Here is a 72089-nt window from a genome sequence, read left to right as displayed (position 1 = left end):
CATAGATTATGTGATGAAATGGGTAGAAACAATAGATTTACAAAGAGCTACAAAGGAAGCCGTGACTAACTTCCTCTTTGGGATATTTGTGTGGTATGGTTTACCGTGGGAAGCGATAATAGATGAGGGAGGGCAATTCGTAGGACACAAGATTACTGTCACTCTCAGAAACCATCACATTACACACAAGATCACTTCCCTGTATCACTCGCAGGCGAATGGGCAGGTCGAAAGAACAAATAAGGTCATTGAAGCAATTCTAACCAAAATAGTCTCAACACATCGACAAGACTGGGCTGCTAGACTGTCAGAGGCCTTGTGGGCCTATTGCACAACTTGGAGGAATACTACTAGATACTCTCCATACCAAATCGTGTTCGGAAAGGAACCTATTTTTCCAATCGAATTCGAAATAAAGACTCTAAGAACGACTCAGGAAGTGGGGTTGGATTTAACAGAAGCCCAAACCAAGTGACTTCAACAAATAAATGAAATAGATGAAGCTTGACTGCTAGCTTTGCAACAGATTACAATTATTCAGCAGCAAAGGGCAAAGTGGCACAACATCCTTATAAAAAAGAAGACATTTCAAAAAGGGGATGGGCACTCATTTACGACTCCAGATTCTAGGATTTTCTTGGCAAGTTGCAAACAAGATGGCTCGACCCTTATGAGGTTCAAGAAGTACATAACAATGGCACTCTTACTTTGACTACTGTTGATGGGTCTGGCCATTCTTTTAAGGTGAATGGGCACCGAGTGTGTCTCAATCATTCAATCGTTTAATCGATTAAACAACACTTCTGTGTTTTTTTTGTTTGTTTATATTTGTTGTTCAAATGATTGAACGACTGTTGTTCAATTGATTGAACAACACTTTTGCACTTGTTATTTTTTAATTCTCGTTCTTCAAACGATTGAACACTTGGTTTTCAATAGATTGAACAACAATTTTGCGTTTTTTTCAATTTTCGTTGTTCAAATGATTGAACGATTGTTGTTTAATTGATTGAATAGAACTTTTGAGTTTTTATTTTCAATTTTCGTTGTTCAAACGATTGAACAATTGTTGTTCAATCGATTGAACAACACTTTTGAGTTTTTATTTTCAATTTTCGCTATTCATACGATTGAATGATTGTTGTTAAATCGATTGAACAACACTTTTTCATTTTTTTCTTATTGATATTACTCATTCAAACTATTGAACAATTGTTGTTCAATCGATTACACAACACGCTTGCATGACTTCCTTTCAATTTTGTTGTTCAATCGATTGAACGATTTTTGTTCAATCAATTGAACAACAATTTTGTTTTCTTTTCGATTTTGCTATTCAAATGATTGAACAATCGTTGTTCAATCAATTGAACAACACTTTTGTGCTTATTATAGGATGAACTGTGATTTCTTTTATTGATTCATTGTCGATCATTGTGCCATATTTCTTTTTTCTTTCATGTTTTGAATAAATACCATCTGAGTGGATTTGTGCCTAACATAAAGAAAAATAGTAATGTTACTAATATTATGATCTATGAAGCCTCTTGATGGTTATCTTCATTCAAACGCTGATATGGTGCATCTTTATAATGACTGGCTAAACATATTTTCTTTGGACACATCATAAAATGATTCATTATTTTCAAATCATGCTGGCTTATTTACCACACTTTCAAATGGACAAATCCCTTTGATATGATGAGATGGGCGTAAAAGATATCTTTCCTTGGCATCTTTTTACTTCTTACACCATCCCCGATCCTTAAGGAGAAAATGAGCCTCCCTCTTTTTATAAAGACATCAAAAGATAACAAGTGAAAATAAAGAAATAGGAAAATGCAATGATCACTGTCTTAAAGAGGATAGGGGGTCTCATCATGAGCCAGCCTACCATGATCATAATATGTAACTTGTGACATTCCATTTTTGGCCACCAAACCAAGGTAGTGACCTTCTTGATGATTAAAATTGTCAGAAGGATAGGGGGCCTCATTACGAGATAGCCTAATCACTTTTTTATATCTTGGTGAATGGAACTATAATCATCTAGTCACCATCCCAACATAGTGGTCTCTTTATGGCAAGAAAAGAAGAATCATCTACATACTAAAAAGAGAACTCTGGCTCATTTGTGGGGTTAAAAAGCAACCCTGTCGAGGCTATGAACGCCTGCTGGCAGCAGTGGCTCTGCTTGTGGTATTGGAGCATTATCTTACACTGCCAAATGCTCTCTATTCTATTGCCACCTATGGATTCATTTCTAAGGATATTTCCCATTTGAACGACACTCTTACAAACCAACATGCATGGTAACTTATGTTATATATTCATTATACTATATTTTTCCAATCAATTCATGATAGTCATCACTACTTACCGTCGATTATGAATTTACTAATACCATTTAAGGTGAAAATATTTTCACTTAATGATTTAAATATCTATTTTTATTTTTCCGGCCATTTTTACCTTTGATACATGTATTGATTTAATTGCTTTGTCATTAATTACGCTACTTTTCTAGATTGGTTGCCTACATTTATGAATTATCAATTCATGCGCTTACTTTTCACATGCTTGGCGGACATGGATGCCCTTTTCCCATTGGAGGGGGGATGGTCTGCATATGAAAAACGTGTGTGACAGTTATGGATAATTGAATGATAATCCAATTGGAGAAACGACGATGACCATTATGGATGGCATGCGAATTGATTATGAACCTACATGAAATATGGCTGACAAGACAAATGACTTGACTATATATGTTGTTAATTCCCAAATCAATGCCATTTTCCTGTTAATTTCTTTAACGATCTTTGCTACTGTTCTAAATTGCAAAAGTGCAAGGGAAGTCCATGCGGGTGAACTAGTGACAAGAACATAGCAGCCATGGGAGGTAGAGCTATCCGAAATGAACCCACGATACTCATGGTATTGGACCAACATCGTGCAATTCTCGAGCGTGCTAGCTGGCTGCAATATCTGAATAAATTGCAGGGATTTCATGAAGAAATGACACTCAAATTCTTGTAGAATTTGCAAAATGGTAGGACCACAGTAAGAGGCAGGTACATAATGGTCTCTGAAACGATCATAGTCAAAGTCATTGGACTTCCACATAAGGGAATAAAGTGGATAGACAAGCACGTCCTTCTACACAATGTGGTTGCAGTGTTCCAGGACCCAGGCGAGAAATTAGCGCGAACATGGAAAGGGATTCACCCTTTAGCGTTAAGACAACCATGGAAGGAATTGACAGCCATAATGCAATGGTACATCACATGTGATGGTTGCCAGGATGTGGTAAAGCCCCACCAACTAAAATTATTAGCCATCCTAAAACAGAAAATTTAAGTTAATTTGTTGTTTTATTTGAATTCTCTATTGCATGATGTCACTCAATGAGTTAGGAAAGGTAAGGACCCACGCACTCTCATCAGTCATCACGGATTGATCAAATTGATTATCATGCATGGACTAGCCCAGTAGCATCTAACCTGGGACAATATTATAAATCCTACTCTAGCCCCACCTCTAGAAAACCCAATAACAGAACAACAAGGGCCTAGAACACCAGGTCTAAGAAGGACATTGAAGAGGAAAAATTTCTCTATACACTTGAACCCAATAAAAAGCAGACACTCTGTGCAGGTGAAGTCCCCATGACATACCCCAATTCGAACAAATGAGGATGGGCCATCACTCACACCACCTCCAAGTCCACAAAATACCCCTTTGCAAGACTATGAGGAAGAGGTGGCGAGGGTATTGGAAAACATGGGGATGTTTGGCAAGGGAAGAGAATAATCTGAGAATGTTGAAGGACAGAATTGTACCCCCAACCAGTCTGCCTCTGTTGATAGCCCTGGTTGTGATCAAACCATGCCATTTACTGATTTCTTGGAAGAGCAAAGGGAACTAATCCCTTTTGTGGAAAAACCCCTTGAAGCCGAGGTGCATGAAGAAGAAGTTATTAGAGAAGAAAATCAGACAATAGATACTGGTCCAGTGTACCCCTCAGTTGAAGAAAATCCTACAGATGAAACCCTAGGAGATGAAAATCAACCCAGAAATACTACTTTTTAAAGTCCCCTGAGGACGAGGTCTACCCAGAAGAAAACCCGGAGAACGATTACTACTCAGGAGACACCATTTTATTGGGGTCTCCTAATAGAAAAATTCATGACAAAGAACTAGAAGGTGAAGATCCATCAGGAGATACAGTTCTAGTTGAAACCCTCCCTGATGCTAACACAATAACACCCAAGCATGAACCTGAGGAAAATGCAGCTCCACCACCGCCGGTTGGAAGTCCTAGAATAAAGAAGTCCTACAAGGACAGGATCAGAAAAATGCTTAAAAATATATAAAACAGAAGAGAATAATTGGGAAGCTAAGATAATGGTTAAAACAAGCAATCAAAGCCAGGAAATTGAAAGTGGAAAGGGATACCATAGGAACATAAACAGGACATTGTTTTGGAAAGGAGGCTGAAACCCAAACTGAGATTCTTTTGGTTTGTTCAAAGGAAACTCAGATAGAGCCATGTCATGTAGAGTACATTGAAATGCAGACTGAAGACCCCTGTGTTTGTTCACAGGAGACCTAAACGTACTACCCTACTGTGAATGTTTCCATTCAGACTGATGCTGAAGAAAGCATCCCAATTGATTGTTGCATAACTCAAGAAGCAGTCGAGGCTGCTATCTAAACTAAGCCTATGGAGACATAAGATAATGAAGCCCAAATAGAGGAGACACCTGCTTACATTCCCTTATTAAGGGAGGCATTTATTAGGAGACTGCAGAATGAACTACTGAAGTTTCAGCGAGAATTAACTTAGCACAAGGAGGAGGTAGTGCCCCTATGTATACATCAAGAATTAAGGGGAAAGTTTTAGGCACTCACAGTGACTGAGGATGAGACCTTCGCTTAGTACAAGGTTGAATAGAAAAAGGTTGAGAAATCACAAGAAAAATTACAAAAGGATAAAGCGCAGTTGGACATTGTCTTCTCTCTTTATTTAGACACCCTGTCATGCAGAGCCCCTGCTACAAATTATGCATTATTCCTCCTGGAAAGGTACCTCCTACTTAAAATCAAATTTGTTAAGGTTGGGAAGTCTGTGGAAATCAAAACTACCCCAGACTTTGTCAAGTGGTTCAGAGAGCAGAATGAATAGGTACATTGCCTCCTCTGTGAACTTTATATGCACAATTTCTTTTTGAAAGATGACATAGACAACAACCCTGGCCCCATTTATAGGGGATGTCCAAATCCAGGCATTTCTCTCTTTTGGTACTAACCAACTCAAGTGGGCCAAAGCTCACAATACTTTTAGAAAGTGTGAATATGGAATTGACCTATGGGTTAGAAGGGAACCTACGAAACTCCTGCATCTCTCTGTCAGGCACAAGCAATTTATGAAGCAAGATGGTGTTGTGGGCCAATTGGGGCTATTTCACATAGATATTATACAAGATGGAAAGAATTACTTCCAAGAGATTAAGGAGGAAGCCTTGTCTACAACCAGACAAAGGTGGGAAGTCTCCAACACTACTGTTAGAAATCGAGAACCATTTGGATATCAGAACTTTAAAGTTGCCTCCTCTCGTTTCCATAAGTACAGTAACATGGTCTTAACCATGGGGCCTGAATGGATAGGATGTAGGTATAGAACTCCAATCATATGGTATCCTCCATATGAGTATCGTAGTGACTACAACTTGAAGGATCAAGAAGTTAACTAGGATTTTGTTGTACTTAACAAGAAAAATGGCTTCATAATTTATAGGGAGGTGGTATATCCTGCCTATTCCCTAACTCATCTACACCGAAATTATTGAATTGCATGAGGTCATGCAACAAGGTAAGCTGGGGAGTATGTTGGGTCAAGAAAAAGGTATGTTTTCTCCTTAGTAATAACTTTATTTAGCACTCATCCTCACATGATTATCTCTGTTTTTGAATAAAAGTAGAGGAAATAATAGCTAAATTCGAGTAAAAGTAATCAGTAACAAATTAGACAAATCTAAGTAGGAAAAACTAATTTTTACTATCTTTATGTACACAAGATGCAAATTGATTGATAGTTTCTCAATCGAAAGAATGACAACATCTCATAAGGGAAAGAGACAACGTCAGAGGCAAGGCAGGACATCGGAAGATGGGGCAAACCAATGACTATTTTATGACAGAATTAGATCAAGTATAGTGAAACCCTCAGGATCCCGTGATCCTGATCATTCACTTTTATCTATTTACTTTATAAATGTCATATATAAGGTCGAAAGGCAAAATTGCACTAAGTTCATAATTTCACAGTTTGTAATTATTCTTTTGGACATATAATATTGTTATCTTGGATGTTGTAACTTGGTTACTTATTTTAATGAAGAAAGATTGCGTTTAACTCATACTTATATTCTGAGTATCTCTTAGCGGAGACTTCTGGCGACTCTGGGCCTAGTCAAGAGAAGATCTACTGCTTCACCTGTGTCATAATCTTTTCTATTTTATTCTTTACTGCTTGTTAATGTTAAGTTAATATTACTTTTGATTATCGTAAGGATTGTCGATTCAATTTGCTTTTGCTCTTCATTTGAGATTTAGATTAATCCATGTGTTATATATGATTAATGCTTTTTATTGAATTGGTTATGCTATTTCTAGCTCAGATCGTTGTTCATTTCAAGTAATGTTATCATATATTTTAGAGATAGAATTGATCATTTTATGCTTATACAATCATTTTCCATTCAGATACAGTTTCTTATTCTAATATCGTTTGCGGTTCAATTTAGATTTACTGTTCAATTATCATTTCTGTCAAATTTTACAGTTCTCTTTCATGAGTAAGCGAGTTAGCTTCTTCTATTTAAGACTGCCAAGCGTGATCCTTAATGAGTTGTATTCAGATCCATTTGCTTTCATGATATGTTAAGTAGAATTGCAAAGCGTGTTTGTTGGGTGTGGAGCTTGATTATCTTCTTTATTCAGAGGTATCACCGCATTGGACCCCATTTCGTAATATGACAGCAACGCCGCCCATAATGTTTGCATTGCAAGGGGGGTCCAGGGGGGTTGACTGCGATCTTTGGGAGCCCCCCCCCCCTAGCGGAGGATCGAGGGCAGCACCCCCGAAGCTAAAAATAGATGTAAAATTGCCTTGTAAAATGTTGTAATTTCGTAATCAATCTAGGTTGTTCATTGGGTGGTGATCTAACGGTAGAAGTTCTGTTTAATTTAGGGTTTTTTTGCCCTAGAAGGCAAACCTCGCTATATATGAGGAAATTGTATTGCGTCTATGTAAATTTGTATTATGAGTGAGAAAGAGAGAGGAGAATGTGTGAGAGCGAAGAGGGAATTACAACAGATCTGTTGTAGGTTGTATCTCTTCATTTTGCTGGATAATATAAAAGGAAGGACTGGATGTTTCTCCGTGGACATAGCCCAAATTGGGTGAACCATGTATATATGTGTCTCTCTTGTTTTATGTGTTTTCTTTGTTTATATTTCTGCAATATATTTTATGTGTTCCATTGCTCTGTAATATATAATTTTCTAACAACTGGTATCAGAGCCGAAGGTCTATTTGGCTAATAAACTCACAAGAGAGAAGGATTCCTTGTTCGAGTGGAAGCAATGGCGGAAGATGGTAGGTTTAGGGTCGAAAAATTTAATGGCCAAAACTACCAGCTATGGAAGATGCAGATGGAAGATTATCTGTACCAACCATTGAGTGGAAAGACAAAGAGGCCGACGAGTATGACAGACACAGAATGGGATATTCTCGATAGAAAGACACTTGGAACAATACGGTTGTGCCTAGCGGCGTCGGTAGCCTTTAATATTCCAAAGGAAACGACAACATAGGGTTTAATGTCGGCATTGACAAAACTATATGAAAAACCCTCGACCTCAAATAAGGTATTTCTTATGAAGCGTTTATTTAATATGAAGATGTCAGAAGGTTGATCTATTGTTGATAATTTAAATGAATTTAATACAGTTACCAGTCAGTTAAGTTCAGTAGGGGTAACTTTTGATGATGAAGTTAGGGCTTTTTTATTTCTGTTCTCATTTCCAGAAAGTTGAAATGGTTTAGTTATGGCCATTAGTAACTCTATCTTTGGATCTAGTACTTTAAAGTTTGATGATGTTGTCGGTGCAATCCTTAGCGAGGAAATGCGACGGAAATGCTCCCGTAAGACATCAGGTAATGCTTTGACCGCAGAGACTAAGGGAAGAAAAATGGAAAGAGGCAAGAGCCCAGGATATTGTAGTAAGTCAAGGAAAAGAAGATCCAAGTCCAAATCGGGGATAGTGTGCTAAAAATGCGGGAAGAAAAGACACCTAAAGAAAGACTACAAGTCTCAGAAGGGAAAAGAAGGAGACGCGCAACAAGAAAACAATCATGAAGCAAATGTGATAGGTGATGTATTGCAAGATGCTTTGATTCTTTCATTAGAAGATATTATTGATGCCTGGTTGGTAGATTCAGGGGCCTCATTCCATGCCACACATGATAGGAAATATTTTAATGATTATGTTCAAGGAGATTTGGACAGGTTTGATTGGGTGATGATAAACCCTATAAAATCATTGGAATGGGTACAGTTTTCATAAAACAACGGAATGGAAATCAATGGCTATTGAAGGAGGTAAGACATGTTCCAGATCTGAAGACAAATCTAATTTCAACAAGGCAGTTGGGAGGTGAAGGCTGTATGACTACTTTTACAGATAAAAATTTGAAGGTCACTAAAGGATCCTTGGTAATAACAAAAGAAGAAAAGGTTGGTACATTGTATTTATGCAATGGTATTTCTAATTTTGTTAATGTTTTAACCTCTACAAGAGAAGAAATAGCATTATGGCATCATAATCTTGGGCACATGAGTGAGAAGGGGATGTAGATTCTTCACTCAAGAAATTTGTTGCCAGGTTTGAAGCATGTTGATATAAAATTCTGTGAGAATTGTGTTTATGGAAAACGGAAGAGAGTCAGATTCCTTAGAGTTGGGAAAGAAAAGAAGAGCGAAAAATTAGATCTTGTGCATATAGATGTATGGGGACTTGATCAGGTATCATCTCTCAGTGGCTCTCATTATTATGTTACTTTTATTGATGATGCAACCATAAAAACTTGAATTTATTGTATTGGAAATAAATCTGATGTATTTGATACTTTCAAGAAATGGAAAGCTTTGGTTGAAAATGAGATAAGAAAAATGTTGAAGTGACTTAGTTCAGACAATGGAAGTGAATATTGCAGCAAAGAGTTTAATAGGTATTGTTCATAGAATGGAATTCGCAGAGAGAACACAATTCCATGAACACCACAAGAAAATGGTGTGTCAGAAAGGATGAATAGGACAATCATGGAGCGTGCAAGGTGCGTGAGATTGCATGCAGGATTGCCTTTACAATTTTGGGCAGATGCTATATATACTATTTTTTATCTAATAAACAAAGGGCCTTCAAGTTCCTTGGATGGTGGTATTCTAGAGAAGGCATGGACAGGTAAAAAGGTAAACTACTCATTTAAAAAAAAAAATTGGTTGTGAAGACTTTGTCCACATTAATAAAGAAAATAGAAAAAATCTTGAGGAAAAATCAAAGAAATGTAGCTTTATTGGACATGGTGTTAATGATTTGGTTATAGCTTTTATGATTATGAAAAAAAAAAATCATTAGAAAAAGAGATGTCATATTGAATGAAAAGGTTTTGTATAAGGATCAGCTGTAGGAAAAGAAACAGGAAAAAGAAAATAGAGAATACACAGTGCTTGATGAGATCAGAGAAAAAGTGATGGTGCCTGAAAATCTTAATGATAAACAACCAAAACAACAACAACATCAACCAGAACAACAACAACAACCACCACAACAACAACCAGAACAACAACAACAACCACCACAACAACAAAAAGCACCTCAAACACTTGAAAGTGGTGTTAGAAGATTTACCAGGATAAGTAGACCCCCTAAACGATACTCTCCTTCATTATATTATGTATTGTTGATTGATTCTGGTGAACCAAAATGTTATGAAGAAGCAGTGCAGGTAGAAACCAGGAAGAAGTGGGAGCAAGCCATGAAAGAAGAGATGGAATCCTTAGCACATAACCAGACTTGGGACTTAGTCAAGTTGCTTGCAGGTAAAACAACATTGCGGAATAAATGGGTTTACAGTTTGAAGGAAGAAGATGAAGGTAGAAAATGGTATAAATCTAGACTTGTGGTGAAGGGGTTTGCACATAAAAAGGGTATAGAATTTGATGAGATATTTTCTCCTGTTGTTAAAATGACTTTAATCAGAACTATTTTAAGTCTAGTAGCAGCTGGAGATTTACATCTTGAGCAGTTAGATGTAAAGACAACGTTTCTCCACGGGGATTTGGAGGAAGAGATATATATGTAGCAACCATAAGGATATGAGGTAAAAGGGAAAGAGAAACTAGTGTGCAGGTTGAAGAAGAGCCTGTATGGCTTACAACAGGCTCCAAGGTAGTGGTATCTAAAATTTGACAGGTTTATGTCTGAAAATTTTTATATTAGATGTCACTCTGATCATTGTGTTTATCTCAAAAGGAAAAATGATGGAAACTATATTATCTTGTTATTGTATGTAGATGAAATGCTTGTTGCAGGTTCTAACATGTAAGAAATAAATGTGCTCAAAAGAAAATTGGAAAACTCATTTGCAATGAAGGATTTGGGTGTTTCAAAACAAATCCTTGGTATGAGAATAACTAGAGACAGGAAGAATTGAAAATTAACATTGTATTAGAGTGAGTACATAGAAAAGGTGTTGAAAAGATTTAATATGAAAAATGAAAAACCAGTTAGTATACCTTTGGATATCCATTTCAAACTAAGTAAGGAGGTGTGTCCCAAGACTCAGGAAGAAATGGCTTATATATCTAAAGTTCCATGTGAATCAATAGTTGGAAGCTTAATGTATGTAATGGTATGCACAAGGCCTGATATTGCACATGTAGTGGAAGTTGTAAGCAAGTACATGAACAATCTAGGAAAAGAACATTGGATGGTGGTGAAGTGGATTCTCAGGTATTTGAGAGGTACCACAAATCAAGCATTATGATTTGGTGGTTAAATCATTTCTCTACGGGGATATGTTGATGTTGATATGGTAAATGATAGAGATAACCAGAGGAGCACCACAGGGTATGTGTTTATTGTAGGTGGAACAACTGTCAGTTGGGTTTAAAAATTGCAAAGTGATGTTGCACTCTCAACAATGGAAGTAGAGTATGTTGTTGCTATAGAGGCTAGTAAAGAAATGATTTGGTTACAAAGGTTTATGGATGAATTGGGTAAGAAGCAGGAGTTGGGAAAGTTATACAGTGACAACCAGAGTGCCATACATCTTGCAAATAAATCTACATTTCATTCCAAGACTAAACATATACAGCTCAAGTACCATTTCATATGGTCAGTGTTGGAAGATGGATAGTTGAAGCTGGAAAAGATACATACTAGAAAAATTCTGCAGATATGTTAACAAAAGTTGTAACCAGGGAGAAACTGAGATTTTTCTCAGTTTCAATTGGTCTTCAATTATGATGAAGAAGATGAGAAACTATCAGGTCCAAAGTGGAGCCATTATCCAGCAAATGAAGTAGCGGTGGAGTTTCTATAATCAGTCTCCAAGTGGGAGATTGTTGGGTGTGGAGCCTGATTACCTCCTTTATTCAGAGGTATCATTGCATTGGACCCCAGTTCGTAATGTGGTGGCAACGCTGCCCGTAATATTTTCACTACAAGGGGGGTCCAGGGGGGCCAATTGCAATCTTTAGGAGCCCCCCTAGCGGGGGATTGGGGGCAACGCCCCTGAAGCTAAAAACAGATGTAAAATTTCCTTGTAAAATGTTGTAATTTCATAATCAATCTGGGCCGTTCATTAGGCAAAGATCTGACAATAGAAGTTATCTTTAATTTAGGTGTTTTTTTTGCCCTAGAAGACAACCCCTCATTATGTATGAGGGAATTGTATTGCGTCTATGTAGATCTGTATTCTGAGTGAGAAAGAGAGAGGAGATTATGTGAGAGAGAAGAGAGAATTACAACAAATCTGCTGTAGGTTGTATCTCTTCATTTTTCTAGATAATATAAAAGGAAGGACTAGCTGTTTCTCTGTGGACGTAGCCCAAATTGGGTGAACCATGTATATCTTTGTCTCTCTTGTTTTATGTGTTTATATACTTTATGTGTTCCATTGCTCTGTAATATATAATTTTCTAATAGTGTTATCAATTTCTTTCAGAGTTACTTCTTTTAGAGTTGTTTGGATTTAGTTTGAAGAAGATAGTCATTAACAATTGCAATGATTTGTTATTAGTTAACCTATGAATTCACTGCATATATAGTGCTAGCACTGTTGAAATACAAAGACTTTCCTTGGGTTGACAATTAATGTAGGAATTAAGATTGCCTGTAAAAAGACATCTTAGTGCACCAATAGCTGAGAGTCTAAACGTACATTTGACTCTAAAGCTTTTATTAGCCACCAATGACTGCTTGGCACAACACTCATTTTTGTTTTGGATGGGGCTCTTATGGAACTCACACTACTTTCCAGTGTCCTTATTTGTCTTTGTGGTGTTATTATTTACTTGTAGCATTGATTAGTTGTCCTGCATCACTCCACATTAGATATGTCCTTTGTTATGTGGTTTGGAGGTGCCTTTTCCCTACTTTGGATTCATTATGATACAAAGTATCGCTTCTTCTGTTTAAATTTATGCTCGATTCTCACAACATATCGGTACGCTGCGCGAAGTGAGGATATTTCCATGAAATAGATTTCTCCCTGGATGTATTTGTGTAGACAACCATGGTACTTGAGTATTAAATTCTACTCAAAATCCTTTATACCTAAATTCATGCACAGAGTATGGAAAATGTTCGCGAACTGTGACACATCTTGGTTGCTTTCCCACCATAGTGTGGTCTAATTTATGTACTTATCTTAATAGCTCTCAATAGGGTAATATTTTTCCTTGTCAACATCTCATAAATAATTCCAATAGGGTGTGACTTAAAATAGTTAGGGCTCCTCCTCATCCCTCTGCTCATAATATGTTTCCCACTAGTCATCGACATAGGGGTCAACTTTGATGAGTGCAACAATAATATTTTCCCTACTGAAAAAATTTTGAACTGAAAAATATCCTTCCAATAGATTTAACCATCTATTTAGGGAATATGCATCTATATGGCCTTCAAATATAGGAATGTGTTGATGGTGTTCAAAATCCATCAACCAAGGCGATCTCCCTAATATGAAGTCCCAATTAGACCTCACATTATTTGGAGTAGGATCCTCAACTGGAAATACGACTGGTTTCCATTATCCTTAGGAATTTTACTTGGCTGCAATTATCAACATAAAAGATTATACAAATGATCTTTGAAACAAGAAAGTAAGCTGACACTGTGAGGCATACAATTGAAATGCATATATGGTAATTTCATGGAAGGTAAAAGAGAGACTAAGTCTCTAGAAGAAAAATAATAGTACTATCCTAATAAAGACACACAAGAGCATGAAATAACCATTGATTAACTTGAAAATTAGTTCACAAGATAACAATGATGATTAAAGTAGTAACAATGCACATTCAATAAGATACATACAAAATCCAGAAAAATAGTTTCTTTTCATTAATATGCGTTAACATAACATACACCACAAACAATGAAATAATAATATTACAATCATTGACGACATATGCATGAAAGTGCGATGGCTCTGAGAGCTTCATATATTAAGTGAAAGTCCCAAGATATACAATTACAATGCTGCCACACTAGTCCTAATAATGGAACATTAAGTCGCCACTTTCTCCTCCAAAGAAAGATATTCTCTCCTATGCCAAGCTAGAGAAGCCAAGGTGAAAATACCAAAGTTCAAAAGTCCCTTCTCTTGAACTATGAGGGTATATTTATAACAAATGAGGTGAATCTCCATCTCCCATGTGACTCTTGACTCTTGATATTCTACTATGTCTTTTCAAATTCTTATATGACCTTTGAGCTTCTACATGACTTTAGAACTTTCTAGTGACTTTTCACATTCCATGTGGGGCCATTGGTCTTCCACACATTTTACATTTTCTCATTTTTGAAAATACGATAATTACATTAACAAATGATGTGCCAAGGTACATTGACACATATGAATTTGTGATGACACTTAGACAAGCCATGACCTGTCATTGATGCCATGGAAATTCATTGTGATATGTCCAGGCCAAACCTTTCTCCTAGCTGCCATATTTATATCTTCTTCATGATGGATATTTTCTTGTACTTAATCTTCACCCTCCAAAGGGTTTAGATGAGTGTCCGAACCTTCCAAGTTAGGATGGGTTGATATGTCTTTTTTTGGGTCCAAGATTCCTTCACATTCTTCATGATGGTCCCTTTGGTGTGTCTTTTCTGCAAGTGTTATCTTGTAGCCTCTCCTTATCTTCCTACTTGGGAATCATCCTATTATGTCAAGATAATAGTACCTGCAAATGGTACTCACTCATGACAAGACAACATCAGTCCCGAAATATCCTAGTCTGTCTTGTTCCTTATGCAACATGTTGATCAAGTCAGGACATAATGCAAGATTAAGAAGGAGGCTTAGGCATTATGTAGTGTGTAGTTTAAGTAGGCAGTGATGACGGTCTAGTCATTGTCATTACGCAATGTGCAGTGGCTAGGATATTGGAAGGAATAACTGCACAATTGAGGGAATTAGTGATGTACTGAGGAAGGCTTGCTCATTGTGATTGTGTAACACACGGTTCTAGCGGGACTTAGGTAGGTGATTGAAAATTTGAGCAAGTCAAGAATTGAGATAGGCTTTACTGTTGACTGAGACTACCAGTGCATAGTGGAAGCCTAACTGAGTAGTGATTATACAATTGACAGATGCAGGAGGCGGGGATTAAGTACTGAAATTGTGCAATGCGTAGTTCGTAGAGGTAGATACTATTCAGTGTGTAGTTCCAAGAGGCAAGGATGCTTCACTGTGACTTAAGATTTTTTAATGCATAGTTCTAGGACAGAGTTAGCAAGTTGCAAATATAGTGAATGCTCCAAAAATGACTAAGTGTGAGATCAGTTAGACAAGAGAGAACAAGACATGCAAACAAGTCCTGAAGTAGTGATCTATCACTCAGATAACATGAACACAAGGCAAGAGAATGCACAATACTCAAAATTTACATGCATACCTTAAACAAAAACATAGCAACACTTATTTCTAAGTGTGACAGTTGAAACATAGCTTTGCAACACTTATAATACAAGTTATGATAGGAGTGTCTACTACAACCAGAAAGTGCGCTAAGTTGTGGGAATGTGTCTAGAAAATATTCTTATGATATACATGATCAACATGTAAAAGAGTGCACTAGAGATGCCTCTAATAATGTGCCAAAGTGTGACACATGTAGGAGTACAAACAATTAAAATTGACACCTATGACCATAAGAAAACGTGAATATGACACTTACAAAATCTAGAAAAAGTGAAAGTGACACATCCCAAAGTGAAAGAAAGAAAAAGTGACACTTGTTAAAGTGAAACAAAGAAAAAACGACAGTGAAAAAAGTGAAAGAGACACTTGTGAAAAAAAAAGGTGCACAAAAGCGAACGTTAATAAAACTCACTTGGATGATGCTATAGTTGCAACTAAGAGTGAGATAATGACTACTTTGATCATCATTGTTATCTTGTGAGGGTGCACTATGTAGAAATTCCTTGTAGATTCAAACTGCTAATTGTAATTTAGTAAAAAAATAGACTTTAATCTACTCTACCAACTATGGAAAAAATTAACGATCATGAAATAACAAAGAATACAAGAGAAAGAATTCAATCAACACAGTACACAATGATTTCCTGGGGAAATCCCCAAATAAAAATCCTTTCTATCTATATATTGCATTAGTCAGAAAATATGAGAAGATTGCATTGCTTTTCTCAAGCCTAAGCAACCTCTACACTGGCTTTATCTGTCTCACAACTTCCTAGAAAATCCTTGGCCAATACTTGTGTTATTTCCTTGGTAATTATCCTTATTAATTAGGGAAATTCCTCAATTGGAATTGTGTAATCCATCATAGGCCTTCCTCTGACTGCATGCACCACTTGTACAATTAAAATGATTATACAACTCATAGTACACTGTCTTTGAACTCCAATCTCAACTAAGTAACTCATATATCACAAATGAATGAGTTATATATGGTTGAATTATCAGTTAACTGGTTGAAAAATGAAGTTGCACCCCACTGCTAGACCTCCTACTAGTTCCTCCAATAGTTAGAACTAGTTTAACCGACTTTAACTCAGTTAAAATGAATGAATTAATTACAATTCAAAATAAACTCAACGAGGTCTCCTATAAATTAGGAGACACTCTATGTGATAGAAGTTATGCCCTCAAGTCGAATTAATTGAACCAACTAAGTCAAATTAACTTATTTAACTCATACAAGTTGTTTTGTGATGTGGAATTACAATTTTTCTCCTAATTTAGTTCAAGGGAAAATTAAATTAGGATTTTTTTTGTTGCATTTTCATTGCTCCCTCTCAACAAGAAAGGGATTATCAGATACCCCAATCCTGCCTCTATGGAACTTGAATTTTCCTCTTGACAATTCCTTAGTCAAGATATTTGTATCGTGTTACTCTGTAGGAATGTTCTCTAGTAACATGATCTGCCTCTGCACACAATCTCTGAGAAGGTCATATCGAATGTCGATATTCTTGGACCAATTATGAAAAAATGGATTCTTAGAGAGTTTGATAAAACTTTGATTGTCATAGCAAATCACTGTAGGATCCATCTGCTAACCAAATAACCCAACAAGGATCGTCCTCATCTAGGTAATGTCACAAGCTTCTTAATGAGCAACCATGTATTATTCTTCTATTGAATTGGGTGCAACTGATCTCTGCTTCCTGTTGTACCAAGAAATTGTTGTTGAACCAATACTGAAGATTTCGTTTGATGTGCTCTTCCTGTCTAATGGACTCCCTGCCAAATCGGCATCTGTGAAGCCTTGTAGCTTCACTCCCTTTGTTCATTTGTACCAAAGACCAAACTGAGTGGTGCCTCTGAGGTATCTCAACACATGTTTAGTTTCCTTCCAATAGAGTTTGGTTGGCTTACCCATTGGTTGACTAATATGGTTAACTATATAACACATGGCTGGTCGTGTGTTCACCAAATACATAATTGAACCCACAAGCTCCCTGTAAATGGTAGCCTCTACTACTTCTCCTAAAGTAGCATCTTCCTTCCTCCAATTCCTTGCTAGAGTCTCCATGGGTTTTCTACTCTCCATGTGGAACTTCTTCAGTATCTTGTTGGCATACTTTACCTGAGAGACAAACAATTCCCCATCTCGTTGCCATTATTCCATACTGAGGAAATAATGCATGAGCTCTAGGTCCTTCATCTCCAATTATCTTACAAGATCCTCTTTGCAAGATTTGACTAGATTCTCATCACCTATTACAATTAAATCATTGAAATATATAATACTATAATCCATAATTTATCTTCAACCACAATATGGTAAATTTTGGTATATTCTTCACTTTTGGTAAACCCCAACCTCGTGAAATAGTTGTCAATCCTAGTGTACCAAGCATGATTTTCTTTTTTCAATCCATACAATGCTTGCTTGAGTCTGCACACATGAGAATATTTGTTGAAGGTCTCAAAACCTTCTGGTTGCTCAATGTACACTTCTTCCTCAATCACTCCATTGAGGAAGGTTGTCTTCACATCCATCTGATGCATCTTCCATCCCATCTGTGTTGAAAGTGCTAGAATAGATCTGATTGAAGAGTACCTTGCTATTGGAGAAAATGTCTCCTTGTAATCAATTCCCTCCAGCTAAGAGAACCCCTTGGCCACAAATCTGGCCTTGTGTTTATTGAAACTCCCATCTACTACTTCCTTCACCTTGTAGATCCACCTGGAACCTACCATTGACTTGTCCTCTGTCCTTGGTACAACTTCCTATGCACTGTTCCTAATAATGGAGTCATACTCTTCTACCATATCATCAACCCATACTGGTTGCTACACTTCTTCCTTAGATGAGGATTTCTTAGTCTCTACACTCTCACTCATTAGAGCCATGTATCTGGTGTATCGATCTGGTGACCTCCTATGCCTGCAATGTGATGTAGGTGCTCCCATATTCTTTCTAGTGTCATGCATCAATTTGTCAGCTTCTTTGGTGTGCTTCCTTCCATCTCTGGTTGTCTCTACATGAGTGTATTCTTCCACTCTCCGCTCCTCTGCTTATGGCTGCCCCACATCAACCCGGGGTTCTTCCTTTGGAGCCAAAAGATCCTCATATTCATGTGACTGAATCTACCTCTCAAGGGAACATCTCATGTCCTTCTCTTCACCAAACTTCACATCTCTACGAACAAATGTCATCCTATGAGATGGCAGGTACACCCAATAGTTGTGAGGTGTATCAGTGTACCCCACAAATATTCCCAAACCATCTATTGACTCTAGCTTTTTCCTTGCATCCTTGGTAACAGGATAGTAAAATGATGTACCAAAGATCCCGAATTTTGACAGATCTTGTTTCTTCCCTAAAAATGCTTCTTCGGGTGTACTCATCCCAATAATCCAATGAGGAGTCTTGTTCTTCACATAAACCGTTGTGTTGCATGCTTCAATCCACAAGTACAATGGTAGGCCTAGATCATGTAACATCGCTCTTTCAACTCCCACAACAATTTTTTTCCTCCTTTCATCCACCCCAATATGTTGTGGGTTATGGGGTGAAATTAACCCCTATCAAATTCCTTTTGATGCATAAAAGTTTTTGAACTCATTCGACACATGTTATCTATCGTTATCCCTCTTGTGAGCCTTCAGTTTCCTACCCGTGTCTTTCTCAGAAGGTGCTTGAAATTCGCAAAATTTGGATAATTTTTTGTCCTTCTTATGCATGAAGAAAATCCAACACTTACATGTTAAATATACAAATATCACATAATACATGTGCTTGGCCATGGAGGCTGTCAAGAACGATCCATACACATCTAAGTGAACTCTTTCAAGGATTTCTTGCGCTTGACTATCCTTATCATGAAAGGTGGCTTTGGTGTACTTCCCTAATGTGCACCATTTTCATGTATCTCACTGCTCTAGTGCACCCTTGGGAAGTCCTGTAGAAGTCCATTGCATGATCTTCAAATCTCCATGGTGCAAATTATGGCCCAATATTCTATGTTGTAATTCACTGATGTCTCGGCTGTACACCTTCTCTTCTTTTGTGCTCAAAGCAGCACAATATTATATATCTAAGTTATAGAGGTTCTTCAACCAAATTTTCCTCTTGATAGTGCCTTAGTCAAGATATCTGTATCTTGTTCCCCTGTAGGAATGTACTCTAGCAACATGATCTGCCTCTCCATGCAATCTCTATGATGGTGATACCAAATGTCGATATGCTTGGACCAATCATGAGAAAATGGATTCTTAGAGAGTTTGATACAATTTTGATTGTCACAGTAAATCACTAGAGGAGCCATCTATTGACCAGATAAACCAACAAGGATCTTCCTCATCCAGATAACCTCACAAGTTGCTTGACTAGAAACCATGTATTATGCTTCTATTGAACTAAGTGCAACTGATATCTACTTCCTGTTGTACCAAGAAATTTTTTCTGACCCAATACTAAAAATTCCCCCTGATGTCCTCTTCTTATCTAATGGACTCCCTTCCCAATCTACATCTATGAAGCCTTGCAACTTCACTCCCTTTGTCTATTTGTACCAAAGACCAAAGTGGTGACTCTGAGGTATCTCAACACATGTTTAGTTTCCTTCCAATAGATTTTGGTTGGCTTACCCACTGCTTGACTCAGCTAGTTAATTGCATAACACAGGTTTGGTCATGTGTTCACCAAATAAATAAGTGAACCCACAATTTGCCTGTAAATGGTAGCCTCTACTACTTCTCCTAAAGTAGCATCTCACTTCCTCCAATTTCCTACTAAAGGAGTCTCCATGGGTTTTCTTCTCTCCACGTGGAACTTCTTCAATATCTTGTTGGCATACTTTCCCTAAGAGACAAATAGTTCCCCATCTCCTTGACATTCTTCCATACCAAGGAAATAATGCATGAGCCCTAGGTCCTTCATCTCGAATTCTCTTGCAAGACCCTCTTTGCAATATTTGACCAGCTTCTCATCACCTGTTAGAATTAAATCATCGACATATAATACTATAATCAATAATTTACCTTCAACCAAAATATGGTAAATGTTGGCATCTACTTCACTTTTGGTGAAGCCCAACCTAGTGAAATAGTTGTCAATCCTGGTGTACCAAGCATGAGGTTCTTGTTTCAATCCATACATCACTCGCTTGAGTCTACACACATGTGAATCTCTGTTGAAGGTATCAAAACCTTCTGGTTTCTCAATGCACACCTCTTCCTCAATCACTCCATTGAGGAAGGTTGTCTTCACATCCATCTGATGTATCTTCCATCCCATCTGTGTTGAAAGTGCTAGAATAGATTTGATTGAAGAATACCTTGCTACTGGAGAAAAGGTCTCCTCGTAATCAATTCCCTCCACCTAAGAGAACCCCTTGGCCACAAATCTGGCCTTGTGTTTCTTGACACTCCCATTTGTTGCTTGCTTCACCTTGTAGATCCACCTGGAACCTACCACTAATTGTCCTTTGTCCTTGGGACATCTTCCCAAGCATTGTTCCTAATAATTGATTCATACCCCTCTACCATGGCATCAACCCATTCTAGTTTCTACAATGCTTCCTTGAATGAGGATGGTTTATTCTCTACACTCTCGCTCATCAGAGCCGCGTAGCCATTGTACTGATCTGGTGACTTCTTATGCCTACAATATGATATGGGTGCTCCCACATTATCTCTGGCATCATGCATCAATTTTTCATCTTCTCTGGTGCGCTTCCTTCCATCTCTGGATGTCTCTACATGTGTGGGTGCTTCCACTCTCTGCTCCTCTACTTGTGGCTTGTCCACATCATCCAGGGGTTCTTTTTTGGAGCCAAAAACTCCTCATCTGCATGTAACTGAAGCTACCTCTCAAGTGAACATCTCATAGCCTTCTCTTCATCGAACTTCACATCTCTACGAACAACTGTCATCTTGTGAGATGGAAGGTACACTTGATAAATGTGAGGTGTGTTAGTGTACCCCAAAAATATGCCCAAATTAGCTATCGACTTTAGATTTTTCCCTGCACCCTTTGTAACATGACCATAAAATGATGAACCAAAGATCCTGAAGTTTGAAACATCTGGTTTCTTCCCTAAAAATGCTTATTTGGGTCTACTCACCCTGAGAATCCAATGCAGATTCCTGTTCTGCACATATATCATTGTGTTGCATGCTTCAACTGAAAAGTGAAATGGTAGGCCCTGATCATGTAACATCACTCATGCAAATGCCACAATAATTTTGGTCTTCCTTTCATCCACCCCATTATGTTGTGGGTTATGGGGTGATATTAACTCCCATTGAATGCCTTTTAATGCACAAAATTTTTTGAAATCATTTGACACATATTATCCACCGTTAGCGCTCCTGCGAGCTTTCACTTTCATGTTTGTGTCTCTAAACAAGTGCTTTAAATTCACAAAATTTGGAGAATGTTTGTTCTTTCTTCTACATGAAGAAAATCCAACACTTAAGTGAGAAATCACCTACAAATATCAAATAATACCTATGCTTGGTCGTGGATGATTTCAAGCACGATCCACACACATCTAAGTGAAATCTTTCAAGGATTTCTTGCGCCTGAATGTCCTTATCATGAAATATGGCTTTGGTGTACTTCCCTAATGTACACCCTTTACATGTTTTTCATTTCTCCAGTGCACCCTTGGGAAGTCCTGTAGAAATATGTTGCATGATCTTCAAAGGTCCATGGTGAAAATGACCCAATCTTCTTTGTTGTAATTCACCGATGTCTCAACTCTGCACCTTCTCTTCTTTTCTGCTCAAAGAAACACAATCTTATACATCTAAGTTATAGAGGTTCTTCAATTGAACCCTAATCCGTTTTATTGGTCTCATGGCTATGTGATGAAGGAAAGCCTTTCCTTTGCTAAATATCACATCGTAGCCATGGTCTTCCGACATAGAAACTGAAATTAAATTCTTCTTCAGACCCAGAACATACATCACATCTTTTAATGTGAGAGGAGAACCAAACTCCCTCTGAAAAGTAATAGTATCGATGTTGGTCCCACTATACCTTCCATCATCTCCCATATTGATGTGCACCAGGAGGTCCTTATCCTCCAAGTCAATGATTTTCTTTTGTTTCCCATCAAATGGAATGAGGCTCCACTATCGAGATACAACACACTACCCATCCCCGATGTCACCATTCATGCAATGAGGGTGAAATCTAACTTGAATTGTGAAGTTAGAGCTTCACCTATTGCTCCTATTGAGGCCTTCTTGTCGGACTTCTTGTACGGACAATTCTTGGCATAATGTCCCAACTCATGACAGTGAAAACATTTAATCTTGAACAAGTCCTTCTTGCCGCCCTGACTGGAATTCCCTTTGGATTGGGATTTATCCCCTTTCCCTTTCTTTTCTTTTCCGTCTAATGCATAGTTGTCCTCATCATCATTCTTGGATGAGGTTCCATCTCTGGTGTTTTGGCTTATCTCTTCTTGACCAAGTCAGACCGCAATCACTCCCAATTTGGTAGCATCTCCCTCCCATTTATCGAATCTTGGTAGTTGTGATAGCTCTTGGGAAGGACTAGAAGTTCTAGGCTCACCAGATCATCTTCAACAACTGTAATACCAACGCTCCCAAGTTCATCTTGAAATTGGGTGAACATGCTCAGGTACTGTGGTATTATGTCACCCTTCTCCATCTTGATCTTTCAAAGCTTGCCCTTTAGTGCCAACTTCCTGTGGTCAATGTTGTACTGAAACAAGTCTATCAAGGCTTTCCACATTGCATATGGTGTATCCTTCCCATGGATATTTGAGACAATATGACCTCAAACTCCTTTTGGTATGATCCTCCTTGCCTTTGCCACACATTTATTCCACTTTTCCAGATCCTGAGCATTGGTTGTTGGAGGCATAGGAATATCATTGTATAAGAATTCCTTCAACCCATTGTCTTCCAACACTACTTCCATCCTATCCTTCCAAGAAATACAATTCGAGCTACCCTCAAGGGCATACTCAAGTCTCAATCCATAGAAAAAAATCATGTTGGCTCTAAAGAATGATCTTGTAAATTCGATTTCACACGCAAAGACAAACTCGTATTCTTATCTTAACTGCTAATTTTAATTTACTAAAACAATAGACTTGAATATACTATACCAACTACGGAAACAAGTAACGATCATGAAATGATGAAGCATATAATAGAATGAATTCAATGAACATATTACACAATTATTTCTTGGGGAAAGCCACAGTAAAACTCCCTACTGTCTGTATATTACATTAGTCAGAAAATATGAGAAGATCACAATGCTTTGCTCAAGCCTGAGCAATCTTTGCACTATCTCTATTTGTCTTACATCTCCCTAGACAAGCCTTAACCAATACTTAACCAATTTTTTGCTTGCCCAAGTCACTATTTCCTTGCGTTGTTTCCTTGGGGATTATCCCTATTAATTAGGGAAATTCCTCAATTGGAATTGCATAATCCATCATAGGCCTTCCTTTGAATGCATGCACTACCTACACAATTTGGATGATTATAAATTTGATAGTACACTACACTTGAACTCCATTATCAACTGGGTAACTCGTATATCACACATCCAAGAGTTGTTTATGGCTAAATTATTAGTTAACTAGTTGAATACTGAACCTGCACCCCACTTCTAGGCTTCTTACTAGTTCCTCCAAATGTTTGGAACTAGTTTAACTGACTTTAACTCAGTTAAACTGAATTAATTAATTATAACTCAAAATAAACTCAACCAGGGCTCCTATAAAGTAGGAGAAACTCTACATGACACAAGTTGGACCCTCAGCTCAAATAACTGAACCAACTAAGTCAAATTAACTTAGTTAACTTGTTTAAGTTGTCTTGTGATGTGGAATTACAATTTTTCTCCTAATTTAATTCAACAAGAAAATATTGATTTAATTTTCCCTTGAATTAAATTAGGAGAAAAATTGTAATTCCACATCACAATACAACTTGTACAAGTTAATTAAGTTAATTTGACTTAGTTGGTTTAAATAATTCGAGTTGAGGGTCTAACTTGAGTCATATAGAGTGTCTCCTACTTTATACGAGGCCTGGTTGAATTTATTCTAAGTTGTAATAAATTAATTCAGTTTAGTTGAGTTAAATTCGATTAAACTAGTTCCAACTGTTGGAGGAACTAGTAGGAGGTCTAGCAGTGGGGTGGAGGTTTAGTGTTCAACCAGTTATTTGATAATTCAACCATAAATAACTTATTCATGTTTGATATATGAGTTACCCAGTTGAGATTGTAGTTCAAGGGAAGTGTATTATTAGTTGTATAATCATCCAAATTGTACAGGTGGTGCATGCAGTCAGAGGAATTCCTATAATGGACTCTGCAATTCCAATTAAAGAATTTCCCTAATTAATAGGGCTAATTCCCAAGGAAACAATGCAAGGAAATAGGAGCTTGGGCAAGCAGAAAATTGGTTAAGTATCGGCCAAGGCTTGTCTAGGAATCTATGAGATAGATATAGATAGTGCAGAGGTTCCTCGAGCTTGAGCAAATCATTGTAATCTTCTCATATTTTCTTACTAATGCAATATACAGATAATAAGGGTTTTTACCTGTGGTTTTCCCCAAGAAATCATTCTGTAATGTGTTGATCGAATTATTTCTCTTGTATGCTTCATGATTTCATGATCATTACTTATTTTCGTAATCGGTAGAGTAGATTCAAGTTTATCATTTTAGTAAATTACAATTAGTAGTTTGAATCTACAAGGAATTTCTACATTGTATTAGAGCTCAAATCACACTAGAAGAGAAGAATACGAGTTTATTTTTGCAGGTGAAATTGAATTTGTAGGATCATTCTTCAAAGAAAACATGATTTAGTTCTATGGATTGAGACTCGAGTATTCCCTTGAGGGTAACTCAAATTATATTGCTTTGAAGGACAAAATGGAGGCAGTGTTGGAAGACAACAGGCTGGAGGAATTCATAGACAATGATATTCCTAAGCCTCCAACAACCGATGCTAAAGATCTAGCAAAGTGGAAGAAATCTGTTGCAAAGGTGAGCAGGATGATACTAGAAGGAGTTTGAGATCATATTGTCTCGAATCTCCATGAGAAGGATACGCCATACGCAATGTGGCAAGCCTTGATAGACTTGTTTCAAAATAGCAGTGACCATAGGAAGATGGCACAAAAGAACAAGCTTTGAAAGATCAAGATGCAAAGGGGTGACACAATACCACAGTACTTGAATAGGTTCAACCGATGTTGAGATGAAATTTGGAGCATTGGTATTATAGTTGTTGAAGATGATCTAATGATCCTAGCACTTCTAGGCCTTACCAAGAGCTGGCACAGCTACTAGGATTCAGTAAATGCGAGGGAGAAGCTACCAAATTGGGAGCGATTGTGGTTTGACTTGGGGAAAAAAGAGATAAGGCGGAACACCATAGATGGAACCTCATCCAAGCATGATGATGAGAAGAATTATGCCTTGGCTAGAAAGGAAAAGAAAGGAAGGGAAGAAATCTCAATCCAAAGGGGATTCCAGTCGGGGCGAAAAGAATAAGAACTTGTCGAAGATTAAATGTTTTCACTATCATGAGCTGGGACACTATGCAAAAAAGTGTCCACACAAGAAGGCCGACAAGAAGCCCTTAGGAGGAGTGGTAGGTGAAGCTCTAGCTTCACAATTCAAGTTGAATTTCACCCTCATTTTGTGCATGGTGACATCGGTGATGTGTAGCATGTGGTATCTAGATAGTGGAGCCTCATTCCATATTACGGGAAATAAATAATTTTTCAATGACTTGGAGGAGAAGGACCTCCTGGTGCACATCAATATGGGAGATAATGGAAGGTATAGCACAACCAACATCAACACTATTACATTTTAGAGGTAGTTTGGTTCTCCTCTCACATTAAAATGTGTCATGTATGTTCTAGGTTTGAAGAAGAATTTATTTTCAATTTCTATGTTGGAAGGAATTTGACAGGAGTTAATAGCACTCCATAACCCACAACAGAATGGGGTGGTTGAAAGGAAGAATAGAATTATTGTGGGATTTTCACAAGTGATGTTACATGATCAGGGCCTACTGGTTCACTTATGCGATGAATCATGCAACACAATAGTATATGTTCAGAACAAGAGTCCTCATCGGATTCTTGGGATGAGTACACCAGAGCAAGATTTTCCAAGGAAGAAACTAGATGTGTAATACTTCAAGATCTTTGGTTCATAAATTTATTGTCATGTTACCAAGGATGCAATGAAAAATCTAGATTTGATAGATGAGTTGGGAATATTTGTGGGTACACTAATATACCTCACAACTATCGGGTGTACCTGCCATCTCACAGGATGACAGTTGTTCGTAGAGATGTGAATTCAATGAAATGAGATGTTCCCTTGAGAGGGAGATTTAGTTACATGAAGATGAGGAGATTTTGGCTCCAAAGGAAGAACCCAGGATGATGTGGAGCAACCACAAGCAAAGGAGTAGAGAGTGGAAGAACCCACTCATGCAGAGACATCCAAAGATGCAATGAAGCACACCATAAAATCTAATAGATTGATGCATGATCCTAGAGATAATGTGGGAGCACCCACATCATAGCGCAATCAAAGTAGGTCACAAGATTGGTAAAATGGCTACATGGCTATGATGAGTCAGAGTGTAGAGACTAAACCATCCTCATTCAAGGAAGTAGTGCATCCAAGAGTATGGGTTGATGCCATGGTAGAGGTATATGACTTCATTATCAGGAATAGTGCTTGGGAAGTTGTCTAAAGGCTAGAGGACAAGTTAGTGGTAGGTTCCAAGTGGATCTACAAGGTGAAGTAAGCAACTGATGGGAGTGTCGAGAAACACAAGGCCAAATTTGTGGCCAAGGGGTTCTCTCAGGTGGAGGGTGTTGATTGGAAGGATACCTTTTATCTAGTAGATGGATGTGAATACAACCTTCCTCAGTGGAGTGATTGAGGAAGAGGTGTACATTGAGTAGACGAAAGGTTTTGAGAGCTTCAACAGAGATTTTCATGTGTGCAGACTCAAGCTAGCCTTGTATGGATTGAAACAAGCACCCTATGCTTGGTACACTAGGATCAAAACCTATTTCACCAAGTTGGGCGTCACCAAAAGTGAAGCAGATTCCAACCTTTACCATATTGTGGTTGAAGGTAAATTATTGATTATAGTATTATATGTCGATGATTTAATTCTAACAGGTGATGAGAAGCTAGTCAAATATTGCAAAGAGGACCTTGCAAGACAATTCGAGATGAAGGACCTAGGGCTCGTGCATTATTTCCTCGGTATGGAAGTATGGCAAGGATATGGGTAAATATTTGTCTCTCAGGACAAGTATGCCAACAAGATACCGAAGAAATCTCACACGGAGAGCAACAAACCCATGGAGACTCCTTTAGCAGGGAATTCGAGGAAGGAAGATGATGCTTTAGGAGAAGTATTAGAGGTTACCATTTGCAAGAACCTTGTGGGTTCACTTAAGTATTTGGTGAAAAAATGACCAAACATGTGTTATGAAATTAACTAGCTTGGTCAAGCAATGGTAAAGCCAATCAAACTCTAATGGAAGGTAGCTAAACATGTGTTGAGATACCTCACAAACACCACTTAGTTTGGTATTTAGTACAAACGGACATAGGGAGTGAAGATCCAAGGCCTCACAGATGCAGATTGCATAGGGAGCCCATCAAAAAGGAAGAGCGCATCATGGGGAATATTTAGTATTAGGTGAGCAACAATTTCTTCATACATCAGGAAGCAAAGATTGATTGCACTCAGTTCAATAGAAGCAGAGTACATGGTTTCTAGTCAAGCAGCTTGTGAGGCTATCTGGATGAGGAAGATCCTTGTTGGCTTATTTGGTTAGCAGATGGATCCTACAGTGGTTTACTATGACAATCAGAGTTGTATCAAACTCTCTGAGAATACGTTTTTTCATGATCATTCCAAGCATATCGACATCGGTATCACCATCTTAGAGATTGTGTGCAGAGGCAGATCATGCTGCTAGAGTACATTTCTACAGAGGAAAAAGAATCATATATCTTGAATAAGGCACTATCAAGAGGAAAATTCGAGTTCCATAGGATCAGGATTTGGGTATTTGATAATCCCTTTCTTGTTGAGATGGAGTGTTGAAAATGTAAGATGAAAATCCTGATTTAATTTTCCCTTGAATTAAATTAGGAGAAAAATTGTAATTCAACATCAAAAGAAAATTTGTGCGAGTTAACTAAGTTAATTTGACTTAATTGGTTCAGTTGATTTGAGTGGAGGGTCTAACTTGAGTCATGTAGAGTGTATTCTACATTATAGGAGCCCTAGTCGAGTTTATTTTGAGTTGTAATTAATTAATTCAGTTTAACTAAGTTAAAGTCAATTAAACTAGTTCCAACTGTTGGTGGAACTAGTAGGAGGTATAGTAGTTGGGTGCAGCTTCAGTGTTCAAGTAGTTAATTGATAATTCAACCATAAATAAATCATTCATGTGTGATCTACGACTTACCCAACTGAGATTGGAGTTCAAAGGAAGTGTACTATTAGTTGTATAATCATCCAAATTGTATAGGTGGTGCGTGCAGTCATAAGAAGGCCTATGATGGATTGAGCAATTCCAATTGAAGAATTTTCCTAGTTAGTAGGGATAACTCCCAAGGAAATAGTACAAGGAAATAGGGAATTGGGAAAGAAGAAAATTGGTTAAGTATTGGCCAAGGCTTGTCTAGGAAGCCGTGAGACATATAGAGTGTAACAACCCAGGTTAAAAATCCGTGTAAAAATATGTAAGACCATGGTAACAGGAAATGTATTCCAAGTTGAATGGTGGGAAAAACATCCTAGTGGGTGTTCCTTTCAGTTATTATGGCTAAAGGAAATTGGAAAATGAAATTGAAAAGGCTTTGGAAAGACATGAGGCATTTATTGGCATTTTATTTATAAAAATAATGGAAATTAGGAGAAAGGAAGGTGAAAAGTCATAGGTTTCATGTGAGGAGGAAAATGAAGGAAAATAATAGAAATTGAAGAAAATAGAGGCCTCATGTATAAAAAGGCTTTTGAGGATCAATGGGTAGGCTTGGTCAGTGTAAGATTTGGTTAGTTCAGTTTTGGAGCTCTCGTTCTATTCTCTCTCTCTCATACTCTTGGACACTTAGAGTTTTCTTGCAGCACTCTTGGAGAGTCTAGCATACTTGGATGCTTGGATCAAGAAGGAAAAGTAAGAGTAGGAAAGCACATGAGGACATTGGGATCAACAACTAAAATGGATTTTTCTTGTAGGTACCAAGTTGCATGCATGTTTCCTTACTATTTTGGCATGCATGGAATATGCATGTGGTTTATTGGTCATGATGTGTCACCGTCATGGAGGATTGGCTAGATTGATAGTGGATTTTCCTAGCCTTTCCATTTCTAGAATAACCGTCATGTTATGGGTTGATTTCTTTGTTTTTTGGTTGGTTCTCATGTTTCCTTTAGCTTGGGTTGAGTTATTAGTCCTTGGAGCCTTGGCTGGAAAAACAATCTGGACGCCCTATAAAAGCTTAGGTTGAGTTAGTAGTCCTAGAAGCCTTGGTTGGATAAATTCTTTAGAAGCCCTATAACAACTTGGGTTGAGTTATTAGTCCTAGAAACCTTGGTTGGACAAACGCTCTGGAAGCCCTTGGTGGGTTGAGTTACTAGCCATGGAAGCCTTGGTTGGAAAAATTCTATGGAAGCTTGACGATAGTTGTGGGTTGAATTACTAGTCCTCGAAGCCTTTGTTGGACAAATTCTCTGTAATCTCGACGATAGTTGTGGGTTGAGTTACTATTCCTAGAAGCCGGGTTGGAACAGATGCTTTGGAGCCCTAGATAGCTTCGGTAGAGACCGTTATGGTGATAATTAGTGATGTTCGACTGTGACATGGAATCACTAGTTGAGGGTTGTTATGGTTTGGCCTCTAGAAGCCTTGGTTCGGTTTTGATGGATTTGTTTCATGATATCCCACATTCATGCTTGGAATATGGCATGAGGGTGACAGGCTGAAGAGTGATTAGGATCATCCATGTCTTTGGTTGGGTGGCTCGTGGAAGTCCCATACCTGGTAGGCCTATGCAATCATTAATAAGATCTCTCTTTCTCCTTGGTATTGATGGGTAAATATGCTTGATGTTATGTGGCTTATATGGTTGTTCTATGTTTAGCATATTTGATGTTTATATGTTGGTTATGAATGAGTTTTATGACTGTCATGATGTTTGGTTCATATCATGTTTGTGCTTGTAAATGAATGAACAGTGTATATATGGCCTAACACAGTGAATTGCAGCTAATATGTTGAGGTATCAATGCTTCTTAGCGATTCTCAGATAAGTATGAAACCCCTATGTTCAATTTTTTTGTTAAGACCTATAACTTTCATATTTTTGACATGTTTGATGAAATACTTGTTATGGCTGGTAGGGGTCTAGTCTATTCCTTGTCAATGTTTTCGCATATGTATCATTGTTTTGTTATGTAAATTCATCTCTGAAGGTGTCATTGATTTTTGGATAGTGACCTAGGCTTTAGGCCTGAAAAAGTGACAAAAATATCGGAGTTGCAGGCACAACATTGTGGGAAAAAATCCTCGGACCCTCGCTTGCCCTTAGTGTGGTAGCGTCTCAAGCCTCCTAGATGTGCCTTGGTCCATATTAAGGGAGAGTCTAGGGGTTTGATGCACTAAAAATTTAGTTGGTCTTAGTGGTTGGTTACATGAGTGGTTGGGATGCCTCTTGGGAGTTCTGTTGTTGATGTGGAAGGTTTGTGTGATTTGTTCCACCGGTTCCACTTCCTTAACTGACACATAGAGAGTCGAATCATATCTTAGTAACTTCTTGTCACATGTTTACCCCAGTTGACCGATTACTTGGGTAGATGTGGGACGAGGGTGTTACAAATTGGTATGAGTAGGTTTTGTTCTCTTTGGGTGGTGTCTAGTTTCCATTCCTTTTGGGTGATATCTGATACCACAAAGTGGTATCAGAGCATGGTTTTACCCTTGGACTGGATGGGAAGAATGTGTTTGTCATGCGTGCATGTTAGTTGCACGTGTTATTTATTTTTGTGGACTATGTGCTTGTTATGTATGCATGATGGTATTCATTGTTGCAATTGTGTTTCCATGTGGAAGTTGATGGTGTTGTTGCGGGATGTGTCGTCATGAGTGTATGGTTGTATATGCATTTGCTATGAATGTTGGTGTCTATATTTTGTTATGCATGCATTTTCATGGTGAAGGTTGTTGTGCATAAGGTCATTGTATGAAATTAGGTCATCATGATGATATTGGTATGTTATGATGCTAATGTGTTGGCTAAGATAGAGTAGGAGATGCAGATCATTAATGTGAAGTTGCAACAATGGACTTCGGGGTAAGAGCATATCATCATATAGGTTTGTATGGTGGGCGTGCAGGCATGTTGGTTAATGTTTGTTATAAGCGTTAGGGTTACCGATATGCTTGCCATTCTATTATTATTATGGTTACATGTATAACAAATGCCAATTGATTAGTTTAGTCATATGCACGTGTTGGATAGTCATGAATGATAGTAACCCGTGGTTGTATGCATTTTTATTGTTGTTTTATGACATTTTACTTGATGATTATGTTATATGTTGTTGATGAGCATGTTATATGTTAACTTCTTGTTATATTTTAGTTAATGATTAGGGTTATTGCATTAAGATCTTGATGTAACTTATATGTATCATCCTAATTTGGATTGGTCTACGCAAATGGTTAGGGTTACGGCATTCATGTATGAGTTAATATGTTGTGATATTATGTCATACTAATCTAGACTGATCGTACATATGTGATTGTTATGCATGAACGAAAAATGTTTATGAGCTTATGATGTGAACATATTAGTTAGTTGTGTAGTGTTATCTTCTGGAGTCATCGCATTCATGTTTGTTGGAATCGACGTTTCAAACCAACCTCTATGGTTCATCTTCAAGAATAGATCCAAGAATGAATAAGTCAGAACTCAATAGGGTTGATAAATAAGGGTTAGGGTTGGTCTGGAAATGAATACTAGCCGACATGTTTAATTCAGATTCGTTTATTTTTAATTTTGTTGTTAATTATATAATTATTTTTATTTTTATTTTGTTGTTAATTATATAATTAATTTTTATTTTAAATTATTGGTTTTATTTTTATTTTTAGTTCCTAATTAAATGTCTAGTTTTTTCTTCTTCTTTAAGATTAAAATTAGGATTAGAAATTTATTAATTCATAATTAATACTAATTATTGATCATAAACTTATTAATAATTATGTGTATTATTAATTAATTTTTATTAATTATATGATTATTTTGATTTTAAGTTATGTTTGAATGATAATTATTGTTTAATTTTTATTAAATATATGATTATTTTAATTTTAACTTATGTTTGAATGATTAAAATAAATAATAATTAATACTTAGTTATGTTAATGATTATTAGTTACTAAGTATTAATTATTATTTATTTTAATCATTCAAACATAACTTAAAATTAAAATAATCATATATTTAATAAAAATTAAACAATAATTATCATTCAAACATAACTTAAAATCAAAATAATCATATAATTAATAAAAATTAATTATATAATTAACAACAAAATAAAAATAAAAATAATTATATAATTAAAAATAAACAAATCTGAATTAAACCTGTCGGCTAGTATTCATTTCCAGACCAACCCTAACCCTTATTTATCAACCCTATTGAGTTCTAACTTATTCATTCTTGGATCTATTCCTAAAGATGAACCACAGAGGTTGGTTCGAAACGTCGATTCCAACAAACATGAATGCGATGACTCCGGAAGATAACACTACACAGAACACAGATCACAGAAGCCTCATATCATTAATATTAGTCAGTTACTGTTATGGATATCATGATCTATTTGTGTTTGAGTTGATGTGTTGTGAAGTTATATTGTGCTAACTAGATTCATTATGCAAATAAGATAGCCTCCCCTGAGGTACATTAACATATGAGTTTGCTTATGTTGTATATTTGGTGGTTGATTGTTTGATTATGTCGTCTATTTGGTGTTTGAGTGTTTGGTGTCTATTATGTCATCTAGTTGATTTATCTAACATGGTATGTTTATATTTTGTTTGAAATTTTTATTAATTGCATGATATGAGTATGTGTTTGTAAGATTGCATGAAGAAATGATCTTGTATTAAGATGGTCGTACTAACACATATGTGTTGAGACAACTGATATGTACTTGAGTGTAACATTATGTATTATAACTAATGAATGTGAGTTGATTTTGATTATGACATGGTTGTTAGACTTGGTGAAGGCTAATTTCCAAGTAATATATATGTTGCCTTGATGTTTGGAACATGTGATCAACATATGTGAATAGTTCCAAGAAACATGATTGGTATTATCATGACAAGGTAATAGTTGATTTGTTTATATAACTATCCATTGGGTGATGTGACAGTACATATTAAGACTCAGTTGCAGCAAGACAAAGGTAAAAGAAAAGAAATGGGTGAGAATTCATTTGGCTATGTTTGGGAACCACAATTCTACACGAATGAGTGCTTTGCATACAGGAAGTCTTCGTAACCATAATTTGTCTGAAATTATGTGGATATGTGCTATATTCATGGACATGTATTTGACAGGCATAACAACTGGTGTCTAGTTATAGCTAGATTTGTCAAGGGAATTGGAGTCCCTTGATACATGGCATAAATGTGTTCAACTACAAGGGAAACATGCTTGGCGCAACAAGGTAAGGTAATTGGTGTAATGTTAGGTTCACTTATGCACTGAAAGTGATGTGTTATGGAAGTATGATATAGGGGCTTACATGGAAAAAGAGATTGCCATGAAATCTTAAAGAAGGCTCAGGTTGAGCTTTCACTTAGAGGAACTGGGAACCATGGGGATGGAATCATGGTGTATGTTGATAGTTTTGTGCTTCCAGTATTTTTTATTTGGTTGTGCTTGATTTCATCTTTGTTATGTCGAGTGCAAGGCATTTTACTTTGTTTGTGGTGTCGTATTGTTATTGATTTTCATGGTTTTCTTCTTATTTGTTTCTTGTCTTTCCTTTTTATGTTTTGAGTCTTGGGAATTGGTTGGGAAAGAGGAAAGTTATTGGATCTTAGGAGAAGCTGAATGAAACTCATCAGGTAATATGAGACTCAAATGAAGCTCAATGCATGAGTAAAGGGCAATTCAAGGAAATAATATGATAGCCAATTGGATTGGCTTGGTCCATTGGGATAATGGATGGTGGCAGGACAGTCATGAGAAAGGTAACAAGAAAGGAAAAGTAAATGGGTGTAAGGTAATAGATGCCTTGACTATCTTGGAAACTTTTTTTCTCAATCTTGTGCATGTTGTGCATGGATAAAGGGAGTCCTCTTAACCTTAACCTTATGATATCTGGTAATTATGTTGTGATCATGATTGCTTTATGCTAATGTTTATATGCATATATGTATGTATGTACATGGTTATCTGACAAGGTCATCATGGATCAAGATTGTTTTATGTTGTTTTTTATATGTATACATGTATTTATATACGTTGTTGTCTGACAGGGTCGCCAGGGATCATTCTTGTGGAAGAATGATTGCTTATGCAACTGAATGGCATGAAGAGGTTCTTGGTTTATGAGGAATCAAGTGGGAAGAGTAGTCATGACAAATATATGAGGTCAATATCATGTGGATATGAATTGATATCGTATGCTTGTATTATGCCTATGTTTATGTTATGAAATGTAACACTAAAGGATACATCAGTAGAATGAATGGCAGAGAGTGTAACAACCCTGGTGAAAATTCCATGTAATAAATGTTAATAAAGGAAAAATAATAACCATGGTTGATGGGACACTTATTCCAAGTTGAATGTTGGTCAAGGCATCCTAGTATGGGTGTTCATTTTGGTTAATATGGCTAAGGAAATTGGCAAAGGCAGTGTCTAAGGATTTGCAAAGGAAAAATGGCATTTTGGCACATTTATTTATGAAAATAATGGAAATTAGGAGAAAAAGGAGGTGAAAGGTCATAGATTGCATGTGAGGAGGAAACTGAAGGAAAATAATGGAAAATAAAGAAAATGGAGGCCTCATTAATAAAAAGGCTTCCAAGGATCAGTACACAGACTTTTGTCAGTTCGTTTTTACAGCTCTCTCTCTATTCTCTCTCTCTCATATTCTTGGACACTTAGAGTTTTCTTGGAACACTCATGGAGGGTGTGGAATACTTGGAGTCTTGAAGAAAGAAGGAAAAGGAAGAGTAGGAAATCGTAAGAGGAAATTGGGATCAGCAGCTACAAAGGTTTTTTCTTGCAAGCACTGAGTTGAATGTATGTTTTCCTCACTAGCTTTGGCATGCATGGCATATGAATGTGGATTATTGGTCATGATCTATCACTGGCATGGAGGATTGCCTGGATTAATAGTGGATTTTCCTAGCCTTTCCATTTCCTGGATAGTCATGGAGATTGTGGGTTTATTTCCTTGTTTTTTTTTTTGGTTCTCATGTTTCCTTTAACTTGGGTTGAGTTATTAGTTCCTGGAAGCCTTGGTTGAAAAAACTCTCTAGAAGCCCTGTAACAACTTGGGTTGAGTTATTAGTCCTGGAAGCCTTGGTTGGAAAAACACTCTAGAAGCCCTTGGTGGGTTGACTTACTAGTCCTGGAAGCCCTGGATGGACAAATTCTCTCGTAGCTCGACATAAGCTATGAGTTGAGTTACTAGTCCTGGAAGCCTTTGATGGAACAATGCTCTAGAGCCCTGGAAGGCTTGGGTAGAGACCAATATGATGATGGTTTTTTTGATGTCTGACCATGAGGTGGAATCACTGTTTGATGGGTTGAGGTGGTTGGTCTCTGGAATCCCTAGATGGTCCTAGATTGATGTGTTCTATGAGATCCCATATTTGTGGCTGGAATATGGCACGGGGGTGAATGGATGAAGAGAGATTTGGCTCAGCGATTCTACGGTCGAGTGGAATGTGGTAGTCCCATCCAGAGTTTGGATTTTGCATCATCAATATGAGGTTATTTCTCCTTGTATTTTTATGAGTATTATACTGGTTGATATGTGGATCATATGGTTGTTGTTTCCTTGGTATTTCTGTTGCTATCATGTTGGTTATGTATATGTTTTATGACAATAGCTATGTATGGATATCATGATGTTTTTACTTGTAAATGAATGAACAATGTATCTATGACTTAATGGATGAAACTGCAGCTAATATGTTGAGGCATTAATGCTTCTCAGCAATTCTCAACTAAGTATGAGATCTCTATGCTTAGATTTGTTGTTTACACCTGTAGATTACATATTTGTGATATGTTTGACGAAATTCTTGTCATGGCTAGTAGGGTTCTAGTCCAGGGCTTGTTTAAGTAATTGCATTTATGTCATCATTTCATGATTATCTTTCTTTTCTGAAGGTTTCATTCAGTTCTAGGTAGTGACCTAGGCTTTGGGCCTAAAAAAGTGGCTCAAATCTAAGGGACACTAGCACAACAATGAGTAAAATGGTCCTTGGATGCTGGCATTCCTTGTCATGAGAGAGTCCAAATCCTCTTGGATGTTATCAGGCCCATAGCATGGGAGCGTCCAGGGGTCAAGTGGTCTAAAACCTCAATGGAACCCAGGGATTATTTGCCATAAAGGTTGGGATGGTTCTTAGGAGTATTGTTGCTGATGTCAACGGTTTGTATGGTTTGTTTCCATTAGTTCCACTTCCTTAATGTGACTTAGGAGGTTGAATCATATCATAGTAACTTCTCGTCACATGTTTACCCCGATTGGTTGGTTACTTGGGTAGATGTGGGATGAGGGTGTTACAGAGAGGTATTAGAGCATGATTCACCCCTCATACTGGATGGGTTGTCTAGTTGTCATGCATTCATGTCAATTGCATGTGTGTCTCTTGTGTTGTAGGTCCATGTGCTTATTGCATTTGTATGGTATGAGTCATGGTTGTAGTGATGTTTCCATGGAAAGTTGATGGTGTTGTTGTCGAGTGTGTCATTATGAGTGTGTGGTTGATTATGAATTTCTTATGCATGTTAATGTTCACATGAGGTCATGGTATGGTATGCTATGGGGTCATGCATTGATGACTGGACTCTAGCTAGAATGATGGGTACATGGTTATTTGCTTATGTGTTATGTTTCTATATGTTGTCATGATTATGTTATACATGTATCATGCTGATTTATTGATATTGAAGACAAGATATCCTCCCTGAAATATACTAAGGTACGTTGGTCTATTGTGATTTTGGTTAGTTGGCATCATATACATTGTAGGAAGAAATATCAAAGATGACTAGCAAGATGGTAGAATATAGCTCCTGAGACTCTCCCTATGGATCATATGAGCAAGACGGTGTTAGGAATTCTTCTGATTTGACAAACACATTGAGAAGATTAAAGGAAGAAATAAGGAGTTGTAAGGGAGACAATGACAAAATCATACAGGTACAGGAGAAACAAGTAGAGGTAAATGTAGTGATACTTCAAAGTTTTTCAGATTTGCAGTGACAAGGACTGCTTCGGGTTAGCCATGAGCAGGAGAACAAAACTAATGGGGCATATGGTAGTAGGTATCATAGTGGTCATAGGTCAGATAGAGATGACACAGTGAGACATGGCAGGTTGTTGGACACTCTGAATAAGAGAGAGGATGGACACTGTCAGGCCAAGCAGTAACTCCATAAGGCAAAAATGATTCATGTGTTCTATTCCATTAGGTAGGTCTTCATTATATACATGAGGGAGAGACTGTTCAGTTCATCTCCTGATGACTGTTCATATTTCTTATTTATCTATTTACATAAATTCACCCAATCATAAGGATTAGGTGTCAACATTCCCCCCCTTAATCTGAAGGGATTTTGGTGAGTCCAAGCATCATTCTAAATTGTTCAAGCTTTTCTTTTCCAAGCGCTTTGGTGAAGATGTCTGCAATTTTCTCATTTATGGAACAATGAGGAGATGGATTGTTTTGGCCTCAACATGATGTCAAATCAGATGATATTTAGTATTGATGTGCTTCGCTCGATCATGGAACTTTGGGTTCTTGGCCAACTTTATTGCAGAGGTATTGTCAATCATGAGTGGAGTTGATTGTACTTGTTTTACCTGCAAATCTTCAAGAATTTTCTTGAGCCACACAATTTCTTCTGTTGCTTCAGCTGCTGCCATGTATTATGCTTTTGTTGTGGAATCTGCTGGAACTAATTGTTTGCATGATCTCTAGGAGACAGCTCCTGATCCAAGACTCATAGCATATCCTGAATTTGGTACCCCAGTTTCTTTGTCTCCATCGAAGTCTGAATCAGAGTATCCAATCAAGCTGAAGTCGTCCACTTGTGTATACTTGATTCCAAAGTCTTGAGTTCCCTTCAAGTACCTTAGAACTCTTTTTACAGCAGACCAATGTCCCTCCCAAGGCTTTTGCATAAACCTGGAGAGGATTCCAACAGGAAATGAAATGTCTGATCTGGTAGTAGTTAGGTAGTTGAGACTCCCTACAATCTGTCTATACTTTGTTGCATCCTCAAATTCTTTTCCTTCAATAGATGTGAGCTTTAAGTTTTGTTCCATTGGAGTAGTAAGAGGATTACACTCTTTCATGCCAAACCTGTTCAACAAATCTCTAATGTATTTCTTTTGAGAAAGAAATATGGACTTCGGATGTTGGGTTACTTCAATGCCAAGATAGTAATGAACATAGCCCAAATCAGTCATTTCAAAACTTTTCCCCAATTCCTTCTTTATGGATGCAATGTAGCTTTCATTGTTCCCTGTCATCAAAAGATCATCTACATATACCACAAGATATACAACTGTTTTGCCAACTTTCTTGACAAATAAAGTTGCATCATCAAGATCATAATGTTTGAAATTGAGTTTCAGAAGATGCTCAGTTAGTTTTTCATACCAGGCTCGCGGTGCTTGTTTGAGGCCATACAAGGACTTCACCAGTTTGCATACTTTATGTTCATGTCCTTTCATAGCAAATCCTTTAGGCTGGGACATAAAAACATCCTCTTTTAGATCTCCATTTAAGAAATCAGTTTTTACATCCATTTGGTGGACTTTCCAACCATTCTGAACTGCTAGTGCAAAGAGTGTCCGGATGGTAGCCCATTTTGTTGTGGGGGCAAAAGTTTCCTCATAATCAACCCCTTCCTTCTGTGCAAAACCTTTTGCCACAAGCCTAGGTTTGTGCTTGTCAAGTGAGCCATCAGCTTTATACTTGTTCTTGTAGACCCACTTGCAGCCAATTGGTTTGGTTCCTAATGGAGGATCAACCAGCTTCCAAGTGACATTCTTTATGAGGGCATCATACTCCTTTTGCATTGCTTCTTTCCATTCATCATGAGAAGTAGCTTCTTTGAAGGAAGTTGGTTCAAAATCTGTAGACAAGTTCAATTCACAATCATAAGAAACATCCATATCAACAGGTGAATTAGAGTCATCCACATCACCTCCATTTTGTCAGTTTGAATTTCTAGTTCCTATCTTTCCAACTTCATCGGGATGAACAGTTTCAAGTGTCTTTGTTAGCCACTTTGGGGGGCCTTTTCAGATGGTCCAATTCTATCAATCACATCACTTAAAGCATCATACATTGTTGGAGTTTCATGCGGGGGAGAGTGTTCTTCAGAAGAAGATTCCACATGTTGATCTAGTATAGGAATCCCCCCTTCAAGATGTGGAATATGATTATCAAATTCTTGAAATGATTTTGCTTTTGCGAATCTATCCAAGCGATCAAGTTGCCGCTCAACAACATTTTCAGTTTTGGATGATTCAAGAAAAATTACATCTCTAGATACAACAAACTTCTTATTTACTTCATCATAGAGGCGGTATGCTTTAGAGGCGTTTGAATACCCCAGAAAGATACACTTACGACTTCTAGCACCAAGTTTGTTTTTATGTACCTTTGGTATCAAGGCATAACAGGTGGAACCAAAGACCCTGAGATGCTTTACCGAAGGAACATATCCATACCACATTTCATATGGGGTCTTGTTTCTTATAGCATTAGATGGACATCTGTTCTTTATATATTCAGCACATAGAACAGCATCAGCCCAAAACATTATCTTTACATTTTTGAAGAAGAGCATGGATCGTACCATATTTAAGATTGTCCTATTCATTCTTTCAGCTACACCATTTTGTTTGGGATTATAAGGCATAGTTGTTTGATGTTTGATCCCATGTTGGCAAAGATAGTTTTCAAATTCATTTGATGTGTATTCTTTTCCATTATCAGTGTGAATAGACCCAATATGAGATTGTGCATCATTTTCAATCCATTTATAAAAATTCTTGAATGTTTGAAAAGCATGAGATTTGTTCTTCAATAAATAAACCCAACACATTCTGGTGTAGTCATCAATAAATGTCATGATATATTTATTTCCATTTGCAGAAGGAACAAGCATTGGACCACATAAATCTGAATGAATGAGTTCAAGTTTTCTATGTGCTCTTGAATGTGAATCATGAAAAGACTATTTGCTATGCTTTCCTAGAATGCAAGCATCACATTGCTTAAGTTTCCTAGGAATTGTAGGCAAACCAACAACACCATTTTTCTTCAACAAGCGGAGACTGTCATAGTTCAAATGTCCAAATCTAGCATGCCATAATAAACTTGATGGAAGTGTACCTTCTTCATGATGAGAATTGTATGAGAAATGTTGTGCACGAGCAGAGGTTCCTTGCAGCTTGAGAAGCCTTTCTTCTTCTATTCCCCTCATGACAAGTGAGTGGTCAGATGATTTTCTTACCTCAAGCTTGCCATCAAACATATGAATGGAGTGACCTTTCCAGCAGATGTGGACCAAGGACAACAAGTTTCTCTTGAGCCGTGGGAGATATAGAACATGATGCAAAAGAAAGTCTGGAAGACCAGGCAGTTTAAGCCTGATTGTGCCAAGCCCTGATGGCTTGATTTTTGATTGGTCTGCAAAGTATACTGCTCCATCAACATTGTCAGTGAAATCTTCAAAAAAATCTTTTCTATGAGTCATGTGGCAGGTTGCTCCTAAATCAAGCAACCAATCATTTTTCCAAGAAGCAAGTGAAGCATTAAATAAATCTTCATTTACTCCAATGTTACATTGTGCCACAACATAGTGAGCAGATTCAGGTGCTTTACCTTTTTCTATATCATCAGTTTTACCTTTCTGTTGGTTTCTTTTCTGCTCAATTTTTTCCCATGGTAGCTTGCATGTAGAGGCATCATGTGATCCATTTCTTTTGCAGCGTATGCAGTGCAAATCTGCCTTTTCTCCTTGAGAATGTCTGCCCCCCCTACCTCTGAAATATCTTCCTCTTCCTCTTCGACCACCTCTTCCTCTTGTAGAATCTTGAGTAGGATGCTTTTCTTTATGAGCAAGGCACACAGCCTCTTCAGAAGATTTAGGGGTTGTCTTCTTTCCAAAAGCTTTCTCTCTTTCAGCAAACTTTTTCACAAGAGAGTCAAAGGTTATATCTTTGAGATTTCCATTTGCTTGCAATGACTCAAGATAATTGGAGTAAGTAGGATAAAGTGCCTTGAGAAAAGCGATAAGAGGAATATCCAATTCAACCTTAGTGGATTTGATATCATGCATTATAGACTTTACTTCAGATGCAAGAGCAAGAGGATCATTATTTTTCAGTTCAAGAGTGAAGAGTTTAATCATGAGTTGAACAACTTCAAGCGCAGAATGTGAGCCATAGAGTTCTTTCAGCTTTTGTAAGGCTTCAAAGGTAGTTGAATATGATGAAATATGGCGACTCACCTCTTCATTTACAGATGTTGCGATTAATGCATAAGCTTTGCTGTTGTTGTTTTCCCAAACGACGAGTTCTTTGTCTAAGGTAGGCTGTACTGGTTCATTGTCTCCGTCTCCAACACACACTCCTTTCCACAACTCATTGAAAATGAGGGTGTGTTTTATCATCCGGGACCATTTAGGATAGTTCTCCTTGCTAGTGAGAACTATTCCCACCATGGATATGATTGAATGCATTCTGTAAAAAAAAATATTTCTGCTGATAGAAAAATACTTCTACCAATATACAATAAAATTGTACTCAAAAGGGCATTCTCAAAATATTTCAAATCTCTTCCTTATATACCCATATGGACGCCAATACCATGCAGTCAGCGTACCAAAAATAAGGGGCTCAATACAATTCCATGTGTTAAACAGAGTTAAGAGTACACATTTTACATGTCCAAAAGTCTTCAACGTATATACCAAAAAACTTTAAAGTATATGCCAACGATAATGATATCATCTCAAACACAAAAAACACATGAATTTTATGTGTTTAGATTAGCAAAACCCTGAAATAAAGCTCAGTTCGCTACCCTAAGCAAATGCACTACTTCGCATCTTTAAAAATGATGGAGAAAAGTGGCTCTCTCACTCACATATATACCATCCAAAAACTTTCGAATATCCTTCTTCTTCACGTGACATTTCTAATTAATCAAGGCAACAGATTGAGATACAAGTTCAATATCGTTTCCAGGTCAGTCTGTTCACTAAATCATCGCCCAGAAATTGGTCTCTTATCATTTTCCTGAACTGGAGGAAGCTCACCACCAATTCCAAAATGCAGGCATCCAGATCGACAACAAGACTGTTGTCGGGCTGCAATTTATCCCTTAAGGCACTGCACTCCTCCACAACCAGAGGAGTTTCGACCTTGAATTCCTTCAACTCGCCTTGGTTGGTCTTCAGCGTTGCAGTTGTTGTTGGTCAACAGCGTTCTGTCAGTCCAACGTTAAAAAATACCGGAGCAGTGACAAACATGAAACAACGTTTATATGAATCGGTGATAAACAGAATGCCCTTCAACTCTTTCAGTATTTTTTGGAACATGACACTGCAATAGCAATATGACTACAAAGTGATGGTTTGATAATGAATAGGACACTGCGTATCTACACCATGGAAAGCACTACCTGAGAGATTGCTACATCGAAGGCAGCATTGACTTCATCTTTGGAGATGCAACGACATTGTTAGAACACTGCCACATTCACTGCAAGTCTGCAGGGTTTGTCACTGCACAGGGCCGTAGATCTCGGGATGTTCCAATGGCTTATGTGTTTCTCAGGTATGATCACAATGTGGCTTGATTCCTTCGGCAACGGACTGAACTTATGGAGGAGAGTTACAGCGGCAGCCACTATGGTGGTAGCATGACAGCTATGTAAACTATGAGTATGGCAGAAAACATTTATGGACTTAATGCTCTTTGATTCCTTTGAACAGTATGGCAGAAAACATTTATGGACAGTCCAGAGAGCCAGAGAGCGCAGGCAGTGTCAGGCTCTGAATTATATGGGCAGCTAATTGTATGGAGGAGCAGCGCTTCTATATGGAGAGTAGACTAGGGAGTTACAAGGGACATAAGAGCTAAAAAAAGGAGGAGCTGGCTCTGATACCATGTCAGGCCAGGCAGTAACTCCATAAGGAAAAAATGATTCGTGTGTTCTATTCCATCAGGTAGGTCTTCATTATATACATGAGGGAGAGATTGTTCAGTTCATCTCCCTATGACTGTTCATATTTCTTATTTATTTATTTACATAAATTCACCCAATCACAAGGATTAGGTGTCAATAGACACATGCACTATTCTAGTTCTGGTTCAGATAGGCACTATGATCGTCATCGTTATCATTCTTACAAGAGGAGTCACAAGGGATATTTGTCGAATGAGTTTAAGAAAGAAAATCCAGCTACCTTTGATGGAGCGATGAATAAATCACAGGATGCAAAGGCATGGTTTCTTGGTATGAGTAAGTTCTTCAGGTTACATGATTATTCAAAGAACATGAAAGCTAGAATAACTACATTAAGTCTCAAAGGTAAAGCATACATTTGGTGGGAAGACATGAAGAATGTTGGATGTATTCATGAGGAGGACTTGACTTGGAGTGAGTTCGAGAGACTATTCAAGAAGAAGTACCTATCGAATAGATACTTTGATGATAGGGAAAAAGAGTTCTATAAGCTAAAGATGGAATCAATGACAAATGAGGAGTACACTAGCAAGTTCTTGGAGCTACTGAGGTATGTGACTTACCTCAAGGAGGATAAGGCCAAGATTCAAATATTCATTAGTGTATTTTCAATTGCATTCAAAGACATGATTGAGTTCGATGAGCCTAGATCATTGGAAGAGGCCATCTGAAAGCTAAAGCATTGCTATGAATAATCGAAGTGCAGATCTGAGACTAAGCCAGACTGGAAAGGTAATGCAAGGAACAAAGGAAAATGGGACAAGAAGCAAGCAATACCTCAGGGTACAAGTAATAAAGAGAATGTAGTGTCATCTAAGAAGTTCAATGCATCAGAAAAAGGATAGGGATTTCGATCTGAGGAGTAGAATAGGGATGCAGGCTGGAAGCCTATAGAGTGTTGGACTTGTGGAAAAGATCATCACAGGAGAGATTTTCCATAGAATCAGGGTGGTAGGCCTTAGATATATAGTGAAAAGGAGGTGCAGACTGTTGAGGATGTTGATAAGAGCGTCCCTCGTATCTATGCATCGCTGAATAACAAACATGCAGACCATCGGGCATCTATTGTTGAGATGGATGGTAAGCTTTGTGATCAAGTTGTTTCTATTTTGATTGAACCTGGATCTAATTATAGTTTTGTTAGTCCTAACCTAGTGGATAAGTGTGATATGAATAAAGAAGTGTATGAAAAATCTTAGTTAGTGAAGTTGGCTACAGGTACAAAGAAGCGAGTTCACCATTCGAGAAGATCTGGTGCATTTGATTTGAATGGTATGCCTACCACAACACATTTGAATATATTATGATTTGGATCATGCAATATGTTGTTGGGCATGGATTGGTTGTACCTTCATAGAACCAAGGTGGATTGTCATGACAAAGCTATTGAGTTCTTGGATGACAATGGAGACCCAATAGTTTTGCAGGGTAAGAAGAAAATGACATCAGTTAGGATGGTGACAACTATGCAGGTAAAGCATAACCATAGGAAAGGGTGCGTGTTATTCACAATGCACATTTATAGTGACAAAGGTAAGGAGGTTGAGGATGCATATGTTTTGAGAAGGTACCCAATTCTACAGTAGTTTCAGGATGTATTTCTTGAGGGAATTTTAGAGTTTCCACCTCACAGGGAGGTAGAATTTTCTATTAAGTTAGTGGCAGGGGCAGCTCCAACATCAAAAGAACCCTACAGGGAGTTGGTAGAGTTGAAGCTACAACTGAAGGAAATGTTGGACTAGGGATACATTTTGTCTCACTATGGGGCACATCAGTATTTTTTGAAGAAGGACGGTACTCTCAGATTGTGCATTGACTACAAGCAGTTGAACAAAGTGACCATTAAGAATAGGTATCTGTTACTAAGGATTGATGACTTGTTCGATCAATTGGAGGGAGTAGCAGTGTTCTCAAAGATTGAACTGAGATATGGATATCATCAGGTACACATCAAAGAGGAGGACATTTACAAGACAACTTTCTAAACCAGGTATGGGCATTATGAGTTTGTTCTAGTTCCATTCGGTTTGACTAATGCTTCAACTACATTTATGTGCTTGATGAATAGTGTGTTTTGTCCATATTTGGATAAGTTTGTTATTATGTTCATTAATGACATATTGGTATATTACAAAAATAAGGAAGAACATGTCAAGCATTTGAGAATAGTGTTAAGGTTGTTGAGAGAGCATCAGTTGTATGCTAAGTTCAGCAAGTGTAGTTTCTTTCAGACTAAGGTACACTACTTGGGACATGTGGTTTCCAAGGATGGCATATCAGTGAGACCAGAGAAGATAAGAGACATCATGGAGTGGGCAGATCCTAGAAACGTAGATGAGGTGAGATCCTTCATGGGTTTGGTAGGTTATTATAGGAGGTTCATCATGAGCTTCTCACAGATTTCTTATCCTATCATATCATTGTAGAGAAAAGGTAAGAAGTTTGAATCGACAGAGGAGTGTGTGACCAATTTTGAGAAGATCAAGTAGTTTTTGACACATGCACCTGTGTAAAATATTGTAGATCTGGACAAAGATTTTGCAGTATGTACAAATGCTTGCAAGAAAGGACTTGGTGGAGTCCATATGCAGGAGGGATAGGTAGTGTGCTATGAGTCACAAAAACTAAATGAGCATGAGAAAAACTACCCCAGCATGATCTTGAGTTGGAAATAATATTCATACATGAATTGAAGATGTGGAGGCACTATCTTCTGGGAAGGAGGTTTGTATTGATGAGTGATCATAGTGGGTTGCGGCATGTATTTGACCAATTGAACCTGAGTGGTAGGCTCAATGGTTGGCCACAATCAGTGAGTTCAATTTTGAGATCAAATATATCAAAGGTAAAGAGAACATAGTGGCATATACTCTTAGTAGGTAGATCCAAGTAAATCACTTAGCAGCTATGAGCTTCTTTGCGATAGACTTACAAGATATGATCTTGCAAGAAAGCTAGCAGAATGAGAGGTATATGGAGATTGTGCACAAGATGCAATAGAGTACAAGTGGTAGTAAAGGTATAGGTACATGTAGTAGTATAGGTACATGTATATGTACAGGTACAACTGATGGTATAGGTACAGATACAAGTATGGATGCAGGTGTATAGGATGTGGACTATTGTCTCATGACAGATGGTCTAGTCATGTTTAGAGACAAGATATATGTGCAAGATAGCAGTGAGATCAAGAAGGTGATCTTCAAGGAGTTTCATGCGAAACCATATTCGAGTCACCCAAGTTATCAGAAGACATTGACCACAATGAAGAAATTCTATTATTGGTCGAATTTGAAGAGAGACGTAGCAGAGTTTGTGGCTAGGTGCTTGGATTTTCAGCAAATGAAGGCAGAGTGTAAGCATCCTAGTGGACTACTACAACTGATTGTGATTTGAGAGTGGAAATGGGAGGCAATTTCCATGGACTTTATCATAGGTTTTCCGAGGACAGTGAGACAACATGATACCATCATGGTTGTTGAGGACAAGTTGATGAAGGTTGCACTCTTCATTCCAGTGAAGTCTACATTCTCAGCTAGTGACGTGGCATAGGTCTTCATCAGGGATGTGGTTAGATTGCATGGAGTTTCAAAGAAGATTGTGTTAGACACAGATGTGAAGTTTACTTCCAAATTTTGGAAGGATTTATTTGCAGGTTTGGGCACAGTGTTGGCCTTCAGTACAACTTATCATCTGTAGACCAATGGATAGATAGAGAGGGTCAATAGGATATTGGAGGATATGTTGAGGATGTATGTGATGCATCAACAATGGAAGTGGGAAGAGTACCTTGCAATGGAAGAGTTTGCTCACAAAAATGGGTATCAGGAATCCTTGAAGATGAGTATGTTTGAGGCATTGTATGAGTGGAGTTATAATACTCCCATCAATTGGAGTGGTCCAGTTAACAGGGTGTTGATTGGATCGTACATGTTGGTAGACATGGAGTGAGAAATGTAGGTGATCAAGAAGAATTTGAAAGCAGCCCAAAATAAGCAGAAGAGCTAAGAAAACCGAAATAGGTTGTTCAAGGAGTTCCAGGTTGGGGAACAAGTGTACTTGCACATCAAACTGAAGAAGAACACCTCGCAGATTGGATCATGTGCCAAGCTGGCACCATGGGTTTGTGGACCCTTTAGTATTATTGAGAGGATTGGTGCAGTAGCCTATCAATTTTAACTACCTTCGGCAATAAAATTCCATTATGTTTTTCATGTGTCATTACATAAGAAGTATGTTAAAGATGTTGATCATGTGATTAACTAGTCTGTATTGCAGGTGGAACCAGAAGGAGAATTCCAAGATGAACTATAATGAATTTTACAGAGAAATATGCTCATGCTTTAGAACCGAGCAATCGAACAAGTTAAGTTGAAATGGAAGCATATTGGGCCCAATGAAGCGACATGGGAGATGGTAGATTAGATGTGGGCTATGTATCCTTCAGTTTTTGGCGATTGAGGCAAAGCAAGTTTGGTATGGTGTTTTGGTATATGTTTTAGTACATGTTTTGGTGATGTTTGGTATATGTACATATGTATATGGATGCAAATACTACCATGAGTTATGTTATAAAGCTCTAATAAGTGGTATGGGTGTGTTGGGCAGCGGATCCGCCCATAGCATGTTTTTGGGGCTTGAAGCCTGAATTTTTGTCAAGTGTAATGTAAATACCTGGCAAAATGTGGGCGTGAAGCACAAGAGTCTAGGGTTGTCTGCCCTAAGATAATGTAATTTAATGTAAAGTGTGTCAGCCTACCCATGGTATGCGGACCATGGGATTGTATAAATAGAGCGAGGCTCTAAGTGTAAAGGGAGTCTTAGTTTTTCAAAAGTAATAGACAGATGCAAAGGCATGATTAGAAGTTAGAAGTGGATCTGAAGGTATTGGGTCGTAGTGATAGGTAGAGGCTCTGCAGCTGAGTGCATAGACCCCTGCAGCTGAGTGTGCAGGGTGGAGTCCGGTCTGTAACTGAACTTGAGGATTAATAAAGATAAGATTGATTCAAAATATTGTGCATCTTTTTGTAGATCTGTATTTCCATGTTTTGATTATCTTTATGCATTTATATTGTTTTTGAGTACGTGTGCTAATCTGAAAGTTGAGCAAGTAATAAGAATATTGGGTCCGCACAAACTAAACACTAATATAATAGCATAGTAAGGATTGGATTGGAATAACACGGTATTCACAAAGGGCGCACGGGTTGCGAAGCATAGAAAGCTGCACGGACCAGCGCAACACATAGATTAGGAGTACGAACCTCCAGAACCCTCATCAAGACATCCCTAGGGTGCAGAAACCTGGTTCCAGCACCCTCCCATACTACTTCGGGTGAGACCTCAATCCACGCTCCGCATACTGTTTCTGAAAGGGTTAGTAGTACCGGGATTTGCTTGGTTAAACTCACTGCCGAACCTAGGTCAGGCCCCACGTAGCCAACAAATGGTTCCATTGCCGAGACCGAGATCTACCTAAGGGATGTCTAATGTCGTGCCACTGGAACCCAACAAAGAAGGAAATTGAAGAGTGGTTGGATACGAAGATTCATGAGTTTGTGACACAAGGAAACAGAACTCCGTAGGTATTCGAGAAGAGGTGGCGAAATCGCTATGTGTATATAGAAATCCACGAGATCTGCTTCGCATCCTTTCCTTCTGAACTGTACAAGTGGATCGCGAGGCTAGTTGAGAGCCAGGGAAGGTGTAAACTTGACCAACCGATAGTGTGGACCCCAGAATTAGTGCGCAGACTCGAGGCATTAGAAGATAAGATCGGGCAAGCTATGGACCATTGGCTCGACCGGATAATAGGGGGATTTATCACTAAGTTTGCAATAGACACAACTGTGAGATACAACAAAACAGAATGACGTTTTCTCAAGGGACCGCGAGGTAAGTACATTAAGTCTATGAATACCTGGATTAAGATGTTGTTATGTGAAAAGTGGGTTATGTGAATACATTAATGTTTGGAACAACGCGGAGCGAAAAGATCTACAAAGGTAGTGGGGAATTAGGAAACAGTCCCTTAATTTCACCTTCGCGAGAGAGTGAGGAGAAGCTCGCTCGGGTCTCTTCGAGAAGTGCGATCAGTTTGATAAGAAACACATTCCACGGTTACCACCTCCACCCATGCCACCACCCGCTTCACCTCCATCTCCACCCACTCTGCCTCCACCAACCCCGCAATTCAGCATGGCGAGCGCGATCAAGCTACCCATATTCAGAGGAGTAGGGAATGAGGATCTGAACCAATTCTGGTTCGTGGTAAGATCAGTGTGGGAAGCGCAAGGAATCATGAATAGAGTTCACCAGGTGAGACAAACTAACTGGGACCTGTGTGTACCAGCGGTTTGATGGGCCTATAAGACCATAAGCAAAAACTGGAGCACGGAAGTGATCCCAACGCTGACAAGAAGAGACAAAACCATAAGAGCAGAGAAGAATCCCCCTAAAACAGCTCCCACAGTTGGGACAGTACACGAGGACCCGGGTAAAGTAATTATGTAGTTACAGGAAGCTTTTCGGTGAGGGAACTTGAAACTTCATGAACTCGAAGAAGATTGGGTATGGCTGAGAAAGAAAAACATGATATTGGACAAAGAAATCAACAAACTGGCAATCAAAGTTATGCAAGCTTGCTGCCCCGAGAAACTAAGCACGATGGGACAAGGTATAGCCAACCATACTACTGCAATAGAAGAATTCATGACCCTGCTGCCATGGCTGCGACCGCACCTTACTAGACAAAGTAAACAGGGGGGCGCACCGATAAGGAGGAACGTGAGGCACTGACTGGTGTGAGGGTAACTAAGGAAGGAAAATTGAAGCCTCACACCGGTGGTGCGACCACCTGACTATCCATAGGGAGCATAGTCTTAGCGCTCCAAACAGTTGGAAGAGAGCGTGGGACTGTAAAAGAGTCTGTATGGGAGATGCACGAGACGAAGGTTGCACGTAGTATCGGGACATCACAAGGGTCACGACTACACATAAGGGGCTGCGCTACTACGTGGGTAGGCTGGGAGGTGACCGTTGGTGTCACTGTTCATGACAAGAGGTCCAATTTAAGGCAAAAAGGAGCAGTTGTTGGGCAATTAAGATACGAATTAAGAACGAGATTTGGGACGATATGCTGCCAAGAAGGCATTAATGATGCAAAAGTGGGGCCAAGGGTTGAATTCAAATTCAAAGGAAACTATAAAACCCCCAGGGCCAGCTCCAAGGAAACACTTGTTTATTTGAGAATTGAGCAAGTATAGAGCATTGAGTGTCGCATACTCTTACCATCCTCAAGTGTAGACACAATGACAGCTGCTAGAACAAGAGTGCGATTTGCCGAAGTTACCACGGAGCCTAGTATGGCCCATGAGGAGCCTGGAGAGGTGGCAACTGCGCCCGAAGTTCCGAAATCACCACGCATGTTGCAGCCACAGAAAGATATGAAAACGGTGGGGCCAGTCCGTGTATCCCCAAGAAACCCACAGTTTGGCAAAGTGTCAATGGAGGAGAAGGTAAAAGCCGTCACCATTGAAACAACGGAGGAGGAGGAAGACTTGCAAGCCCGGATTGCCCAAATTGAGGTGCAGGATGATGAGGTGGAGGATGTCTCCTGAAATCATTTCGCGACAAAGTTACGCCCTACATCCCCCCATGGAAGGGGAAAGCCAAGGTATCGAAGAGCCTGGAGGCCATGAACAATGCGCTCCAAACCCCGCTCCTCCCCGATGCTATAAGGTTTGAAGGTCCGCCATTGGGATGAATACATACTATGATGTTTGAAGATTGGGACCTCACGGACAATGAGAAGTTCCCACAGTTGGCTGCGGAGAAGTTAATAAAGCAGAAATGGTTGCGCAGTGTGGAGAAGGCTGGGTTACTCCATCTATGATGGATACCCCACTACCATCGTGCACCCATCACCATTTTTGTCATTAGGTAGCTCCTGTCCCTGGTTCATGATGGGTATCTCTAGTTGGAGGAGCCGATTCCCATCACGACTGGCCTATTTCACCAAATTTCTCGATTTCCAGTCAAAGGAAATGACCCCACAGCCATAGCAAGAAAAATCGGTGACTTGGCCCTCACAGAAGCTATGAAGGCCAACTATAAACTAGAAAAGAGAAAACGGGGGTACGCAATAGCAAGTATTAAAGACCAAGGGTTGCACGTAACCACACAGCTACTGGCCAGCAAGCTAATGAGGAAATGTCGCGCCGACGAAGTACCAGCGTCTGTGATTATGTTGGCAGAGCAATGCATAGAGGGGGTCCAATTCAACTCGACGCAGTTCCTCTGTGACGAATTCTTGACAAACTGCAGGGAGGCCCAGGAGCAGGGTAAGAACTTCCGCTATGCGTGGTTTCTCTTATCCATCCTGCTGGTTGCAGGGGAGCTGCCAGCGGACAGCCAGTTTCCCACTACTGAGGGTGACCTGCCCGAAGCCGCGAGGTACACCTCGCTCTGGGCTACAAAAGACGTGAACAGGATTTGCAAGATAAAGGTGTTCTGGGCGTTCGTAGAGGTGACCATCTGAACATGGATCAACCGCAGGCCACGCTTGTTCCCTAACATTCATAACAACTTGCATAGCACTGCAGAATTCAAGGCGGATATGCATAACCTTTATATCTGGATGCGCAAGGATCCAGTATGAAAATGGGTGAATCTTCTGTTCATTGCAACAGATGATGCGATCTTTGCAGTGATGAAGTCATGGCCTCCAGAGTGGCGTGCCTTAGACTTGGAAGAAATGGAGAAGGTCGGAGCTCAACAACGAAAGAAAGACACCAAGTTGCGCCTCGCGCAGCTCGCTGAGAGGAAGCACTAGGAACAAGAAGCAGCCACACGATAGAAGGTAGTCGATGCAGCAACAGCAGCACAGATAGCAACCATGCCAACCAGAGAGGCTGAGGAAGGCCAGGAGATGTCCTTGGGGCAAGAGATTAGGGAAGTGGATAGGGAGGAGGACTACACAGAACCTAGTATGACATCAACACAACTCAAGCGGCCGCGCGACCTAGAGAAAAATGTCACCAGGAGGAAAGGGAAAGCCACAAAGACGTCCGATGAACCGATCACACTCACAGAAGGTGATCTATTGTATATCAGCAAAACGATTTGGGAAGTCGTGGAGGGCGTGCTCCAGGGATTACGGAAGGAGCAGAACACTATGTTGGGTGTGCTCAACGTGCAGCTACAAGGTTTATGGGAACAACACCCCCAAACAGGCACAATGGCCCAGTATGTCGCAATAGGAACCACTGAGGCAGAACAGCCGCTGAGCGCTCGTATAGGTAACACCTTCATCTTTCCCGAAGGCGCATTAGCAGCAACAAGCGAGGATGACTGGGCTGTGATGAGTAGCATGAAACGCATCGGCTTGAACTTGGCCGCCCTACCACGTGAAATACTATGCCAATTGCAGGATAGGGTTACCGCCGAACTCCGCACCCAGGAAGGTCGAGTGATCCAGGTCTTGCATGAGCAGAAAATCAACATGGACCATCTCAGCATCCAGAGGGATGTGTTGGTTGCGCAAGCTAGTGGATTGGAGCAGGCCATAGAGGATGCATGCAGGAGCATTCCAGAGTTGGCTGTGCCGGCAGAGCTACCAGCAGCAGAGTGGGTCCATAGATTGGCGGCTGAAGTCCACGAGGCCCGGGAGGAAATGAAAAAGGTTCAGTTGGAGCTGAACTTGCAAATCGCTGAGCTGCGATTGAAGGCACAGCCCTCCACACCCCCAGAAGTCAGAGAGCAACGCACCCGCGCTATCCAAATGGGGTTGGAACAAATTGGCCAGGCAACACAGGGGTGCACCAGGATGTTGGAGCAAGCACTAACCATACTTACGCACCTGCAGGAAGACCCAAACCTATAGCGCCTAGAGACAGAGGCATGCTAGTTGCAGTAGGAGTATGACAGTGTTTGGGGCACCGTGCAGATGGTTGCTCTTACTCAACGACTCATGAGACTATAGCAGGCAAGGGCACTGAAGGACCGATTAGACACCGCACACCAAAAGGAAGCCTTGCTTAAAGCATGCATCCAGCCATGGATCGATGAAGCATTCACAATCACAACTACCATTGAAGGGAAGCTAGCACAGATGTAGAAATTGTATATGGTTGGACAGGAATGTGACCCTGCTCACGAAAGTTCAAAGATATGCTTGTAACAAGCACAACAGGTGGTGGAACAGTGTGCTGCGGACACCCAAGCTACGCGAGACCTGCTACATAGACTTCGCGCAAAGATCGCTGCACCAGCGGAGTGACTCGAGACGAGTCACGATGATTGTGTTGGGGGCCTGTTGGGTAGCAGATCCCCCCATAGCATGTTTTTGGGGCTTGAAGCCTAAATTTTGGTCAAGTGTAATGTAAATACCCCGCGAAATGCAGGGGTGGAGTGCAAGATTCTAGGGTTGTTTGCCCTAAGATAATGTAATTTAATGTAAAGTGTGTCGGCCTACCCATGGTCCGCGGACAATGGGATTGTATAAATAGAGCAAGGCTCTAAGTGTAAAGGGAGTCTTAGTTTTTGAGAAGTAATAGACAGATGCAAAGGCGTGATTAGAAGTTAGAAGTGGATTTGAAGGTATTGGGTCGTAGTATTAGGTAGAGGCTCTGCAGCTAAGTGTGCAGAGGCCTGAAACAGTCCGTAGCTGAGTGCGCAGACCCCTGCAGCTGAGTGCATAGGGCGGAGTCGGGTCTGTAACTAAACTTGAGGATTAATAAAGATAAGATTGATTCAGAATATTGTGCATCCTTTTACAGATCTGTATTTCCATGTTTTGATTATCTTTATGCATTTATATTGTTTTTTAGTACACGCGCTAATCTGAAAGTTGAACAAGTAATAAGAATATTGGGTCCGCACAAACTAAGAACTAATATAATAGCACAGTAAGGATCGGATCGGAATAACATGGTATTCACAAAGGGCACATGGGTTGCGAAGCATAGAAAGTTGCGCAGAGCAGCGCAGCGTGCAGATTAGGATCGCGAACCTCCAGAACCCTCATCAAGACATCCCTAGGGAGTGGAAACCTGGTTCCAACACCCTCCCATACTACTTCGGGTGTGGCCTCAGTCTGCGCTCCACGGACTATTGCTGAAAGGGCCAGTAGTACCGAGATTTGCTCAGTTAAACTCACTGCTGAACCTGGGTCAGGCCCCACATAGCCAACAGGGTGTCATGTCATTATGATGTTATATTTGTTATGTTGTCATGTTGGTTTGATTCTCAGAAGGGTGTTCATTGTAAATACTACATCAAGCTAAGTTATAAAGCTCCATCAACAATATGTTTTTGTTATAGAGTGGTTATAGGTTGTTTTGAACACCGAGGACGGTGTTCCCTCAAGGGGTAGGGTTTTGTAATAGCCCTAGTGAAATTTCCATGTAATAAAAGTTAATAAGAGAAAAATAATAACCATCGTGGATGGGACACTTCTTCCAAGATGAATGTTGGGCAAGATATCCTAGTGTGGGTGTTCATTTCAGTTAATATGGCTAAGGAAATTGGAAAAGACAATGGATAAGGCTTTAGAAAGGAAAAATGGAATTTTTGGCACATTTATTTATGAAAATAATGGAAATTAGGAGAAAAAGGAGGTGAAAGGTCACAGGTTTCATGTGAGGAGGAAAATGAAGGAAAATATTGGAAAATGAAGAAACTAGAGGCCTCATTAATAAAATGGCTTCTAAGGATTAGTACACAAACTTTTGTCACTTCAGTTTTGGAGCTTTCTCTCTATTCTCTCTCTCTCATATTCTTGGACACTTAGAGTTTTCATGGATCACTCTTGGAGGGTGTGACATACTTGGAGTTTTGGAGAGAGAAGGAAAATCAAGAGCAGGAAAGAAAAAGAGGACATCAGGATCAACAACTATAGTGTGTTTTACTTGCAGGTACCGAGTTGCATGCATGTTTTCCTCACTACGTTTGGCATGCATGGCACATGCACATGGATTATTGCTCATGATCTGTCATTGGCATGGAGGATTGCATGGATTGATAATGGATTTTGCTATCCTTTCCATTTGCTAGATAGCCATGGAGATTGTGGGTTTATTTCCTTATTTATTTTTTGTTGGTTCTCATGTTTCCTTTAGCTTAGGTTGAGTTATTAGTTCCTGGAAGCCTTGGTTGGAAAAATGCTCTAGAAGCCCTATAACAATTTGGTTTGAGTTACTAGTCCTAGAAGCATTGGTTGGACAAACACTCTCGAAGCCCTTGGTGGGTTGAGTTACTAGTCTTGGAATCCCTGGTTGGACAAACACTCTAGAAGCCCAACGACAGTTGTGGATTGAGTTACTAGTCCTATAAGACTTTGTTGAAACAAACGCTCTTGAGACCTGGAAAGCTTAGGTAGAGACAAATTCGATGATGGTTTTGTGATGTACAACCATGAGGTGGATGACCTCTAGAAGCCCTAGATAGTTTTGGATTGATGTGTTCTATGAGATCCCACATTCATGCTTGGACTATGAGATGGGGGGAAATGGTTGAAGAGATATTTGGCTCAACCATTCTACAATTGGGTGGAATGTGGTAGTCCCATCCCAAGTTTTGATTTTTCATCATCAATATGAGGTTATTTCCCCTCGTATTTCTATGAGTGTTATACTAGTTTATATGTGGATCATATGGCTGTGATTTCCTTGGTATTTTTTTTTATTATGTTGGTTGTGTATATTTTTATGATAGTAGCTATGCATAGCTCTCATTATGTTCTTACTTGTAAATGAATGAATAATGTATCTATGAATTAATGGATGAAATTGCAGCTAATGTGTTGAGGCATCAATGTTTCTCAACGATTCTCAGGTGAGTATGAGACCCCTAAGCTGAGTATGAGACCCCTATGCTTAGATATGTTGTTTACACCTGTAGATTACATATTTGTGATATGTTTGACGAAAAGTCTGTCATGGCTAGTAGGGGTCTAGTCAAGGGCTTGTTTAAGTAATTCCACTTGTGTCATCATTTCTTGATTATCTTTTTGCTCTAAAGGTTTCATTCACTTCTAGGAAGTGACCTCGGCTCTGTGCCTTAAAAAGTGGCTCAAATCTTGGGGACACTGGCACAACACCGAGAAAAATAGTCCCTAGACACTGCCATGCCTTGTCCTGAAAGCGTTCAGAGCCTCCTGGACATTGTTAGGCCCATAACATGGGAGCATCCAGGGGTCAAGTGGCTTAAAAGATCAATGGGACCTAAGGACTAGTTACCAAAAAGGTTGGGATGGTTCTTAGGAGTCATGTTGCTGATTTTGACAGTCTATATGGTGTGTTTCCTTTGGTTCCACTTCCTTAACGTGACTTAGGAGGTCGAATCATATCATAGTAACTTATCATTACTTGTTTACCCCAGTTGTCTGTTTACTTGGGTAGATGTGGGAGGACGGTCTTATAGAGAGACACTGGAAGTAAGGTTGCTTGGTAGATGTATTATGGTTTTAGATGTGCAGTGCTCTTGTTGTGCATATGTTATACATGTTGTATATTCAGTGATTGTACCTATGGTGATGTGTAATGTTGTATATGTAGTATTGGTACATATGATGTTGTATGCATGTAGTATATATGGTGTTGTGTGTATATTAGATATGCAGTGTTGGGTATAGATGGTGTTATGTACATGATGGATATATGGTGTTGTGTACATATCATATTGTGTGCATGTTGGATATGTGATGTTGTGTGGATATGGTATTGTGTGCATGTTGGTATTACGGTGTTGTGTGCATATCATGTTATATACATGTTGTATATGCAATGTTATGTACATATGGTGTTATGTGCATGACCGTACATGTGGTGTTGTTTGCACTTGGTGTTGTGTGCATGTCATGCATGTGATGCTTTGTACATGTGGTGTTGTGTACACGTCGTGCATGTGTTACTGTGTACATGTGGTATTGTGTAAACATTACACAGGTCGCACGGTGTACATATGACAATGTGTACACATTTTGCAGGTGGTTTCATGTACATGTGATTTTGTGCACATATTATGCAAGTGGTGCAGTGTAAAGGTGGTATTGTGTACATGTTGTACATATGGTACTGGTGTACATGTGGTATTGTGTGCATGTCATACATGCTAGGTTGCGGGCATGTGGTACTATGTATGTGCATTGTGTAGTCGTCATATCATGAAATGTGTATTCATTGTGTACGTATATCTATTATGTTGTACATCAGGTGTAGGTGTATGTATTGCGTTGTCATATACACCAAATGTAGGAGTATATATTGTGTTGTGTTGTACACTGGGTGGAGGTGTATGTGTTGTATGTCAAGTGTAGGTACATGTATTGCATGGTGTTGTATGTTGTGTGTGGTTGTATGTGTGTGATGCAAACTATGTGTATGTGCACATCATCGAGGAGAAGGAAATGGGTCTTTTTCAGGTGTAACAACTAATATAGAGTGCTTAGGAAATGAGGACAAAGGTAGAAGCTAAGGATTGATTAAAGGATAAGTATCAGTTGTTGGTCACTTTAATTGCTTATTAATTCAAACAACTAAGTGCTACATAAATTTTCAACCCAGGGAAGTCTGTTTATTTCAAAGGCAACTATGCACTATATGTGCTCAATCTAAAAAGCAATAGAAGTTGTAATAATGAATAAATTAGTCACACCTTGCTCTAAGCAAGCTGAAGCTCCACTCTGAGTTACAGTAAAAACAATCTATTGCAGGCAATCACCAAAGAATGCTTAATTTCATTAAAAGGGTAATCTAATGAGAAGGAATCAACCTGCAAAGGAAAGCACTAATTATGTTGTAACAGAGAATAGGACCCTATTCCCAAAGTAGGAATCTTCAACACCTATTTCTAATTACCATGCTTGCCAACTTACTCTGTAAATTCAATTGCCAATGGAGCACTCATGAATTAACTGTAGATGAGCTAAATAATGCAGCAATCAATTGGAAAAAACAGAGTTCAGCAACAATGCATAAGCACATTTAGTAAACAGAACTTTTAACAAGGTATGGATAGGAAACACACTTAACACACTGTAGAAATATAATGGGTGAATCTTGTGATGAAGGTGGGCCCTGTCCTTCTCACAAGATTCCCCAGGAAACAAGAACTAGAAAGAAATGTTTAGAACAATATTTTATTCATCCATCAAAATGTCATGTTACAAAAAGATTCCAGTTCTTCTCCTTCAGCTAAAAACCCTTCCGCAGTCTGTCCGTCCCCCTCTAATGTAGATGTCTCCTCTTTTTAAAGAGGAGACATCTATTACAACTGATTACATGGTAAGTCCTATCTTTAACCCAATATACCAAAATAGGGAAATCAGTTTTCCCATTAACAAAATGCTGTTACAATGGTTATGGTAATGCTGACTTTGGAATGTGGTAGTTACAGCCAATGTAGCAGCTCCTTCAATGATCTTCTTTTGTTGCTATTGAATCTAGAATGCAAATCACGACTACTTCAGCAACGATATTTGCTCCTTGTTCTAGCTGTTACAGCAACATGACCTGTAATAATAGCCCTGCAGTCTTTGGGTTGTTTCAGCAACGTAATCTGCAATAATAATTGTTTCAGCAACTATCCGTTTCAATCAATAAATTATGAAAGTAATGTAATTGTATGTAAAATAGATTAAACGTATAGTAATGAGAAGAAATATTGTATACCTATGGAAAAGTGGGTTAAATCAATAACAAGGACTTTAAATATGGGTTGAAAACGGATGACATAATAGCAAAAGATATGGTCAAAAAGGGACAATGTGAGGTCCTAACATCCCCCCCAACTAAAAGAGTTGCATGTCCTCATGCAACTTTTACTCTGAATCTGAGTCCAAATACTGGGACTTGTAGTGCAAATTACTTAGGTAGTAAGTATAGAAGGTGCTATCAGCCAAGTCTCTGAAACCATGAACATTCTGTAATCTCTGCCATGCTGCTAGCTCCTCCTTTTTGGACAACCTGAAGTAAGCTTTCTATTCTTATGCTGGCAGCCATAGAATAGGAAAATGAAAATGATACCCTAACCATTTTTCAGCACACTATTGAATGCATTTGACATAGTTAGGCAGCCGTGAAATTGCTATCTCAAGATTAAGAGGGTTAAAGGGATGATATTCCTTCCTTTCCTTAGGAGACTGTTCCAAAAATAGGTTGTTTTCCTGTAAGGCAAGGGATCCCTTGGCTTTGACATAATGTTGGCAGTCTTTTAAGATTACTGCCTATAACTGTCTAATATGCTAGGTCATTCCTGGTTCCCTCAAAAACTGATGATATTCAGCAACGAAAGTGGCAGCATTCTATGGCTCGGATCGAATCCACAAAAGGCGATTATCTTTATTGTGTCTTACTGAAAGGAAGGCATTCTGCCACATGAGCTTATTGGCAAGGAAAGAGACAAAGGCTCTAATCTGAATTTCACCAACTAGAGGGTTCAGATTGAGTTTCCTATCCTCAGGGATGGCTTCATTATGGAGATACAGTTCACAAAGTAAATTTTGTTCACTGGGAGATGCTTCTGTGAAGGTTTTCACAAACTGTTCAAGTGTAGATACCTCATGAGGTCTACCATCTCTAATTGCCTTTATTTGGAAGAATGCTAAGTGTTCTACAAGAAAGAGAGAGTAATTGGAGGATGGTTTCCTGGTGGCCAGTAATCTTTGAACCAAATTAAACATGAGGAGAAATCTAGTTTTTAACTACTTATTTTCCCTATTTTGTGCACGAGACTATTCCAAAACTTCCCAATTTGCATATATATGATTTTTCCACGATAATTTGTGCTCCTGCAAGATCTTTTCTTGCGACACAACATATTCCTTCTTCCATTTATCCATTTGTGCTTGAGTGCTGCTGGTCTGAGTGAAGACAGTTTTTGTAGGCCGGGGTTCAGTCTGAGTAAACACACTCTTTGTAGGCCAGGGTACAGGACTTTCAGTTTTAACAATCACAGTAGGCCGAGGTATTTGTGGTTTAACCTCTTTTTCAAAAATATTTGAAGGCCCTGCTAGTTCTTGTGTAACAGCAGGGCGTTCCTCTTTAATTTTAACAGAAGTAGATGCAGGGGTGGCTCCAGGCAGTGGAACTTCAACTATTTTATAACCGACTTGATGATAGATATTACCACATTGGCTGCACATATATTCATTATACCGGTCTTTCTCTGTACTCTTCTCAGCTGTGGATGCTGCATGAGCTAAAGTATATAAATTAAGTTCTCTGTCATAGGCTTCCCTTGCCGTTATTAATTCCTGTTTGTAAGCTTCGAGTTCTGATTTTAGAAACTTGTTTTCCTGTAGAAGGGAAGCCAAGGTGACTGGGCTTTGTGTAGCAGTGGCAGTTTCAGTAGCTGATTCTAGTGAATGAAAGGCATGTTGTTTCGTAGCAGCTTCATCATTTGGAGCCTCAGCAGGTGGTTCTTGTGTGGCAACTGCTGAATCATCGGCTGGTTCTGTAACAGCTTCATCGTTTGGAGCCTCAGCAGGTGGTACTTGTGTGGCAACTGCTGAATCATCGGCTGGTTCTGTAACAGCTACATCATCCTAAGCATCCATATTTTGCATATCAGTAGATGGTTCTTGTGTGGTAGCTGCTGACTCGGTAGCTGGTTCTTGTGGGGCAGCTACAGTTTGTGCAATGTCCTAGTTATCTATGTTTTTCTCATCAGCAGTTGGTTCTTGTGTAGCAACTGTTGAATTGGTAGCTGGTTCTTGTGGGGTAGCTACATCTAGGTCATCTATTTTCTGTTCATCAGTAGTTGGTTCTTGTGTGGCAACTACTAGATCAGTAGCTGGTTCTTGTGGGGCAGCTACATCTAGGTCATCTGTTTTCTGTTCATCAGCAGTTGGTTCTTGTGTGGCAACTGCTAGATCAGTAGCTAGTTCTTGTGGGGCAGCTACATCTAGGTCATCTGTTTTCTATTCATCAATAGTTGGTTCTTGTGTGGCAACTGCTGGATCAGTAGCTGGTTCTTGTGGGGCAGCTACATGTTGTACATCATCTTGGGTATCTAGATTTGGTGGATCAACAGCTGGTTCTTGTGTGGCAGCTGCTGAATCAGTAGCTGGTTCTTGTGTGGCAGCTACATTTTCTGAAAGAAATGATGTCACAAAATCCTAGGCTTCTTGCATTTCAATACCCGAGGGTGAGGCAGGTAAAGATTTAGGGCCTTGGGACTATGGTGGGGTGTGGGGTTTTAGGGTAATAGGTGGGGAATTTGGGATGGTGGTAACAATTGCTGCTTCAGTAGACATCCTTGTTCATCTTCGAGGTAAAAAGGCAGGGAGAGCAGTGGTTTTTCTTTTGTGAGTGGTTTTCTTTAGAGGAGGAGGGTCATGAGGGATGGTAGCTTCTTTGGTTGAGGCCCTTGTTCGTCTTTTTGGTAGGGAAGCAGCCTTTTCTTGCCTTTTTTTTTTTAGCTTAGCAATGGGAAGGTTATCATCAAAATCATCATTAGGAATGTGGACAGTGGGAGTGGATGATTCTGCTAAATTATGGGATGGATTTAATGTGGTGGAAGGGTCAATTGGATTAGCTAATGTGGGTGGTGGAATTTCTGGGGGCTCAGAAATGCTCCCTAGTTGCTGTTCGAAAGGATTTTCAACTTGCTGAGGGATTCCAGGAGTTTGTTGAGGAGTTTCAGGGGCGAACTAAGGAACTTTGGAAGTTTCAGCGACTTCTTGGGGAATTTCAGCTGCTGTTTGAGGAATTTCAGCGGCTTCTTAGGGAATTCAGCTGCTGTTTGAGGAATTTCAGCAGCTTGTTGGGGAATTTCAGCTGTTGTTTGAGGAATTTCAACAACTTCTTGGGGTTCAAGGGGTGGATTGTTAGGCGGGGGAGGGTTCTACTGAGCCAAACCTCCTTGAATTAATAACTAGACGAGATGATGATGGGTGAGGGAAAGGTGTGGGTATTTTGCATGCATACAGTAATGTGACATATTCTTTAGACACCCAAGTAGATAATATGGCATATTTAACAGTCGACCATGTATGAAATGATTTAACAGGACAAAATCATGCTGATAGACTACCTAGTAGTGACCTTCGCAGGTGAGATAGTTGTTGACAAATTCGGCAACTGTCAGCCATGGAAGTGGTAATGAATGAAGTGCAACACCCCTGCCTTTAGGCTTGACCCGATCTCTTGGTAGAAGGAAGTCTTGCTGTGCATTGAGAATGATGTGTTTACGACTAAACCATCGAGTGCCAGCGGCTGGTAGGCCTGAAACCTATGCTATATCATCGCCTGAAACTGGAATTCTAACTCCCTGAACGGTAGAATAGCCATCCCATAAATTACGTGCAAATTCAAGGACTTGCTATGGATCAAATCCCTGGAGCCTCCAAAAATAATCTACCCAACCGGCGCGCTGAAAAATCTGATATACCTCTGGGTGTAATTCTAATAAAGCTATCGAGCCGGGATCATATCGAATAGCAGGCCCTCCCATAGTTACCAACTTTAGTAAAATGCACAGTGACAAACCGAGTAACTGCACCCGAGACAGAGTAAATTTGAAAATGAGTTCATGGAATAATAAGACAGAGACAAGGTGATGAGACGTAATCGTGGGTAAAAAAAATGACGGTGATTAGCGTGATGATTTGATATTGCCCCCAACTACGGCTGGAATAATGAGTTTTAAATGTACAGTGATCGTGGTAATAATGTTGTAATCTTCCCATTTTACTATAGTTTAATAATATTTAAACATACAAATACATACCTCATGTTTACCTTTGATTGATATTCGGAAAATATATAGTATACATTGCTAATAGATCATCAATGGTTATGGAGAAGGGTTTTGAAAAATGAGGGTAATTGTATGAAAGGTCTTCATAATGATAGGAGAAGGCAGTGAAAGAACAATGCAATAGATGATTCTCACAACTGAAAGTAATGTATATTCATTCCTTGAGAAGAAATGGTGTTTCAGCAACAGGGAAAATGGTAAGAGTTAGTGTTTCAGCAACGGGAAAAATGGGAAAAGGTTGGTGTTTCAGCAACGGGAAAATGGATGGAAATTGGTGTTTCAGCAATGGGGAGAAGAATGTTGTTGTAAATGGGAGAAATAAGGAAAATGTTGCTGAAAAATACTTTTGGGAAAGATGTTGCTGAAAAATAATGGGGGACATAAGGAGGGGAAAAAGGAAGAATGATCAAAATGGGGGAATGAATTGTGAATTGGAGTGAGATAACAATGCTTCACAAGATGAAGCTTAAATCTGCTTGCAGTAAGATTGTTCTTTTCGACCAGCCTCCCTATGTCTGAGATCTAAAAAATAATCAATTGTAACATGGCAACCCTTGACAGGGATTATTAGTTAAGAAACTAATCTACTACTAAAAAGAATATAATGAAGAAATTAAATGCAATGAGGGGTAGCAGGCTCCCCCAAAAATATATAATGTGAATCTGCCATGTAGGTAGTTTTAAAATCCTCTTTAGAAATGGGCTGCTGGTAGGGACGAAGCTGATACCCATTTACTAACAATGGTGTTCTAGAATCATCAATTGTTAGGAGCCTTATTGTTCCATTGGGAAAAACAGTATCTATTTCATAAGGTCCCAACCATCTTGTTCGTAATTTCCCTTGAAAATTTTCAAACCGAGAGTCATACAATAAAGCCCAATTGCCTTTTTGGAACTGCTTATGCTTAATAGTTTTATCATGCCACCTAGTTCTTTGTTGTTGAATCATAGTTGTTTGATGGATGGCATCTAACCTCTTTTCATCCAATTCCTGAAGCTACTGCAACCTGGCTGTCTGTGCATCAGTCAAATCAAGGTTAACAACTAAAGCAGTTCTTAAGTTTTTAATCTCAAATTCCACTGGAAAAACAACACTTTTACCATAAACCAATTCATAAGGATAAAATCCTGTAGTGTTCCTCCAGGTAGTTCTGTAAGCCCATAATGCCTCAGGTAGCCTTTGAGACCAATCCTTCCTATTTTCCTTCACTTTTTTTTGTTAAAATCACTTCTATGACCTTGTTTGTACTTTCCCCCTGACCATTGGATTGGGGGTGGTAAGGTGTAGTCATTCTATGATGAATATGATATTTTCGAAGCGTGGCTTTAAAACCATGAGAATTGAAAGGAGGTCCTCCATCTGTAACTAATTCTCTAGGCACTCCAAATCTAACAAATATTTCTTCAAATAGAAAAGTTAAAACAACTTCTTCATTAGCTCTAATAAGTGCCTTAGCTTCCACCCATTTAGTCATATAATATGTACAGACCAATATGTAAACTCTTTAATTGGATGGAGGATTGATGGGTCCTATAAAGTCTAGAGCCCACCTTTCAAAGGGTTCAAGTATTACTTGGGGATTCAATGGAATTTCATCTCTATGATTAGGTTAACCCATTCTCTGACAACTATCACAGGCCTTAACATATTTCTTCGCATCCTTCAAAAGTGAGGGCCAATAATAACCCATTCTGAGAATTTTATGTGCTGTCCTCTTATCATAAAAATGCCCTCCGCAAGGGCCATCATGACAAGCCTTCAATATATCATAAACCTCATCTTCTCTAATGCATCTTCGGATTTCATGGTCAAGTCATGTATAGAAAAGACACCCACTTATCCAGCTATACCGAGCACTTTGTTGAATGATCTTTCTTTTCTCCCGATGTGATAGGTGTGATGGTAGCTTTCCTGCAACCAGATAACTGGAAATGTCTACGTACCAAGGTGAGTGAGCAGATACTGAAAATAAATACTCATCAGGAAAGGAATCATCTACTGGAGTACTATCATCAGTTTTTATCTGAGAAAGAAAATCAGCAACTACATTTTCTTTACCTGGTCGATCTACAATTGTAATATCAAATTCTTGTAATAGCAATAACCACCTGGTAACTCGAGCATTTGTGACAGATTTGTTCATTAAATACTTAATAGCCGAGTGGTCAGTATGAACAAAAGTAGGATAACCAGTAATGTAATGTCGAAATTTATTAATAGCATAAATGACTACTAAAAATTCTTTCTCAGTAACTGTGTAATTAAGCTCAGCAGGGGTCATATTCTTACTAATGAAATAAATAGCATAAGGAAGATGATTTTCTTCTTGTCCCAAGATAGCTCCAATTGCAGTATCTGAAGCATCAGAGGATATATGAAAGGGAAGTGCCCAATCAGGTCCCCTTAGAATAGGAGCTGTAGACAACTGATACTTAAGTTCATCAAATGCTTTCTGGCAAAGATCAGTCCACTTAAATTCAGCATTTTTCATAAGTAACACAAACAAAGGAGAAGCTATTTTAGAAAAAAAATTGATAAATCTCCTGTAATATCCAGCATGTCCTAAAAAACTTCTTACATTAGTTTGTGTTTTAGGGATAGGAAGGGTCTGAATTACCTGTACTTTGGATGGATCTACCTGAATCCCTAGGAATGAAATGAAGTGCCCTAGTACAATTCCTTCGTTCATCATCATATGACATTTTTCAGTACTCAAGGAAAGGTGAGCTTGTATACAACGTTTAAGTACTTTCTCAAGGTTTTGTAATGCATCTTCAAAAGTCACACCATAAGGAGTAAAGTCATCCATAAATATCTCCATAGAGTCATTAAGCATATCAGAAAAGATTCCTATCACTGCTCTTTAAAACATTGCTGGAGAATTACATAGTCCAAATGGGAGAACTCTATAAGAAAAAGTTCCCCAAGGACTAGTAAAAGTGGTCTTGTCTTGGTCTTGGGGTGCAATTTTGATTTGGTTATATCCGCTAAAACCATCTAAAAAGGAAAAGAATCTCTTCCCTGACAAACTGTCTAGAACCTGATCAATGAATGGCAAGGGGAAATGATCTTTTTGAGTGGATTTATTTAAGGCTCTATAGTCTACACACACTCTCCATTTCCCGTTTTTCTTAGGTACTGACACCAATGGAGAAACCCATTCACTGTCAGATATGGGGTATATAAACCCTACATTAAGCAATTTTTGAAGTTCTTCTTTAACAATTTCCCTCAAATTGGGATTCATTTGCCGCTGGGGTTGACAGACTAGTCAACACCCTTCCTTAATATAGATACGATGAGTACATAATTCAGGAGAGATCCCCTTCATATCTGTATAGTACCATGTGAATGCTTCCTTGTTTTCATGAAGTAACTTCATTAGTTGTTGTGTTTCAGCATCTGATAAGTTGGGGTTTATGTTCAATGTTTTGCCAGGTTTGATTTCTACTATTATGCTTTTAGAGGAGATAGCAATTGATGTTTGAGGTAGATTTTCAAATTTAAGCTTTCCTGGGTTTCAGGTTCCAAAATTACAGTCAACTGGTTATATGTTTCAGAAGTGACTGAGGAGGGTTTAGAAATAAAATTACTAATTACTTCATCCTCTGTGGTATCTTTAAGAGTTAAGGCTTGTCCGATAGTCAAAATAGGTTGAGTAGCATTATCATCATAATCCAACCATACAGAATCATCATTATTAATCATAGGTGTGGCATGAGGATAAAGAGTAAGCTGCTTAGTTTCACATCCATTAGAAATTGTCATTGAACCTGATCTACAACTGATAAAAGCATCTGTTGTAGCCAGCCAGGGTCTCCCCAAGATTAGAGGATGTCCCCCCAACTTTGTTTTAGTCTGTAATACAACAAAGTCAGCTGGGTAATTCCAGGATTCCACTGAAATGATTAGATCTTCAATGACTCCTTCTGGTTTGATTGTGGAACGGTCAGCTAACTCCAGGATGGTTGGTGTCTCTCTGATTACATTCTTTAACTGTAATAGTTGTGAGGTTTCAAGGGTCATAATATTTATAGCAGCACCTAAGTCTACCAGAACTCGTGAAACAATAGTTTTTCCAATCTGTACTGTAACCGTAGGATGACCGGGATCACCATATTTAACAGGGGGAGTTTTTCCGGACATTAAAGCAGCTAGATCACCCATCACATGAACTGTAAGGGGATCTTTAGCTTTCCTACCAGGTTTCTTAATACAAATGTCTCTGATGGTTCTGGCATAAATTGGTACATCTCTGAGTGCTTGTAAAAGTGGGATTTTAACATAAAGATTCTGCAATTCCCCTAAAAGATTAAAAGCAGGCGGCTCCAGTTTCTTAGTGAGAGCTAGACACTCACGGAATGGTGGCTCTACTGTTTCAGCACCTTTATTAGAGGGTGGCTCGACTGTTTCAGTACCCTTATTAGGTAAATTATTCTTTTATGTCTCTTCTTTGTCAGAGTCAGAAGAGGTAATATCATCAATAATCGGCTCAACTACTCTCCCAGATCGTAAATGAATATCATTACACTGCACAGGGTAAATAGGAGATGTAGGCAGGTTCTAAATATCGATGACTTGCATAGCTTTATTATTATTAGGGTTAGGGTTCGGTTGTACAGGCAGCTGGGGTCTTATTGTCTGATTGTTTGGTGGAGCACCTGATGGCAGAGAGAGTGGTTGCTGAAACTGAGGAAATTGGTTTGGGAACGGGATTTGTTGAGCTCTCCAGTTTGGGTTCCATTGATTAAAATAAGATTGTTGTGGAGGCCAAGGAGTCCACATTGCAGGGTCTACAAAGGGAGGGTTTGTTTGTTGCATGGGTGGGAAATTCATTTGATTAAAGGGTGGGTATTGCATTTGGTTGAAGGGTGGGTAGTTTTCTTGATTAAAAGAAGGATAATTATTCCAACGATTAAATGGCATATTAGAGTTCATACCTTGTCCTCGTGGTTGCCATTGCCTCCTTTGTGTCAGCAAATAAACTGCTTCAGCTTCCTCCTCGGTTGGTTGCAACGCTGCTTTTATTCCTGGTAAAGAAGGGCATTGTTGAGTTTCATGGTCCTTCTCACAAATGGTGCAAATTGGTACCTTGTCCAATGGGCATTCCCTTAGTGGATGTTTTTCTCTGCATTTAGGACAGAAGATGGCCAAAGCAGCTTCTGCCTCTGCTTGTTTCTTCTTAACCTACAAGGTATCAATCTGTGAAGCAAAAGAACTTAACATTTCAGTTTTGAATTCCTCAAGTAGATTACCTATTTCAGCTCTTGTTGCTCCTCCACTGGCTGATTTTTGGACTCTTGAATATGTATTATCCCTGCTTTTTGATCTATTTGCAGCTCCTCTTGAACATCTCTTGCAGAGGTTGACAATTTCATCATACGATTCTTTAGATATGTCCCCTTTACCAAGCATATTTAGCATGTCTAAACAATCATCCCTTACCCCTTTTAATAATATTGTTTTAAGAATATCTTTACTTACATTGGGGTGATCGGATCTCTGCAGATTGTATTGTAGTCTTTCCACAAAGTCCTCCAGATTTTCATCGTCCTTCTGAACCATCTTAAATAATTCCTCCCTTTTTTCTCTTGTCCGGCAGTAGTCTTGATATTTGGTCAAGAACTTCTCCTTCATTTGTTCCCATGTCATGATTACCTGACTTCCCAGACTCATAAACCATCTTAGTGCATTTCCTTTTAATGTTGCTAGAAATAGCTTCAATTTCTGAGCATTAGTAACATAATCATAACTTCTACACAATATATCAAACTCAAAAAGAAACTCATCAGGATCTTCAGAAGATAAACCATGGAAGTTAGGTAAGGCTGAGAGTGGGATATTCTTCATAGGAGTTGCCCCCCTAGGAAGATCCCCAATAGGAAATCCCAATGTAGAGAGAGAATTTTCCCCTCTTCCTTCTTGTCTTCCATTATAGAATCCTTCATTATTCTCTTCCATTGGTTGCTCTCCCACTGCACTTTCTCTGTCTTCAATGTTTTCTGTTAGCTCCTCAACATCTTTAACTGGTTCTTCAACATCCTCAATGTCTTCAGCTGGTTCCCTAAAATATTCTACTGATTTTTCAATTTCTTCTACTATTTCCTCAACTTTTTCAGGACCCACAAATTCCTCTATTTCGTAGTTTGTTTGGAGGGAGAGCTGAGGCTTTGGCTTCCGAGAGCTTAGCCTCTGAGAAGTTTCAGCCTTTGATATAATGTCATCAATAAAGGTCTTTCTTCCTCCTCCTTTACCCTTGCCACTTTTATGGTTGTTTTTCTTGCATCCTCTCATGCACTCTGCATATCTAAAAGAAAAATGTTAATGATTTTTGAAATCTACAATTTCCTTCCCCGGCAACGGCGCCAAAATGTTGGTCACTTTAATTTCTTATTAATTCAAACAACTAAGTGCTACATAAATTGTCAACCCAGGGAAGTCTATTTATTTCAAAGGCAACTACGCACTATATGTGCTCAATCTCAAAAGCAATAGAAGTTGTAATAATGAATAAATTAGTCACACCTTGCTCTAAGCAAACTGAAGCTCCACTCTGAGTTACAACAAAAACAATCTATTGCAGACAATCACCAAAGAATGCTTAATTTCATTAAAAGGGTAATCTAATAAGAAGGAATCAATCTGCAAAGGAAATCACTAACTATGCTATAATAGAGAATAGGACCCTATTCCCAAAGCAGGAATCTTCAACACCTGTTTCTGATTACCATGCTTGCCAACTTACTTGGTAAACTAAATTGCCAATGGAACACTCATGAATTAACTGTAGATGAGCTAAATAATGCAGCAATCAATTGGAAAAAACAGAGTTCAACAACAATGCATAAGCACACTCAGTAAACAGAAATTTTAACAAGGTATGGATAGGAAACACACTTAACACACTGTAGAAATATAATGGGTGAATCTTGTGATGAAGGTGGGCCCTATCCTTCTCACAGGATTCCCCAGGAAACAAGAACTAGAAAGAAATGTTTGGAACAGTATTTTATTCATCCATCAAAATGTCATGTTACAAAAAGATTCTAGTTCTTCTCCTTTAGCTAAAAACCCTTCTGCAGTCTGTCCGTCCCCCTCTAATGTTGATGTCTCCTCTTTTTAAAGAGGAGACATCTATTACAACTGATTACATTGTAAGTCCTATCTTTAACCCAATATACCAAAATAGGGAAATCAGTTTTCCCATTAACAAAATGTTGTTACAATGGTTATGGTAATGCTGACTTTGGAATTTGGTAGTTACAGCCAATGTAGCAGCTGCTTCGATGATCTTCCTCTGTTGCTGTCGAATCTAGAATGCAAATTAGACTGCTTCAGCAACGGGATTTGCTCCTTGTTCTAGCTGTTACAGCAACATGACCTGTAATAATATCCCTGCAGTCTTTGGGCTGTTTCAGCAACGTAAACAGCAATGATAACTGTTTCAGCAACTATCCGTTTCAATCAATAAATTATTAAAGTAATGTAATTGTATGTAAAATAGATTAAACGTATAATAATGAGAAGAAATATTGTATACCTTTGGAAAAGTGGGTTAAAGCAATAACAAGGAGTTTAAATATGGGTTGAAAACAGACGACATAATAGCAAAATATATGGTCAAAAAGGGACAATGTGAGGTCCTAACATCAGTATTTTATTTCAGTTTTATTATGCATGTGATTTATGATTCTGGCCTATAATGGTTACATGTGATCTATGATTATGGTTTATGATGGTTACATGTAATTTATGATTTTGATCTATGATGGTTGTGTTTTGAGCTAACCTGATGTGATATGTTTATACATGATGATTTGGTCAAAGACGCTAGTTTGACTTGTTGTGATAAGAGGTAAACAAGATTGCAAGTATACCTTATTGGCAGGCCACCAATGAGGTATGATATGAAGTTATTTCAATCTACTTGGAATCTAATGGGAATTGTGTGCTTGGTACAGGAAAGCATGAAATGCTTAGTTGGGTGGTCGAAACTAACAACAAGCATTAGCAATAATAGAAAAAGGAATTGGAATAGGTTGTAGTATGTTGGTAAAGTATTTAGGAGTAGGGCCATTATGGGACATTGGTACCCAATAGTTTCATTAATTGCCATGAGCATGCTATGATTGGTATGATGGTTTGAGGCAGGGATATGCCTTGGTTTCTAGACCTTTTGATGCAAGGAAACGTTCCCAAGGGATGGACTGCCCAGAATGGGGGTGCCAATGGAACTTGGAAGGTGTGTGATTGCATGGAAGGCGGTGACCAAATTGCCCGAGGGACTGTGTAGTAGAGAAGGGATGGTCGGGGATATATTTTTTTTGGTCATTAGCATTGTCATATGGAATTAAAAGCACATTGGGAGTGTTCCCTGGAACAATGAGTCGGTAACTGTTCACTGCAAGGACAAGTGCCGCAGGATTATAGAGC

Source organism: Pinus tabuliformis, chromosome 3_1, assembly GCF_031772625.1.
Source record: "Pinus tabuliformis cultivar Carrire ecotype Pingquan chromosome 3_1, CPIR1, whole genome shotgun sequence".
Classification (NCBI taxonomy): Eukaryota; Viridiplantae; Streptophyta; class Pinopsida; order Pinales; family Pinaceae; genus Pinus; species Pinus tabuliformis.
The sequence above is the reverse complement of the archived record's forward strand: the minus strand, read 5'-3'. Positions refer to the sequence as shown.